At 41.7% G+C, this 72,089-nt stretch overlaps 1 protein-coding gene and 1 long non-coding RNA gene across 3 annotated transcripts; one reads left to right on the top strand and one right to left on the bottom strand.

Moving 5' to 3' along the window:
• Positions 1–19,956: 19,956 nt before the first annotated feature.
• LOC125931984 (uncharacterized) lies at positions 19,957–37,574 on the bottom strand. Its single transcript, XR_007460517.1, has 3 exons — positions 36,895–37,574; positions 26,279–26,334; positions 19,957–21,259 (listed from the first exon to the last, which is right to left on the bottom strand). It is a non-coding gene; the product is annotated as an uncharacterized LOC125931984 (long non-coding RNA).
• Positions 36,314–52,204, top strand: RAP2C (RAP2C, member of RAS oncogene family). Of its 2 annotated transcripts, none has more exons than XM_049644296.1 (4): positions 36,314–36,360; positions 37,909–38,687; positions 41,115–41,425; positions 50,067–52,204. In XM_049644296.1, the coding sequence occupies exons 2-3, from the start codon at positions 38,415–38,417 to the stop codon at positions 41,391–41,393; spliced, it is 552 nt and encodes a 183-aa protein (XP_049500253.1). In that variant the 5' UTR covers positions 36,314–36,360; positions 37,909–38,414; the 3' UTR covers positions 41,394–41,425; positions 50,067–52,204. The 2 variants fall into 2 exon arrangements, with proteins under 2 accessions (XP_049500253.1, XP_049500252.1); XM_049644295.1 differs by lacking the exon at positions 36,314–36,360 and adding an exon at positions 37,652–37,810.
• Positions 52,205–72,089: the final 19,885 nt, after the last annotated feature.

Below are 72,089 nucleotides of genomic sequence, written 5' to 3'. Positions count from 1 at the left end.
GTGGACAGAAGTGATAACTGGGGTAAAAACAAGAATTGGAGAAGATGAGGAAAGACAAAGAAGTGTGAAGAAGACTGGATGGAAGTGTGAAGACTGGATGCACTGGTGGTACCTGCCACCGATGCAAAAAACATAGAAGAAGTTGGTTTGGAAGGGAGTGAGGAAGAGAAGTTCAGGAGAAGGTCCTGTGGGACATTCAGGGGGAGATAATAGGCAGATTGACACAGCACTAGATTTTGAGAGAGGTCTGAGCCAGGGATGGGAATTTAGGAGTAATCGGGATAAAGAAGTATCATGGCTGATTCCAGCGCATTCTTCCCGGCCTCCCTATCAAGCCTCCCATCTGGCCACAAAAATCCATCAGGGACAGACATTGCAATGGAGGCATTAATACAGCAGCCCAGGTTCTCTCATGACGAAAGAAAAGGAGAACAGAGTTTGGAGGCGAATCACAAAGAGAGATTTTGAGAATGTCAGAAATGATGCCCTTTAGGGTTGGTATGCAGCCGGTCAAATTGAGGAACAGCTCTCATTTCATACGGAAAGTCTGATAGCTCGGTTACAAAAAGAGGATTCAAGACTTGGCAGGCAAATTTTACATCAGACACCTTCTTGAGTCTTTGGTCAGCTCTCCCTGCTCAGATACCCAACATGTTCTTGACAGGTATATGCTCAGAGTGTGAACGCTAATTCTAGTATTAGCCTAAGCACAATCATAGTTAGGAACACCTGCTGCCGCTGGAAAAATCTATCATATAGTCCCAAAACAAATATAAATGACCTTTTCTCCTATGTTTTAGATTATTTACACCACCTTGCCCTTTCAGTAGCCTGGATGGATAACTGAGTTGGCTAGATTTATAACACAAGGATGTGCATTGTAAATAAAACAATATAAGGTGGGTTGCTTTATACAAGTGGTCTTCTTGGATGATATGCTCAGCAGCTACATCCAAAATGTACTTTCAAATTATTATGACAGCAAATTAACATTTTCACAGGACCTGTTCAGGTGGAAATGTTAACAAAATGAAAATAAGTACATAAAGCCGGAGGCAATATGTCTTCTAAGTCTGAAGCAGAGTGATGCCGGGGAGAGGGGATGTGCCCTGAACTCGATCTGATGCAAACCTCAGGAGGATATCATGCATTCATATGGGAGATTTTTTTGAGCGAAACCAGGACTTGTAAGGGCATGTGGTGGTGGGTGGGTCGATATGGTTCCCTTGAAAGGCAATACTATCGAGCAATTATTAACCTCTGGACAGGCAAGCATGTAGAGGGAGGAGACCACCTATCTGAGTTACTGATTATGAGTCAGCCAGAGAGGTTTCCCCACCTGCCCATTGATACTAGAATTGCCAAGATCTGGGACTGAAGTCTTTCTTACACAATTCAAGAGAAGACCTGGAATAATACCTTCTGGGATGGTATCTGTGTGAGGCTTGGCTCACACAGAAGTGTGGATGATACAGGAACAAAGTCTTTTTCACAGAGATTTGAACAGGTTTCCAACAAGGAAATCTAGCCTTGTGTGCTCAGGGATGGTCAGATATCAGATCTCCATGACCCTACCTCATAGTATGGGCTATGGGGCAATTAGGAAGGAGAGTATTTCTATTATCTATTGTCACCTTGTTAGGTGACTACTCCAAAATTTAATGACTAAAACATCAATCTGTTTTCTCTCACTGTTCTGTGAATTAGCTGGCTCCACTGGGAAGTTCTTCTGCTGGTGTTACTCAGGGTCTCTCATGCAGTTATAGTCAGATGGCAACTGGAGTCATCTAGACGCTCGACTGGGTCTCTGGGATGACTATCCCTCTCTTCCTGTACATAAAATCTCAGAGACTCTCCTCTCCACATGATGTGTCCGGCAGGGGAGCCAAACTTCTTACAGGGCTCCCCAAAATGAGTGTTCTAAGAGAGAGAGAGAGAGAGAGAGAGAGAGAGTAAAAACTGCCATTGCTCTTAAAGAATATGCCTAGAACCAGCAAAACTTCACTTATGCTGCATTCTATTGATATTGCTAATCATGGGCCAAATATTAATTTGATTCTTTATGGATTCTAATGACTGGATTGAATTTTTCTTTTCATATATTTTCCCATCTCTTCGTTTATTTTTTGAACATATAGTTATTAGAAATTCCTTGTATTCTATTCTTTATATATCTGGACCACCTGTGGGTTTGTATCTATTGTCTGGTTTTTGTTTTTGTTTTTTAGGTTTTAAGTCATATGCCCTTATCTCTTTATAATTCCTAGAAAATTTTGAATGAATGTCAACCAATTGAGTATAAATAAATATATAGACTCTAGATGATGTTATCTTCCCTCAGAGAGAATTTACTCTTTTCTCTGTTAAGTAGATCAAGTAAGGGCAGACCACTTTTACTGAATCAGTGACTAAGTTGAATCAAGGCCAGGTTCAATGTTGGTAAAGCCCTTCTACTTCTCTTTTGCCCCTGCTTCTAAAGCATTACTGTGCAGAACTTTCAGCTGATAATCTTGTGTGTTCAATGAAGCCCTTACCATTGGCAGATCTTGAACTCTAATTCTTATCTACTCAGCACAGTGAGACTGCCCAAAACACCACTTTGTTTTTTGGGTTTTTTTGAGACTTTATACTTACCTTCTTAATCACTAGATTAAAGGATGGCTCAATATATGCAAATCAATAAACGCAATACACCATAATAACAGAATGAAACTTAAAAATTGTATGATCATCTCAATAGTTGCAAAAATTCATCATCCTTTCATGATAAAAAAAAACTCAACAAACTAGGTATACAAGAAATTTACCTTAACGTAATAAACACCATATACGACAAGCCCACAGCAAACATCATACTCAGTGGTAAAAAACTGAAAGCTTTTATCTAAGATGAAAACAAGGAAAGGACACCAACTCTTGCCACTTCTGTTCAACATGGTACTAGAAGTCCTGGCCAGAGCAATTAAACAAGAAAAAGAAATAAAAGACATCTAAATCAGAAAGAAAGAAATGAAACTATCTCTGTTTTTAGATGCCATGTTCTTATGTATATAAAACTCTAAAAACTCCACCAAAAAAAACCCCACTTAGAACTAAGAAATGATTTCAGTAAAGTTGCAAGGTACAAAGTCAGTATATGAAAATAAGTTGCATTTGTATACACTAACGAGGAACGATCCAAAAAAGAAATTAAGGGGCACCTGGATGGCTTAGTCAGTAGAGCATGCAGCTCTTGATCTCAGGGTCATGAGTTCAAGCCTCACATTGGGCATGGAGCCTACTTTTAAAAAGAAGGAAATTAAAAAAGCAATCCCGCTTATGGTAGCATCAAAAGGAATAAAATACTTAGGAATAAGCTTAACCAAGGAAGTGAAAAACATATACACTGGAAAGTACAAAAAAAATTATGAAAGAAATTTAAAAAGGCACAAATAAATGGAAAGACATCCCATGTTCATGGATCACATGACTTAATATTATTTAAATGTCCATACTGTCCAAACTGATTACAGATTCAATGCAATTCCTATGAAAATCCTAATGACATTTTTTACAGAAATAGAGAAAAAATCTTACTATTCATATGGAAACACAAAAGACCCTGAATAGCCAAAGCAATCTTGAGCAAGAATAAAGCTAGGGTTATCACATTTCCTGATTTTTTTAATATGAAAATTATTGTCAAATTGGTTTCCATACAACACCCAGTGCTCATCCCAACAGGTGCCCTCCTCAATGCCCATTCCCCTTTTTCCCCTCCCTCCCACCGCCCATCAACCCTCAGTTTATTCTCAGTTTTTAAGATTCTCTTATGGTTTGGATCCCTCCCTCTCTAACCTCTTTTTTTTTCTTCCCCTCCCCTTCCCCATGGTCTTCTGTTAAGTTTCTCAGGATCCACATAGGAGTGAAACATATGGTATCTGTCTTCCTCTGTATGACTTATTTCACTTAGCATCACACTCTCCAGTTCCATCCACATTGCTACAAAAGGCCAGATTTCATTCTTTCTCATTGCCAAGTAGTATTCCATTGTGTATATAAACCACAATTTCTTTATCCATTTGTCAGTTGATGGACATTTAGGCTCTTTCCATAATTTGGCTATTGTTGAGAGTGCTGCTATAAACATTGGGGTACAAGTGCCCCTATGCATCAGCACTCCTGGATCCCTTGGGTAAATTCCTAGCAGTGCTATTGCCGGGTCATAGGGTAGATCTATTTTTAATTTTCTGAGGAACCTCCGCACTGTTTTCCAGAGTGGCTGCACCAGTTTGCTTTCCCACCAACAGTGCAAGAGGGTTCCCGTTTCTCCACATCCTCTCCAGCATCTCTAGTCTCCTGATTTGTTCATTTTAACCACTCTGACTGGCATGAGGTGGTATCTCAGTATGGTTTTGATTTGTATTTCCCTGATGAGGAGTGACATTGAGCATCTTTTCACGTGCCTGTTGGCCATCTGGATGTCTAGAGAAGTGTCTATTCGTGTTTTCTGCCCATTTCTTCACTGGATTATTTGTTTTTTGGGTGTGGAGTTTGGTGAGTTCTTTATAGATTTTGAATGCTAGCCTTTTGTCTGACATGTCATTTGCAAATATCTTTTCCCATTCCGTCGGTTGCCTTTTAGTTTTGTTGATTGTTTCCTTTGCAGTGCAGAAGCTTTTTATCTTGATGAGGTCCCAATGGTTCATTTTTGCTTTTAATTCCCTTGTCTTTGGAGATGTGTCAAGTAAGAAATTGCTGCGGCTGAGGTCAGAGAGGTTTTTTTCCTGCTTTCTCCTCTAGGGTTTTGATGGTTTCCTGTCTCACATTCAGGTCCTTTATCCATTTTGAGTTTATTTTTGTGTATGGTGTAAGAAAGTGGTCTAGTTTCATTCTTCTCCATGTTGCTGTCCAGTTTTCCCAGCACCATTTGTTAAAGAGACTGTCTTTTTTCCATTGGATATTCTTTCCTGCTTTGTCAAAGATTAGTTGGCCATACTTTTGTGGGTCCAATTCTGGAGTCTCTATTCTATTCCATTGGTCTCTGTGTCTGTTTTTGTGCCAATACCATACTGTCTTGGTGATTACAGCTTTGTAGTAGAGGCTAAAGTCTGGGATTGTAATACCTCCTGCTTTGGTCTTCTTCTTCAATATTACTTTGGCTATTTGGGGTCTTTTGTGGTTCCATACAAATTTTAGGATTGCTTGTTCTAGCGTCGAGAAGAATGATGGTGCAATTTTGATTGGAATTGCATTGAATGTGTAGATAGCTTTGGGTGGTATTGACATTTTAACAATATTTATTCTTCCAGTCCATGAGCATGGAATGTTTTTCCCTTTCTTTGTATCTTGTTCAATTTCCTTCATAAGCTTTCTATAGTTCTCAGTATACAGATCTTTTACAGCTTTGGTTAGGTTTATTCCTAGGTATTTTATGATTTTTGGTGCAATTGTGAAGGGATCAGTTTCTAATTTCAAAACATATTACCGGGGTGCCTGGGTAGCTCAGTTGGTTAAGCATCTGACTCTTGATATCAGCTCAGGTCTTGGTCTCAAGGTCATGAATTCAAGCCCTGTGTTGGTCTCCACCCTGGGTATGAAGCCTACTTAAAAAAACCATATTACCTATATGTATGCAGTCAATTGATCTTCAACAACTGTGCCAAGAATACACAATGGGGAAAGGAGAGTCTCTTCAATAAATGGTTTTGGGAAAATAGGATATTCACATGCAAAAGAATGAAATTGGACCCTTACATCAGACATAACAATAAATTCAAAATGGATTAAAAATTTAAACATAAGACCTGTAAATCTAAAACTCCTAGAAGATAACATAGAGGAAAAACTTCTTGACATTGGTCTTGGCAATGATTTCTCAGATATGACACCAAACGCATAAGCAGCAAAAGCAAAAATAGACAAGTAGGACAGCATCAACAAAAAAGCTTCTGCACAGCAAAGGAAACAGTCAACACAGTGAAAAGGCAACCTACAGAATAGGAGAAAATGTTTGCAAGCCATATATCTGATAAGGAGATAATATCCCAAATATACAAGAAACTCCTACAACTAATTACCAAAAGAAAACAAAACCAAAAAGAAATAACCTGATTTTAAATGGGCAAAGGACCTGAATAGATATTTCTTGAATAAGACATGCAAATGACCAACAGGTATATGAAAAGATGCTCAACATCACTCACCATCAGGGAAATGCTAACCAAAGTCTCAATGAGATATCACCTCACACCTATTAAAATAGCTATTCTAGGGGCGCCTGGGTGGCTCAGTTGGTTAAGCATCCGACTTCAGCTCAGGTCACAATCTCACAGTCTGTGGGTTCGAGCCCCACGTTGGGCTCTGTGCTGACAGCTCAGAGCCTGGAGCCTGCTTCAGATTCTGTGTCTCCCTCTCTCTCTGCCCCTTCCCCACTCATGCTCTGTCTCTCTCTGTCTCAAAAATAAATAAAAACATTAAAAAAATTTTTTTTAATTATTTTAAAAAATAAATAAATAAAATAGCTATTCTAAAAGAGAGATAAAAATGTTGGTGAGAATGTAGAAAAACTGGAGCCCTTGTACACTATTGGTGGGAATGTAAATTGATGCAGCTGCTATGGAAGACTGTATACAGGTTTCTCAAAAAAACTAAAAACAAACTACCATATGACCCAGCAATCCCACTTTTTGGCATTTATCCAAAAGAATTGAAATCAAGACCTTGAAGGGATATCGGCACCCCCATGTTTATCACGGTGTTATTCACAATGGCCACAATTTGCAAACACCTAAATATCTATCAATAGATGAATGGATAGAGAAAATATGGTATATACATACAATGGAATATTATTCAGCCTTAAATAAAGAAGTAAATCCTGACCTACGATACTAAATCCATTTCTGTTTTCACTGGGGTCTTGGCCCCTCAAATCTGCCCCTAATAACCACAAAGGCTATTTTTCCTGTGTCCTCCAGTAGGGGCCCTCTGTCTAGCCAAAGCCCAGATTCTCAGTCTCTTACTATGCACCCAGAATTTGCAAATGTCCCCTAGGAAAAAATAACTCTCCTTTAGTGATTCAACCCTCTTAAAATCTTGGCTTCTCTGATGATGATTGCTTTTGCAACTTCCAATGCTTGCACACATATATACCCAGGGTTTTTGGTTGTTCTTTGTTAGACTGAAAGCAGGAGCTCACTGCGAGATTTAACCAGAAAACTAACATGACCAACTTTGCATTTAATAAAGGTCACTCTGAAGGCAGTGTGGATGATGGTGTATTAATTTGATAGGACTTTCATAACAAAGTATCACTGACTGGGTGGCAGAAACAACAAAAATTAATTTTCTCACAGTTCTGGAGGATAGAAGTCCAAGATCAAGTTGTGGTTTCTTCTGCAGCCTCTCTCCTTGGTTTGTTGATGGCCATCTTCTCCCTGTGCCTTCACATTGTCTTCCCTCTGTGCCTACCTGTGTCCAAATTTCCTCTTCTTAGAAGGACACCAGTTAAATTGTGTTAGGGCCCACCTTAATGACCTTATTTTAACTTAATTACCTCTTTAAAGAACCTGTATCCAAATACAGTCACATTCTGAGCTATGGGGATTTAGGACCTCAACATATGAATTTTCTTTGGGGAGGAGTATTCAACTCAATGCATAACAGATGGATTTTAGGGCAGCAAAAGTGGAATTGGGGGCTGATGAGAAAGCTATTGCAGTAATCTGAGAAAGAGAGAGAGAGAGAGATAGGTTGGACTAACTAATGGCAGAAGGGCAGGAGATAATTGGATTGCTTTAAGAGAACATCAGAAGATAGAACAGATAGAATTTGGTAATTATGAATAGAGAAGAGTCAAGGATGATACCCAATTTTCTAATTTGAGTATGGAGTAGAGGATATAGACATAACATGGATTGGGCAGAGATGCGGGCGTAACCTCCATTCTCTCTTGAATTTTATGATAAAGCTTAAACCCTGAGATACTGCTTCTTGACTGACCTTCCCTCTGTCCTTACGTGAACACCATAGCTCATAATACTCTGCATCTGTTCTGGTCTCCATCCTGACTCCTTATTCCTTGAATTCCCAGAATGCTCAGACCTGTCACACCACTTTGGGGCTAGAGAGCTAGACTCAGTAGCTTTGCTTTGCTCCCCATGGACAGGTAGTTGCCAGCTTCTTGGACTTCTTTATTCCATGGCACCAGTCTGCTACTGGGCTCCTCTAGTCCAAGGACTCCTGTATAGGGCCAGGTTTCCCCTTTGTCTTAGACCTTTTGGTGGTGATCACTTGCCTGAACATGTACCTGTCTTTGCTTTACACCTCATTTCAATGGACTGATGGCAGCTGGAGTAGCTGCCTCTGTCTAGTTGTGAGTGTATTGCAATGCCTTGTTATCGACTCCCAGCAGTTGGTATGCTAACCTCAGAGAATGACAGCACTGACCAGAACTAGTCTAGAAATATTCAGTTCCCCTTTCTCAGATTTCTGTGTCAATCTAGAGAAGATGTCCTTCTCAAAGAACATGAGATAGGGAGACTAACCTAACATCTCAAGTCAGGCAAGTGGAACGGAGTAAAGAGGCCAGAGTGACACGGCTTAGAGATAGAAGTGACTCTACCAGGGACATTCTGATCAGGATTGTATCTCTGTATCCCATTCTGCTAAATTTTATCGGTAGCCAATCCGGAATACATAAACATACTTTTGGCTTGCCCTTTACCCAAACTGGCAACTTTCAGACACTGTTCCTCCTTCATTGGCTTTGTCTCAGACCCTCCCTAGCCTAGCAGCAACCCACTTCCCCTCTAAAACTGCCTTTCCTCTACATGGGAAATCAAATTGGCATGTTTTAGAAACTGCCACTTTCCCATCGCTGCCCATTCTCTTGCTTTATTTCAACATAAATCCCTGAAACATTTTTTTAAGATTTTATTTTTAAGGAATTTCTACTCCCAACATGGACCTTGAACTTATGCCATGATCAAGAGTCACATGCTTCACCAACTGAGCCAGTCAGGTGCCCCTTTATTTATTTATTTTTTAAGTAGAAGAGTGATTTCCATTTTTATTTTTTATTTTTATTTTTATTTATATTCAAGTTAGTCAACATATAGTGTAGTCTTAGCTTCAGGAGTAGAACCCAGTGATTCATGTGTTACATATGACATCCAGTGCTCATCCCGAAAACCGCCCTCCTTAATACCTGTCACCCATTTAACCCACACCCACTATATATATATATATATATATATATATATATATATGTATAAACCCAGCCATAAAAAAGAATGAAATATTGCCATTTGCAACACATGGATGGATATAATGCTAAGTGAAATGATTCAGTCAGAGAAAGACAAATACCATATGATTTCACTCATAATGTGGAATTTAAGAAATTAAACAAAGAAACAAAGAAAAACCAGAAAAACAAAACAATAAAACAGACTCTTAAATATAGAGAACAAATCCGTGGTTACCTGAGGGGATGGGTAAAAGAGATGAAGGGGATCAAGAGTGCACTTGATGAGTGCTCATGATGAGCACTGAGTAATGTATAGAATTATTGAATCACTATATTGGATACCTGAAAGTAATGTAATGCTGGATGTTAATTATACTTGAATTTAAAAAACAAAGAAAATGGCTTACCCTGTACTTTTTCTTCCTCTCTTCCTAGGGGATGATAGAACCACAAGATACAAAGACTTGAGTTCTCTGCTGCTAACTCTTTAAGTACTATGAGCAAGTCCCTTTCCCTACCCGGGCCTCAGTTTCCTCCTCTGTGAAGTGAGGGTGATTTCAGGGACTGTGCTAACCCAAAACTTCTATGTGTCTTTGAAGGCAGCCATAGGCTGTATGTCAGTGCCTGAAGTTCTCTGTAAAGATTTGCTCTCTCCTGTCTCCTCTGTTACAAGGCAAAGCATGCAGGGAACGTCCCATTAAATCTCAAATACCTCAATGTGAATGTGTTTCTGGCAATCCCATTGTTTTTCTTAGATGGACTGAAGAGATAATTTGGGACCCACGGCCTCCTAGAGCAGTCACGAAGTGAAACACAGAGAAAGAGGGGCCATTAGGAGAAGGAAGGAATGCGGTGTGGGCATCCCCATCGCTCACGCACCATCCATCTCTCAGCAAGCCTGCCTGAGGAAATGTAAACTAGCTGGGCGAAGGTTAACCCACCCAGATTCCCCAAACTGGGCCAAAAGGCGGGGGGGGGGGGGGAGGGTTGGCATTCCCAGAGGCTGCGGCTCCCAGAACATTGGAGCTAAGTTCCCATCACTGATGTCTTCCACCTCCTGAGCGTGGCCCCTCCTAATATTCCCACAGCGGGGCACCTCCTCAGGCTCTAGGCTTGGGGTGGCCGGTTTTCTTGAGGGAGCGATTGGGACATTGCTCTGGATGGCATCCAACTTGCTAGGTGTCTGGTTGGAGGCAATGAGAGAAGCCCTGACAGGGCAGACCATGCACATGGTTTGTGGTTCCCTGTCAGTCCGAGAAGACTGAGAAACTTCCTCTTAAGACTGCCGCCTTTGCACTTCGGGTTGTTTGTGGATCAAAGGGCCAGGAGCATGCCTCTCCTCACGTGTTCTGTTAGCCCACATGATCTTAAATGCCTGTCTTCTGCCTTGAGTGTTAGGCAGCAGAAGGGGCTTGGTTCTGTGAATCTGAGGAGATGAACATTGAGAGCACAGAGCACTACACATGTTTGTAATTCCAGTCACCGAACAGAAAGGGCGCAGGAGCCCTGATTTTACCCCACTGCTTCTCCACTCAACCTCACCTCCCTTCCTCCCCTTTCTTTGCTGATGCCCCTGCCTTTCCTTTGCCCACCTTTGCTCAGTGCGTGGAAAGAAAAGAATCAGGGGCCAGGGCAGGTTAGTGCAGAAATTCTGGAACAGCTGGGGCGTGTGCAGCACTAAGCACTACAGTGGCCAAGTGAGTGTTTTAAGGGCAGTGGGGAGGGGGCCACAGAAAATTCACATGGAAGCACTCGGTGGAGTGATACAGTGGCTGGGATCACTGGCAGCCACTTCTGGATCCTAGTTCTTGCTCCATCCTTATTCGTGTATTAGCTGGATGACCTTGACCTCATGGGATTCAGATAAAATGACCTAGGTGAAAGCATTTGATAAATGTGATACAAATGTTTGGTTTTATTACATGACTTTATTTGAGAACGTAGTGAAAGTTTCCATGCTAACAAGGACGTCACCTCTCCACCCACCCATGTAACCAGACCCTGCCCTGGTCACAACTTGTGCTAATGTCTGTTTTTCCATATTTAGAAATTATTCCTTGCTTAGCATGGCCCTGCTCTAAACTCCTCTTTTAAAATGCATACCCCAACCCCAGGGACACTCCTCCTCAAAGACAGCCCCTTAAGTGTCTAGGATCTCAGTGCGAAAGAGTTTTTTGGATCTTTCCTGTCTGATTATAGCCAGGATGAAACCACAGGAGATCTGTGGGCAGAGTGTTCAGAAAATGGTGGTGAAAATAACCTGCTGTCCTTACGTTTAGCCCCCACTGATTCTTTGTCAAATAAATCATAATTTTTATCGAAGTATATTATATGCTGATTTACTATGGTATATTACTGTGTCTAAAATGCTTATACTACCAAAAAAAAAAAAAAAAAGCAAGACCTCTGTCTCTTTGTCCCCCCTCCCCACCACTTGGCCTATCTCACTTTCAAGTTTTAACTTTTTTTTTCTGATAGTTACTTCCATATTGTTAAATAGCATGCATGCATTGTTGTCTTTTGATTCATTATAATTATCTGTTGGGGTCTGGTCCATGAGGATTCAATTTCCTTACAACCCCCCCCCCATTCTACCAATTGTTATATCGTACTTTAAAGTTTGCATCGTTATGGTTACACAAATATCAACCGATGAGCCAAGATACATAGTATGATTACATTTCCTTCTGTAGACAGTTTCTGTTCTTTCAGTAGTTAATGATTACCTGATTCATTCCCCTCCTTTGCATAGTTTATCTGAACCTGGAGCCAAGTCTTTCCATACCTACCAATGGTCTTGTGAAAATGCTTGTCAGTCCAATTGTCTTTATGGTCACATGAGCAAAGCTCTCAGATTATCTCTCAGGTTTGTCACTTTTGTGTGGGTTTTGAAGACTTTTCCACCTATAAGTGTCCCTCCTGGACAGTTGTGCTCTGAGCTCGCCGAAAAGCTGTCATCCTGTAAATTCCTTTCACCTCTCCCTTGGATGGGAACCCTGTTTTGTGAATCTCTCTCTTGGTTTACATCCTTGCTTTGGTTGAGTGTCACCACCTGAGTAGGGATGCATTATAGGCAACATTTTAAAAAAATGTTTTTAATGTTTCTATATTTTTGAGAGAGACAGAGAGACAGAACATGAGTGGGGAGGAGCAGAGAGAGAGGAAGACAAAATCTGAAGCAGGCTCCAGCTTCCAGATTCTGAGCTGTCGACACAGAGCCCAATGAGGGGCTCGAACCCATGAACTGTGAGATCATGACCTGAGCTGGAGTCAGACGCTTAACCAACTGAGCCACCCAGGCACCCCTATAGCCACCCAGGCGCCCCTATACCCAACATTTTTGAGACTTTGCTGAGGAAAGAAATCTTGGTTGAAAATAATCACTTGCTCAGAATTTCAAAGGCATTAATTACCCCATTGCATAAAATCTTGTTGAGAAGCCCGATACTTGATATGTGACTTATTTTATTTTTCTCTCAGGAAGTTTTCAGGTTCTTCTCTCTATCCCTAGTGTTCTTGAATCTCACAATGTTCTCATGCTGGATTGTAGGTGGGCCCTTTAAATCTGAAGACTCGTGTCCTTGGCAGCTGGGGAAAGAATTTTGCATTATTTCATTGATAATTTTCTCCCACCATTTTCTGTTTTCTTTCTGGAAATTCTTATTAGTTTGATGATGGATGGGTTGGATTGTTCTTCTACCTTATTTTTATTTTGTAAGCTACATAAAGATGGGATTTTTGTCAGTTTGTTGCTGTTGATGATGATAATGTAACGATATATTCCAAGAGCCTAGAACCGTATCTGGCACATAGTAAGCGCTCAAGCAATTTTGATGAATGAAATGAAATTTTTTTGTTCAACTTTCTGTGTGATTTCCTCAATTTTATCTTCAAACCTGTTCACTAAATTTGTTTTTTGCTATCATATTAACTTTCAAAAACCCTTTCGTATTCCTTGATTAACTTTCTTTTATATAATGATGTTCTTGTTTTAGTGATGTATGATCTCTTATTTCTTTGAGGATATAAATTATTGTTTCACAGACATTTTCTTCCACTCTCTAAAATGCTTCAGTACCTTTTCCCTTTGCGTTGGTCTCTGTCTTTCAAGCTGAAGCTTTCTTTCCAAAGACTGGTGACTTTTGGCCATCCATTCCTGTTTAGGAATGAAGAACTAAAAAACGCTTGAAGGTGTGCTGCATACGTGGGGCTTAGTAATGTTTGGGCAGAAATTCATGCCTACGATTTTTTTTGAGGACGTTAAGATTTATTATAGGAGAAAAAATGAAGAATTTGGCTTTCTTTTTCTATATTCAGGGTGATGTGCAAGATGATGCAATATGAAAACTATACCTTGATTAAAATTCAGTGATATCCCTTATTCCTTTTTTTAATTTTTTAAATACGAAATTTATTGTCAAATTGGTTTGCATACAACACCCAGTGCTCATCCCAAAAGGTGCCCTCCTCAATACCCATCCCCCACCCTCCCCTACCTCCCACCCCCCATCAGCCCTCAGTTTGTTCTCAGTTTTTAAGAGTCTCTTATGCTTTGGCTCTCTCCCCTCTAACTTCTTTTTTTTTTCCTTCCCCTCCCCCATGGGTTTCTGTTAAGTTTCTCAGGATCCACATAAGAGTGAAAACATATGGTATCTGTCTTTCTCTGTATGGCTTATTTCACTTAGCATCACACTCTCCAGTTCCATCCACGTTGCTACAAAGGGCCATATTTCATTCTTTCTCATTGCCACGTAGTACTCCATTGTGTATATAGACCACAATTTCTTTATCCATTCACCAGCTGATGGACATTTAGGCTCTTTCCATAATTTGGCTATTGTTGAGAGTGCTGCTATAAACATTGGGGTACAAGTGCCCCTATGCATCAGCACTCCTGTATCCCTTGGGTAAATTCCTAGCAGTGCTATTGCTGGGTCATAGGGTAGGTCTATTTTTAATTTTTTGAGGAACCTCCACACTGTTTTCCAGAGTGGCTGCACCAATTTGCATTCCCACCAACAGTGCAAGAGGGTTCCCGTTTCTCCACATCCTCTCCAGCATCTGTTGTTTCCTGAGTTGCTAATTTTAGCCACTCTGACCAGCGTGAGGTGGTATCTGAGTGTGATTTTGATTTGTATTTCCCTGATGAAGAGCGACGTTGAGCATCTTTTCATGTGCCTGTTGGCCATCCGGATGTCTTCTTTAGAGAAGTGTCTATTCATGTTTTCTGCCTATTTCTTCACTGGATTATTTGTTTTTCGGGTGCGGAGTTTGGTGAGCTCTTTATAGATTTTGGATACTAGCCCTTTGTCCGATATGTCATTTGCAAATATCTTTTCCCATTCCGTCAGTTGCCTTTTAGTTTTGTTGATTGTTTCCTTTGCAGTGCAGAAGCTTTTTATCTTCATGAGGTCCCAATAGTTCATTCTTGCTTTTAATTCCCTTGCCTTTGGAGATGTGTCAAGTAAGTGATTGCTGTGTCATGCCTACAATTTTTAAGTTTTTCTAGAGTCCTCTAAGCTTGTTGATATTCCTTTATAACACTTAAGTCTCCTTTTAGTATTTATTTGTATCTCCAGCCACTGTGGCCAACACACTGTTCCTAAGCTCTACTGAGTCCACAATTCTTGACTGCCTTTCCATTTTTTTTTTGTTAAAATGCGTTTATGGCCATTTTTTGAGTGTAGTTACACACAATGTGACATTAGTTCCGGGTGTACAAATAGCGATTCAACTTCTCTATATGTTATGCCGTGCTCACCGCAAGTGTAGTTACCATCTGTCACCACACAACACTCTTATATCATTGACCTTTTATTCCCGTGCTGTATTGATTCCATAAATGCCATTCCATTTTCTTTTTTTCCATTTCTCTCTCTCAGCCTCTTCATCCACCTATTCTTTCTCCTATCTTCTTTCTCTTTTCCCCTCAATAATTTAGTGAGCACCTGCTGCCAGGTACTTTGCTAAGTACACAGTGCTACAGGTATCAAAATGAATAAGACATGGTCTCTTCCTTCAAAGCCCTCATGCTCTAGGGGAGGAGACAGCTGCACACTCAGATGACATCAACATAATGTCTTCCCTGCCATTATAAAGAAACATATACGACGCTATGCAAGCCCAGAAGAGGGGCTCAGGAAAGCATTCCCAGAAGTAGGATGTTTGAGCTGAGTGTTAAAGGGCACTATATTCATTTCCTAGGGCCACTGTAACAAATTATAACAAATGCATTGTCTTCATGCAGCCTCCATTTATTATCTCCTAGCTCTGTGGGCTAGAAGTCTGGGTACAGTGTGACTTGGCTGCTTCCTATGCTTTGAGTTACATAAGGTCCATGCCAAGATGTCAGTGACCACATTCCTTTCTGGGGCTCTGGAAATGAATGCACTTCCAAGCATTCAGGTTGATGGTTAAATTCAGCTCCTCATAGTTGTGGGACTGAGGTCCTTGTTTCCTTGCTGGCTATCAGCCAGAGGCCAGTCTTTGCTTCCAGAAGCCACCCTCGTTCCTTCTCATGGTTTCCGTGTGGCCTCCCTCCAGCAACACTGAGTTGAGTCTGTCTCCCACTCGAAATCTCTCTGACTTCTTTTGCCACATCTCTGTGACTCCAGCTGGAGAAAGTTCTCTGCTTTCAAGGGCTCATGTGATTGGATTGGGCCCACCTAGATAATCCAGGATTACCTTCCATATCTTGGGGAATGTGACCTTAATTACATCTGCATAGTCCCTTTTACTATATGGCTACAAGTTCCAGGGGTTAGGACTTGAATATTGTTGGGGGCCATTCTGCCTACAATAATTTCATTCAGGAAAAATGAGGGAAAGAGTGTTCTGGACACAGGCCTAGAGAGGTGAGAAAAACACTGACTTCAGGAAGCCACAGGCAGTTCAATACAATGGCACATGTGTCAGAATTAGGTTGGAGGGGCGCCTGGGTGGCTCGGTCGGTTAAGCTTCCGACTCTTGATTTAGGCTCAGGTCACAATCTCATAGTCATGAGATCGAGCCCCACATCAGGTTTTGTGCTGGATGTGGAGCCTGCTTGAGATTCTCTCTCTCTCTCTCTCTCTCTCTCTCTCTCTCTTTCTGCCCCTCCCCCACCCCATTCCCTCTCTCTCAAAAACAAAAGTTACAGCTGTAGAGAGAAGCAGTGGCCAGATAATAATGGGGCCTCACTATGCCAACTCTCCTGTTCTCCTTAGTGTCCTTTCTCCCCTGAGTCGTTTGGAAACACTGTATCTGAATGATCAGAATGTTTCATTTCAATTCTTCCATGTTGCCAGTTGAAATTCTCTGTTCTCCCCATCTGAATTTTTCCTGGCTGATCCTAGCCTCCGTTGTGGCCTGGTTTCATGCCAGCCTTCAGCCTCTTTCCTTCCACAGTCAGCTCCCTGCTCCCCGTACTGGCAAGGAAGAATCTTTGCAACTGGTGCATTTGCCATCTGGACAGCCATATGTAATCCCACAAATCTTGGTCTAATTTTCCCACAACACTACTTGCATCATGTCACTACACTGCTCAATGGATCCTGATGGCACTTTCTTGCCGGTGGAACCCAAACCAAATTCTTAAGCTAGCATTGCCAAGTCTGAGTCTACCCTGCCTGGCCAACATTCTCACATACTCCAACCTAGGCAGCCTGGCCTCTTCTTTGCCTTCTGCCTACCATAGTCACTCCTTCTTCGTCCCTCTGTGCATCCAAAACATGCCCAGCCTCTGAGACACGGCATAAACTGCACATTCTTCATGAAATTTTCCCCAAGACGTGAGCCATTGTTAATCCTTGTTTCTCTTCCTAACTTTCCATGTCTCCTGATATGTGACTGTACCCTGCACGTTTACACTAAGTTAGACACATTTCACCCTTCATCACAAACTTCCTTTTTAATATAAAGTTTATTTATTTTGAGAGAGAAATAGAGCACGTGCATGCCTGAGCAGGGGAGGGGCAGAGAGACCGGGAGAGAGAGCAGTCCAAGCAGGCTCCATGCTGCCCGCACAGAGTCTGACACAGGGCTCGATCTCACGAACCGTGAGATCATGACCTGAGCTGAAACCAAGAGTCGGCCGCTTTACTGACTGAGCCGCCCAGGTGCACCGCCCCCATCACAAACTTTCTTTGACTTTCACGATGCCATGTGTGGAAATCCCATCTTTCCAACTGCACTATAAGCTACTTGTAGACAGGCCCCATGCCCCATTTAATTTGGGATAGAATTCTTCTCAGCTGTGATCCAAATATCAGACATTTTGGATACAGATTTGAGAAATGTGAAAATGCACATGTATCTCTGTTCCATCTCTAAATTAGTCATCTAAACTGAAACTTGAGGGGAGAAGATTTCCCATAATATCATTTTCTAGATAGGATTACGAAATCTTTATCTCTGGCATCAGAAATTTTAACCAAGTTTCCCTTAATATTTACATAGGTTCCATGTCAATGGATGCGTGTCCTTATCATTGTTCTCTTTAGCTTTACCTCACAGGCCAGTATTTTGTCACTTGGCCAAAGATGTGGATGATTTACTACTGCTTGATCTGACTGCTGCATAGTTTTTCACCAGGCAGTGATGGGGCAAGAGAGCTACTCTTTGGAGAAGCTGCCAGACTTTGCCCTAAGACATTTTGCAAATAAGATAGTGGATTTATTGCAAAACTCATTCCAAGAAACAAAAGTGCATAGTAAATTCAGTTCCAAATCACGAAGTCCGTAAGGTTCTCACTAGAGGGCTTTGGGGACTCAAAAACCCAAATCTTTCTTTTGATTCTAAGCAGAAAACTATTACTGGAAGTGCCGACAGTTGATAACTCGGAGACATATGGTCCTATTCTCTTTCTCCAAAATGAGAATGGTGGGCTTAGCAGTAAATTGATAGTGTAAGTAAATCTAGCACTTGAAAGAATTTAATTAAATTTCTCCCATCTTCAGTGTAAACAGCAGACAGGATCTATCCTTCTGGTAAGGAGAGGTAATGGAGTTTCCCTATGGCAAATGGCTATTGCACTAGACTAGCTCCTGTTGAAAAGGCAGGAATGATGCTCATGCAAGATAGCCTGTAGTCAACAGCAGATAAAGACTCTCCAATTTTGAGAGGGAAATATATCACATGTCAGCTTCTTAGGAGCACCAAGCATTCATTCCTGTGAGCTCTAATACAATAGCTAATAGATTCCACAGCAAAATAAAAAGGACCCATTCTCACCAGATGGTAACCAATGTTGCAAGTGCAGCCAGGGAGTGGGGCGGAGGGGAGGGGAGGAAGGAATGGAAACATGGATGGTGTAGACCTTAGGTGAAAAATATTCCAGAATAATGCTAACATTTAGGAAGCTAACAACTGCTCTGGGGTCCCAGAAATCTGGATGGCTAATCGAATTTTTTTTTTTTTTGGCTGTTGTTTTTTCTAAGAAGAGAAGGAGTTCACACAGAAAGTCTTTAACCAGTTCAGATGGATACACAGTAAATAGTAAAGCATCAACCAATCCTGTTGTGCCATTCAGCGCCTTGTCTATGTGGAAAATACCAGTAAAACAAGTTTGGAAACAAAACTTTCTTGCAAATACAGATGCTTCCAACTTTATGCGGGTAGGACTTAAAGCTATTTTATGAAACGGGAAAATATAGAGTGGTTACAGGCCTGAATCTGGCCAAAGTTGTGACAAAAATAAAAGTTATCTCATCTTTTTGTCTGTGCCCCTTCCTCTCCCACGTCTCATTTCGGTAGTGACACTCAGAGCCACTAACAGTGGCCTTTACTCTCCAGACTCTGTGTACCTCTGCTTTTGTGTTCATGCCCTTCCCTCTGCCAGAGGTGTCCTTCCCTCCTTGTCTCCTGTCCACTTGAAGGAGACCTCTTCTTCAAGTTTCGAGGGGCACCTCCTCCATGAAGTTTCCCAGATTCTGCTCACACTCCCAATACTTCCTTTGTGCTACGCCTACTGGGACCTGTCTACATGTCCACCATTACACCTAAAGCTTTTCATCACGTTTTTGCATCATGTCTTTGTTTCTCTTCTCTAAAGTATAGGTTCAGTGAAAGCAGGCGCACGCGTTTGTAACTCCCTATATATCTGTAGTCTTTAGTACGGGAACCAGCACATAGCAGTTGCTCAATATGTTTGCCAAATGAAAAACGCTTTAAGTACAAGGTATAAAGCAAACGTGATGCTAAAGCAGTGTGCCTAAAAACAATCATTTCCTCATTTCAATCGTCTTCTTGATCAATTCCACTCACCACCTAGTTGATTCATTTGTAACAGTGATGTTTACCTCTATTTTGGCGCTTACGACTGTCTCCCTCTCAATTCCTTATTTTTAAACATTTATTCTTTCTCTAGTAGACTTTCAGTTTCTGGAGGGCAGGGGATGTTTCTTCTGTGCACTGTATACAATAGGCACTCAATAAGCATTTGTTAATTCCTTACTTTGTGCATAGCTGTTTACCGTTGGCAAGGCTCTTCACGGTAACCCAATGAGATAAGCAAAGCACTATTCTCTTCACCTCTTCACTTACTTTAATTAAAGAAACTGATTGGGGCGCTGTTTCAGTTGGTTAAGCATCCCACTCTTGACTTCAGCTCAGGTCATGATCTCACAGTTCATGGGTTTGAGTCCCACATCAGGCTCTGAGCTGACAGTGCGGACCCTACTTAAGATTCTCTCTCTCTCCCCCTCTCTCTGCCTCTCTCTCTCTCTCTCTAACTCTCTCTCTCTCTCTGTCTCTCTCTCAAAATAAACAAATTAAAAAAAAAAGAAACTGATGGTCAGAATGCACCAGAGCCTCACCTATCTTCAAAGAGTGGGCAAGGATCAGGGCTGAAAGGCCTCCCACTTCTTGCAGAGAGGTCTTTTGCTCCCTCCCCTGGTTCTCCCCATTTGGTTCATTGTTGTAAACCACCTAATTGAATGGGTTTGGGAGTTTCGGGGAATTTTTGATGTTTTGTTTTACCAATTTCAACTTCTATTAGCTTGCAATATAACATAAAGCAAGCCTCGTACAGCATTCTATATCTTTTTGTGAGACAGCTACAATCTAGATTTTAAGAAAGCTTCTCAACTCAAAACTGTACTTTGCAGTTTTTGACCTGTTTTAATTGAGATATAATTGACATGTAACATGACATTTGTTTCAGGTGTACAACATAATGATTTGATATTTGTATACATTGTGAAATATAATCAAATGCTTTTGACAGTGAGTAGTGGAGATCTTTCAGGGCCTGGCCTTTGGTGATGCACGACCCTCTTCTGTTTTCTGGAGCTAAGACAAAGAAAGTAATCTTTCTCTGGAGCCAGCCCAGAACCTAGATCTAATTACATCAAAATACACATTGGCTTAGTGGTTAGTCAATCACATAATTGATGTGAAAAAAACAATACTGTGCATTTTATACCATGCATTATATTTCTTCAACGTCCATTCAGTGACATTACTGCATTCAGACCGTCCATCAATTCTGAGAGGAAAGGTAAGGCAAACATTTTTATCCCCAGGTGAAAGATAAGAAAACAGTCCAGAATGATTAATTACCTCGGGTTGGATAGTTACTATTTCCTTGGCTGTGAAAAAAAAAATTGAGAAGCCTGGAGACTATTTAAAATAACTTTTATCAGCAACCAAGGTGAATATGCACTGTGAGTCAAACAACTTGAAGCTCCATCAAACCAACCAACCACACAACAAAAGAGGGGAAACCCTCGTGTGGCTAACTGGCAAATTCGGAAGGGTTATTGTTGAGAAACAGGTGTCAAATAAATGAAATGTCAGTTTTATTACATTAGTCTCTGGCAGGCAAGTGTGGAAGGCAACGGTGCGCTCTGGCTGGTTGGTTCAAACGGTGTTGCAATACCAAAAAAAGAGAAAATAAATTGTACTAATGTTTCGTACATTGCTCACTGCACAAGAACTTCTTCAACGCGCTACAGAAAAGGGTTCTTTTATGATCCTTGGCAAACTTGAAGGAAGATCCTGATTTCTATCACGATGCCACATAACTTTTCTGGACCTCGGTTTTTTCATCTATAAAATGAGGGAAATGATGGTTATTCCATAGTGGGTTGCTGCGGGAGTTATGCAGCTCAACGTCTAGCACATAATGCAAGGCACCGGTGAGGGGCAAACGAAAATCGCTTGAAAGTAAGTGTTACTTGAAAATGTCTTCCTTCAGAAGTGAAAGATATTACTTGTCACAAAAACGTAATGACAAGGAATAGTTGGGTATAATATTTAACTGCTGATAACATAGCTGATGTTGCTAAGTAAACAAACAGTGAAATCATAAGTATGCTAGGCATGTGCTGTTGTCTTTCAAAGTGCTTCCCTTGGGAGGACATCTACTTGTTCTTGTGATGCTCAAACTATCTCTAGGAATAAGAATTGCCTTCAGAGCCAACTACAGGTCCTCAAGAAAGTCAATCTCATTTCTTAATTGTCACACTTCATTTTTAACTCAAAATTTATGGCCTAGCTCTATCACTTGTCTTATTCATTTGACTTGGCTCTAAATGGCATGTGGCCATTCCCAAACACATTGTCTGCTCTCCAATGACCAAAGTCTATTCCAACTGAGTAAATTTGAACATGTGCCACATGCTGTGAAGGCAGTTATCAAGTATCTTCAAATAATCTTTCAAGGATATTATTTCAAAGAGGCTACACACATGCCTAAGTTCCGGTGTATTTGTTTTTCAATTAATGTCATCACTTCATATTAGCAGTGTCTAAGGGGATATTTGGAGCAGAATAATTGGAGTTGAAGCTAAGGCAAACATCATAGCCTTGTTTTGTTGTTGGAAATGTGTCACTCTCCCTGATATGCCCTATCTCTATCTCTGTACTAGAGGCCTTCTTGACTTCTGGTGGCAAATGTTTGCTAAGTGTTCATGGGACCATTCAACTCCTTACTTTGATTTTTAAGAACATGGACAGTGTTTTATACAACCTTGACTCCCACAAACAACCCAGAATAGTGCCTCATACTGAGTAGAATCATAGATTCATAGACTAGGAGCGCTAAAGAGAACCTTCAGAGATTGAAACTCCAAGCCAGGAAGTGATGAATCTGGGTTATATACTTCTTAGTCTACTGCTGTAGCCAGCATACCACATTTGAATGAATAAACTCAGATGTCCTGGTTGCTTATTATTTGGGTGAATTTGGACATCTAGTATGGGTTGGCAGTCTTATTTCTATAGCCTCCTCTGAACCCTGATTTACTGCTGCAAATACGTTATACTTTGGTATGATGCTCCCAGTCTAAGCCCCCTGCCCCTCGCTCCCTAGCATGATACTACAAATGTATTTTTCTGGATGCATAGGCAAAAATCAGCACAATCTGTGTTATCTAAAACTAATAATGTAGTTGGTTTACCTCTAGCCCATATAGAATAGTAAGTAAATATTGTCCAATTAGCAGTAACACCCAAAATAGGAGATTGTGTTCAGCCACAGTGTTGGTTTTTAAATGATGTGATTTTGTGATGTGATTGTGTGATGATTATGGGAGGCAAAAGTCCAACCAGATGAACTAAATTTTAATATCTACTAAAATGCTGACTAAAGGACAAATCAGCTAGTTGTTTGGGGTCACTTTCCACTCCATAAAAATATCACTTCTAAATGACCCAACTATCCACTGTCACAAATCTGCCACGCCCCTTGTCTCTTAATTCATGGGAATATGCTGTGGTTTAGTAAGAAAGAGTCTTTCCGACACTCTCCATTCTGATACTATCCCAGGTAGTGACTCTGAATTGGACTCTCCCCCTTTAGGTAGAAGTCTAAGTCTCCTGTTTTTCTTCATTCTCTACCTAGTCCATCCCCTATATGGTTCTCTTACCTGCTCTCATCTTGCTGACCCCAAGGCAAATTCAATGAGTGCCTGAAAATAGCTCACAAAGTCCAATTCAACCAAGAGCCCTTGATGTGCAATGCCAGGATACAGGAAGCAGACTCTTCAGTTAGAGCTCCCTTTATAATGTAAACAAATCCCTGTAGGAATTGGATCCAGGGAATCCATCTTTTAAAGAAAGACATGGAGGGGCGCCCGGGTGGCTCAGTCCATTGAGGGACTGACTCTTGATTTTGGCTGGGGTCATGATCCCAGGGTGGTGGGATCAAGCCTTGCGTTGGGCTCCGTGCTGAGTATGGAGCCTGCTTAGAATTCTCTCTCTCTCTCTCTCTCTCTCTCTCTCCCCCTTTCTACTCCTCTCCCAAACTCCTGCACTCTCTCTCTAAAATAAAATCAAATTTTTAAAAAGGCTTTAAAAATAAAAGACACAGAGACAAAATACTCCTCAGAAGTCATTCAAATTTTAACATGAACTTGTACATACTCCTACCCTGCTATTAATGGTATGGAAGGCTCTCACGATAGGCATTTGAATGAAAAAGAAACAGGGTACAAAATACTGTGTGCAGTGTAACAATATATATAGGTATGTCCTGCTTTTCAAAAGTTTGCATCACACCACTTTCCTTTTATGAAAGACATACATTGATACCCATTTTTGCTAAGCGATAGAAATCCAAAGCGGATTTTTGCTTTTAGGAAAAAAGAGGAAACACAAGGAGAGGGTTGAGTGTTGGTTTGGCGGTGAGCTTTTGTAGAGGTGGCTCATTCCCGGAGCAGCGAGAATGGCGCCTCCCAGCCCCTTCCCTGGCGACTACCCTCAGCATGTCAGCATCCAGCCACCAAAGCTTTGAACCATTGTCTGGGAGCATCTGTCCTCTATCTGGATTTATTTTGTCCCTCCATTAGCAAGATGTGTACTAAGTTACCAGAAAATCCTAAGAGAGGTGATTTTTTGGACCTGGGAATGCTCAAATTTTTCCCCATATAATGAATGGCAGTTGTCTCTTAGCTTTAAGCCATTTCAGCTTATGAAAAACTTCATAGGGATGCTCTAGTTTTGGGTAGTGGAGAAAATAGGTATATCTTAAATATAGTACGGTTGATTTGGTGTGATGAGAATGGTCCTTTACTTCTGTGGTCTCCCCAAATCCCATAACCCCAGTCTAATCATGAGAAAAACATCAAGCAAACCCCACTGAGGGACATTCTATAAATACATGACCAGTACTCCCCAAAACTGTCGATGTCGGGGTGTCTGGATGGCGCAGTAAGTTAAGCAGCTGACTCTTGGTTTTGGCTCGGTCATGTCATGGTTCTGAGTTCGAGCCCCTGGTTGGTCTCTGCACTGACAGAGTGGAGCCTGCTTGGAATTTTTCTCTCCCTCTCGCTCTCTGCCCCTTCCGGGCTCTCTCTCTCTCTCTCTTTCTCTCTTAATAAATAAATAAATAAACATAAACATTTTAAAAACCTGTCAATATCAACAAAAACAAAGAAGGTGTGAGAAAATGTCACAGCTAGGAGGAGCTTAAGAAAATAGGACAACCAAACGTAATGTGGTAACTAATAGATGAGATCTCAGGCAGATAAAGGACATTAGCTAAAAACTAAGGAAGTGTGAAAAACATATAGACTGCTATCAATCATAATGAAGCAATATTGATTCATCAATTTTAACAAGTGTACCATACTAATGTAAGACGTTAATAATAGGGGAAACTAAGTGGGGGCTATATGGGTACTCTCTGCACTATCCTCACAATTTTTCTACAAATGTCAATCTATTATAAAAGAAAAGTTTCTTGAAAAATACACAACTGTAGCTACCTCTGGGTAGAAGGATTTTAGGTAAACTTTATGTTCTTCCTTTCCACAGTTCATAGTTTTCTACAATATGTGTATTGCTTTAGTAATAAGAAGAAACGAAAATTTCTTTTTTTTTTTTTTTTTGAGAGAGAGAGAGAGAGAGAGAGTGAGAGCATATGAGCGGGGAGGGCAGAGAGAGAGGGAGGGAGAAAATCCCAACCAGGCTCCACGCCCAGCACGGAGCCTGACGTGAGGCTGATCTCACAACGGTGACATCATGACATGTGCCAAAACCAAGAGTGGGAGGCTTAACTGACTGAGCCGCCCAGGCGCCCAAAACATCTATTTCTAAAAGTATGTGAATCTATATTTTATTCATCACAAGAACATCTGCATACATTTAAACATTGCATATGTGTACCAGATCTATTCATTGTGCAAAAGGTTCGTTGTTTATATTGATTTGCAAGCCCCTAAAGGATCTACAGCCCTTAATTAATTAGAGGAGAATAGGATAAGAAGTGGGAAAATAATTCATAATGTCCCTGTAAATTATGAATAGTGGGACTCAGTTCACACTTAAAAGACATTTCCTAACCTTTTTCTCTTAAAAATTTATTTTTGAGAGAGAGAGGGAGACAGAGTGTGAGTGGGGAAGGGGCAGAGAGAGAGGGAGATACAGAATCCCAAACAGGCTCCACGCTGTCAACACACAGCCCAACTTGGGGCTTGAACCCACAAACCATGAGATCATGACCTGAGCCAAAGTCCAACGCTTAACCGACTGAGCCACCCAGGCACCCCGACATTTTCCTAACGCTCATCTTTTCTGACACCCAAAAATGTGCCAAAAAAGGATTTACTTTTCAAGCTGAATTCTCCTATTTGCACATATTTAATTTCAGTTTTCAAATTTACATAAATTATAGAGAGGGAGAAATAAAGGGCTTTATTTCCTGTTAGGTACCTGGCATGCTGTCATTGGTGAGTACAAGTTTCCTTCCTTACCTTCTTCTTTGTCATTAGGCCTGTTGCTCTTATATTTTTTGTAGCACATACTTGACCTCAGATGTCACCCTAAGTGTCCAAAAATTCATCCCCCAAAACATGGTTTACAGTTATAATAGGTGGCTGAAGGGGCCAGCATAAACAAAGGATAAACCTCACTTTAATCTATCAAAATTTGTTATGAAATACTCCCTAGATGCTGGGGATACAGGGCCCGACACGTAGTACTGGTCAAGAAATATTTGTTGAGTTAATGAACAAGGTTCCTGTCATCAGGGAGTTTATACACTAATGAAAAAGCAGACAAACAGACAATTAAAATACAATGCGTAAGCATAGTGTTCTATGGGAGCAAAGAAGAGGGGTGCCTTACCTTCCCTGAAGCACTGAAGGGTGGCATCCTCAAAGACAAGACATTTAAGCTCAAATCTAGGGGAGAGAGTAGGCGTTAAATGGGAGAGGTGATGAGTATGGGGTGGGAGAATTTGGAAAAGAGGAAGGTACAGAGGCAAATATGCTCATGGTCTGTCTAAGGAATAATTTATGTAGGGGGTGGTTCCTGCTGAGAATTCATAAGTGAAAAATGTTTTAAAGTCTCTTTGGAACCAAATTAAGGAGATCCTTGAATAGGTACTTCATCTTGGAAGCAATGAGGCATTACCACTTTCCTGTCTGAGTGGGGCACTGACTGATGTATGCAAAGTAGTATTTGAGAACAGCATTCTAGAAATCTTGGGTTGACCTGGAAGGGAGAAAGCACAAGTTAGAAAGGGGAATTAGGAGGCTGCTGTAGTGAGAGGTGATGAGAACCTGAGCTGAGATAATGAGGCTGAGAATAGGAAGAAGTGGTGGCAAATGCATGCAGGAAATACTCATGAGGAAGAATCAATAGAATTTGGTGGCCTGACCAAGTGTGAGAGGGAAAGGGAGATAATCCATACACAGATACTCATTAAGTACATGTGCTTCATCACTTGATTTGACTTGCCTCGGTTCTAAACTAGACCTTGCATCAGAATCCCCTGATGGGCTTAATTCAAACACAGATTCCTGGGCCCAACCCCTGAGTTTCTGATTCAGTAGGTCTTTGATGAGATCTGAGACTACATTTCTAACAAGTTTGCAGGTGATATCAATGCTACCTCTCTGGAAACTATACTTTGGAACAATTGGAGTATGGACTATGTCATACCATTTCTAGCAAACAGGCCATTAGAATCACGTTTTTAGTCTTTTCAACATATGGTGCTAGAACAACTAGTTAGCCACATGCAAAAGAATGAAATCAGACCCTTACCTCATCATATATGTATATGTATGTGTATATATAGGATGATACCCAAAGTCCTATTTTTATTTTTTTTTATTTTTTTTTTATTTTTTATTTTTTTTTTCTTTATTTTTGGGACAGAGAGAGACAGAGCATGAACGGGGGAGGGGCAGAGAGAGAGGGAGACACAGAATCCGAAACAGGCTCCAGGCTCCGAGCCATCAGCCCAGAGCCCGACGCGGGGCTCGAACTCACGGACCGCGAGATCGTGACCTGGCTGAAGTCGGACGCTTAACTGACTGCGCCACCCAGGCGCCCCCCAAAGTCCTATTTTTAATAACTGGTGATGGTGGTACCATTGACTGTGATAGGAAACACAAGAGGGGGAAGTTCTGGAGATCAAAAGAAAAAACAAGGAGGGGCACCTGGCTGGCTCAGTCAGTAGAGCATGCGACTCGATATCCAGGTTATGAGTTTGAGCCCCACTTGGGTGTAGAGATTGCTTTAACACACACACACACACACACACACACACACACACACACATATGCTGAATATCAGACATAGTAAGTTTGAGATGCCCTTACCATCAGCCAACTCCCTTGGCTCTCAAAATGATCGTCTGGGTTAAATTTGTTCATCTTGTCCACATGGGAAGAGCATTCACTGAATTAATTAGCCCAAGTGCTGTCATCAGCTTGAAAATTAGATTTCTTGGGGCGCCTGGATGGCTCAGTCAGTTAAGCATCCAACTTCGGTTGACGTCATGATCTCACAGATTTGTGAGCTCCAGCACGCATGAAGCTCTCCACTGTCAGTGTGGAGCCTGCTTCGGATCCTCTGTCTCCCTCTCTCTCTGTCTCTCTTTCTCTCATTCTCTCTCTCTCTAGCTCTCAAAAACAAACACACATTTTTTAAAAAGGAAAATTAGATTTCTCTTTTTAAAATGATTTATTATCCAGACTTTTAGTAACTGGTTCACAGGAGTGGGTTCACCCCTGTACCCTCACCTTCAAACTTCTAATCCCTCAACTTTCCAGGTGACACAAAACGGAGTCCAGACCATTAAAAGCTGGAGGTCAAACTAAGACCTATAATTCCTCAAATCTTGGTGGTTTCTCTAAGGGGCCCACTTAGCAGCAGCAACCCAGCCTCTCACTCAGTGACGCTGTCACAGCAACAAGGATGTGTGTTGTGCCTTCTTTGTTTAAATCCAGGAAATGGATTTTATTGTTATTGTTATCAAAATTTCGAAAATAAAGAGAAAACAAAAGGGGGACGTTTCTAGTTTAATCTTTTGCTGCCACCTAGTGCCAGAACTCAGCATATTCAGCTAGCTGCTCCAGATAAGAAAAAAAATTAACAAGGTTTAATGCATCGCCACCAATTCGAAACAGACAATAACAATGAGCTATTTTAGCAAACAGTATCTATCTTTAAATTAATTTTTCACATTGTTTCTCACATTTTTAAAGATTTGATTTTTAAGTAATCTCTACACGGTGGGTGGGGCTTGAACTCTTGACCCCAAGATCAAGAGTCACAGGCTCCACCAACTGAGCCAGCCAGGCTCCCCAGTATTTCTCAAACTTATAGATCAGCCGTTTTAAGCATTCAGGCACCAGCCCTTCTAAATTACTGAGAATTCAATTTTCAGGCAATTTCTTTCTAAGCCTCAATTTTGGTTACCTGCTGGGGGGATTCCTGAGAGCACTTGGAGGCCCAAGTAGGTCAGAATATCACTTTCTGTTAGTTGTGAAGCACTTGCACAAATTCTCCTGGGAAGGGGAGTCAAATGGGACTGGAGTCTATAATGGTCTCATAACCATAATTTGCAACTTTTTTAAAGATGTATTTTATTGTCAGAAAGAGAGAGAGAGACTGCGCAGGGGAGAGGTGCAGAGAGAAAGAGAGAATCTTAAGCAGGCTCCATGCTGGGGTGGGCCTCGATCCCAAGACCCTAGGATCACCACCTGAGCCTAAATTAAGAGTCCAACGCTCAACCAACTGAGCCACCAACGTGCCCCCATACTTGGCAACTTTTAAAGAATCTTCAATTTCAGATTAAGGGTTTACACTATATAGCTGAAATTTAGCCTGCAATGTAATTATCATAAATTGCCATTTCTCAAGAAGAATAAAATAGTAAGTGGAGGAGGGGAAGAATGACTTTTTTCCTAGCTTTAGTGAGACATAATTGACCTATAACATCGTGTAAGTTTAAAGTGTACAAGGCGATGATTTCATATGTGTGTACTTTGTGAAATGATTACCACAATATGGTTAGTTAATACGTCCTTCACCTCGCATAGTTCCCTTATTTGTATGTGTGCACACACGTGTAGGGGTGTGTGTGTGTGTGCGTGTGGTGAAGATTTTTACGACCTACTCTCTTAATAACTTTCAAAGATACAATACGGTATTGTTAGCTGTAGTCACCATCCCCAGAACTTATTTATCTTCTAACTGGAAATTTGTACCCTTTGACTATCTTTACCCATTTCCCTCAACGACCTGCCCCTGCCAACCACTAACCTACTGTTTCTATGAGTTTGGGTTCTTCTTGTTCTTTCAGATTCCACGTATAAGCGAGACCGTAGCATATTGGTCTTTGTCTGACTCATTTCACTTAGCATAATGTCCTCTGGTTTCATCCATGTTGTCACAAATGGCACTATTTCCTTTTTTTTAAAGGCTGAATAATATTTTATATATATTTCCATGTCTCAGCTGTTGTAAATAATGTTGCAGTGAACACGGGGATGCAGATATGTCTTCAAGAGAGTGATTTAATGTCTTTTTTTATTTATTTAAATTCAAGTTAGTTAACATACAGTGTAGTCTCGGCTTCAGAAGTAGAAACCAGTGATTCATCACTTACATACAACACCCACTGCTCATCCCAACAAGTGCCCTCCTTAACGTCCATCACGCATTTACCCCATCCCCCCACCCACCTCCCCTCCAGCAACCCTCAGTCTGTTCTCTGTATTTAAGAGTCTCTTAATGGTTTCCCTCCCTGTCTATTTTCAACTTATTTTTCCTTCCCTTCCCCTGTGTTCATCTGTCGTGTTTCTTAAATTCCACATATGAGTGAAATCATATGATATCTGTCTTTCTCTGACTGACTTATTTAGCTTCAATTTCCTTTGTAGATAAACCCAGAAGTGGGATTGCTGGATCAATTGCTAATTCTATTTTAAAGTTCTTGAGGAACCTCCACACTGTGTTCCATAGTGGCTGCACCAATTTGCATTCCTGCAGACAGTGCACGAGGGTTCTGTTCTCTCCATATCCCCTCCGACACTTGTCATCTCTTGTCTCTCTGATAATGGCCACAGAATGACTTCCTATGGCATGCGGTAATTTTGAGAAAACTGGCATATTTGCATACATATCATTACAACCAGGGTTTGAACTATTGTGTGGTAATAAATCGTGTAGGTGGTAGAAGCATTTGAGAGGATTACATTTGTATTTGTAAATGGTGTAGTTACAAGGGCAAAGTAAGACATGAAAAGTATAAGGTTTGTTAAAATAAATGTACCAGTTCTCCGCTTGAATCTTCTGCGTCCACCAGCTGTGCGAGCTTATGTAAGTTACTTAACTTCCCTGCGCCTAGTTTCCTCACCTCTAAACGAGGGATGATGACAATAGTACTTGCTGTGAGGATTGAAGTGTTCCACCAGATTCTTGACACCTAGCGAGTGCCCGATAAATAATAACTGCTATTTGTAATAATAGCATTAAAAATAATTAAGCTTACCCCTCGCCTCCTCCCATGGAGTTAAATATGGTCCCCCTGGAAGAGAAAGAGGCTCCCTGTTGTAAATGCTCCAAGGCATTTGGGAAGGTAATTGCGGCAACCTCAGCATCAGCAGCAGGTGCCACAGACCCAAGGTCAGGTGGTCCCTGGCAGGTCGTGCAAGCATGTTCTCAGAGAAGACATGGAATCAGTAGGAACAACCAGCCTTGCTCAAGGTCAGAGAAACAGGAGAATAAAGCCCGAATTCTTTAACATTGTCTTACCACCCATTCGCTACTTTATACTCCAGGGAAACAGAACTTATTGCTGTGAAACAAGGTGGTGAATATATTGTAGGCTCTGGGGACAGACTGGCCTGAGTTTGAATTCTAGCTCTGCCACCAATAAGCTATGCAACTTTGTAGAAGTTACCTAACTTCTCTGAGCCTTACTCCCTTCATTATAAAATTGGGAATGATAATGATAGCACTTAACTCTTGAGGCTATTGCAAGAATTAAATAAAATGATGTGGTGTAAATCACAATGCCTGTCATAGAGTCTGTCATCCATAAATCCCTATCATTATACCATGAAATCATCCAACTTGCCCCAACATCAAATACGGCCTTCATATTTGAAGTAGCCTGGTAGTTTCGAATGAATTGCAATAATCTGAGAAGTACGTCTTCCCTGTCTTTAGCTTTCTAAAGTTCAAACCTGACCATAATCACCGTTTATTAAACACTTACCATATGCCAGGCATTTAGGTACTTTTTCTTAGTCTTTGCAACACCTAAATGAGGCAGACATTATTTTCCCCTTTACACATGCCAAAAGGGAGGCTCAGAGAAGGTTAAGTAACTTTCCCTGGGTCATATAAGCATCACGACCAATATTTGAACCTGGGCCTGGGTGCCGAATCCCCTACTTTCGCTCAGTGTAGTACTCCCTGACCTTTGTAAAATCACCTTCCATGACTTCCAACAGCCTTCAGGGGAAAGGTCACACCCCTCAGGTTACTACATAAGGCTTTGCTTTATCTGGCTCTACTGCCCCCCGCCCCCCCCCCAGACCCTTCTGACCTCCTCACCTACAGCCCAATCACCTCTTGAAAAAACAAAAAAACAAAAAAACAACCTTCCCTAATGCCCTTCCTGAGTCTCCCAGAGCACCCTGGCCATATCTGTATCATGACACTTGTCACATTGTAGTAACTATTGATTTCATTGTATGTGTTCTTCAAAAGGCCACGAACTCCTTAGGACACTGTGTCTTATCCATCTTTTTATTCCCATTATCTGGCAAAGTGCTTGCCACAGAGTAGGAATGTAATCAATGTGTATCGAATGACTGACTGAATGAATGAATGAATGAATAGGTAAACCGTTGAATATTGAGGAGGGAAGGCCCAAGTATAAAGTCCCACCACTTTTTTTACAACAGCAGTGCTTAAGGTGGGGTCCCTGGACCGGCAGTAGCAGCATTGGGGAACTTAGAAATGCAAATTATCTGCCCTACCCCAGCATCAGAAACTGGGGGGTGGGGCCCCACCTTCTGTATTTTACAATCCTCCAGGTTACCTTCAAGTGTCTGTAAGTTGCGAGTATATTTATACATCGGATTTAAATTGCCAATAAACACGCATATATAAACAACAAAAAAGATTATGTTTATTATTAATACTAAGTCCTTAAATGTATTTAGTTCTTAACGGATTACAAAATACTTTCCTCACTACTATATTTGAAAGGAAAGATGGAATAGAGAGGGAGAAGGATTAAGGAGTTCAGATCAGTGTGTTACACTCTTATTTAGCAGGCCCCTGAGTTCCTAGAGAGAGAACTTTCTCAGCTGTCACATCAGGAAAAGAAGAGTTTTGTGCCTCTATAGGAGTGTTTTCCTGGCCAGGCTGGAGAAGTGACTTCTGATAAGTAGCCCTTCCCATGAAATCCCATTGGTTGGGTGAAGTATTCCAGGTGGGCAAAGTTGGGATGTGATTAAATCGTAGTTGGGGTTGTAGGAGAGGTGACACTATGGGCAAGAAGGCATACCCAGACTTTGAGGGGTACGTGAGTATTTTTAATTCTTTATGCCGACGTGAAGTTTCAGTCAGTGGAAGATGCAGCGTGCAAAATTACACGACCACATTCTTAGTTTAAAAAATATGTTTTCACTCTCAGGGAAAAATACTGTGAAAGGAATTAAAATTTTATGGTGATTTTCTTTGGGTAGTGGTATTTAACCTTTTTAGAAAAGAGTTTTTTTGCAAAGAACTTTTTTTATAATGAGAAAGAGATAATAAAGTTATAAAATTGGTTCTGTGTACCTGGGGAGACTGATATGCAGAACCAGCAGCTGGTGTAGCTGGACGCAGGATTTGAAAAGGAAGACTGGAATCTCAGAGGCTAGAAGGAGCTGGGAAGAACCCAGAACAATATGTATCAAGGGGCCTCCCTAAAGCACTGAAATAAGAAGAGGTGATGCCCTGCCGAAGTAGGACACTACTGACACGGGTTCTGCTAATCCAAAGTCAACTTCAAGCCAAAGAGAGGGAAGCGTCTGGGACACGAATAGAACGGGGCTTGGGTTTCTTCCCAGGATCTGGAAGGTGAAAGGGCTCACTGGGAGGGTGGAAGTGAGGGAAAACGATCCAGAACAGTTCATGGCTGCAGGGTTTGCAACCCAAAGAGGTATAAACTGGAAAGGGAGGGATAACAGAAGTGAACAATCGGTGCCCGAAGCAAACGTTCACACTTTAAACTTGTGCCAAGCTAATTGCATAAAACAGGATTGTGTACCTGTAACTTACATGTTCTGCATACAGTTTATACCCTATGATTTCTTCACAACGCTAAAAATCAGCTGTGTTCTTACAGATGATTCCCCGAGCAATAGTTACTTTGGAGTGGAGGCTGATACGGAATTAAAGCAAAAGTTCTAAATCTCAAGGGCATACTCTCTGGAGAAATTGCCCTCCCCCATCCTTGAACCTTGGGAGTGGAAAGTTATTATCTGAGCAGTTTACATGTATTAAGCAGTTAGTGTTTAGAAGACTAAGTGCTTTGACTGCATCGTCTCATTTATTCTTCAAAGGAGACTTATGAGCTTAGATACTGCTATTATGTCCAACTTTACAAATGAGGGAATGAAGATCTAGCTGGCAAATGACGTTAGGAAGATTTGACTCTGAAGCCCGAATTCCTTCTATGATACTACCCTACATTTCTTAGTCCTGAGCATACCCTGAAGCAAGTAACAGCTATAAAATTAGTAATACCTAGGGTGAGGTTATAAAAAACCACATACGGTCATACTGTGCTGGTAGGAATGTAAATTGGTATGATCTTTCTGAAGGACAATTTAGCAATATTCACCAGAGAATTTTCTTTTTTTTTTTTTTTAACTTTTTTTTTTTTTATTTATTTTTGGGACAGAGAGAGACAGAGCATGAACGGGGGAGGGGCAGAGAGAGAGAGGGAGACACAGAATCGGAAACAGGCTCCAGGCTCCGAGCCATCGGCCCAGAGCCCGACGCGGGGCTCGAACTCACGGACCGCGAGATCGTGACCTGGCTGAAGTCGGACGCTTAACCGACTGCGCCACCCAGGCGCCCCTCACCAGAGAATTTTCAATGCAATACCGTTTTGTTGCAATTCTTTCAATTACCGAGATACGGTAAGGGAAAACAAGCAAGGTGGGGAACGGTGTGTATACTAAGATTACTTTTATAATATGTTTTAAAAATACATATAGTAGATGGATTGACAGATATACCAGCATCTAAATAACATTTTCCCCTGAAACTCAAAAAGCTTTTAACGACAAATATCTTTGGAAAGAGTAACTCGCTTATTATTTTTGTGCCACTGGGAGATACTTGGGCTTTTAAAGTTTTGTTTTCCTCTTTATGTTCATTGCCTTAAAAAAATAACACTTTATTAAATCTTTTAAATAAAACCAAACAGCTAGCATTCATTCAGTGTTCCTCACGAGCAATGAACTGAGCTAAGTATTTTACCTACACTGCTTCACTGTATTCTCACATTGAATGGTTAGCACCATTTTACAGATGAGGAGTTAGACCCTTGGGCAGGTGAAATCACTTGCTTGAGGTGTCCCAGCGAAGGAGGTGGGCAAGCTGCGGTTTCACTGCCTGTGTGTTCAGTTCAGAGCCCTTGGCACTCAATTGTGCCCTTGGAATTGGTTTTTATACTCTCATTGCCTAATAAAAGTAAACTGGCGAACAACTGCACTCTAATGAGATAATGTATGTGAAAATACTTTTCTAAGTATAGAGATGTTTGGGGAGGAAAGAACAGGCAGCGGGAGGGAGTTTAACTTGGGCCGACCTGTCCACTGACCCCTAGATAGTCAGGATTTTGTTTTTTGGGGAAGTAATGATCAATCACTTTTTTTTTCTCCTTTAAAAATATTATAAAATTATATTTATTCCCCCTGTCCCCAATAACATCTGATCATTGTTTAAAAGCTAAAATGCGATGGAGAAATGGAAGTCCTTTTAGAATACCTCACATGGATAGTTCATGACTTCCTTTAGGTTTTAATGTCTATGTAACTATATATCACACACACTCCCACATATTTTACGTAGGTGCGAGCAATTGTATATTTGCTCAGTGTCTTGCTTTCAGCCTTATCACATATCCTGACCATCTTTTCATATCAGCACTTACAAATATTTTCTTTTTAATAGCTGAATAGTATCCATTTTGCGAATGTACACACACACACACACACACACACACACACACACAATTACTTTTTGCATTGTCTACTGAAGGACATTTAAGCTACTTCCAACTGTTTGCTTTCCTAAGTGTTGCTGTAATGAATCCCCTTCCCAAGAAAGTTCAGAGGGAGCTTCACACTGAGTGGGACATTTGTCAACCCTGTAGCTGATAAGAGTGACCCAGTGGGACTCTGTAGTGAAGGGAGGAGCATGTTCCACTGTGTGGAGAAACAAAGAACTCTCTCCAAAACACTTTGGCCAACACAATCAGAGCCATGAGAGTTGCCAACAGGTGGGACAACCTCAAAGAGTTCCCTAATGTGACAGTTTAGTAACAGAGCAGAGGCTTGCTGCTGTTGCTCAACAGCGATTGCTGGGTCAGAAGAGGAATTTGCAGACTCAGTTACAATCAGGGCTGGTGCAGGGCTGTGGGTCCCACCAGACAGTCTGGAGACAGCAAGACAGGGAGATGGGCAGCAGAGCTCCAAATCGGGCAACGGCACGTGTGGAAGGAGCAGTGACCTATGAGGGGACTCCTACCTCCTAAACCAGCCTCTTCCAGCAGAGGGCAGTGCCTCAGATATCAGGCGGGACTCAGGCCAGCTGGAGCCAGAGCTGGGGACTTCGCTGGACAGATTGCAGCAGCCCTGAGCCGAGGAGAAATTGAACTAAACTGTCCTTTGGCTACTGTAAGTGACATTGGGGAATCCTCCGCGAAAGACCCAGCGGGAACTTCACACTACCGTGATTTGCCTGCTTTCTAATGTCTGCCAGTTCGGGTTTGGTCATAAATCTCTTTGTACAGGGTCTGGCTGGTGGGGGCTTGCAAGTCAGGGAATTTGGAATCAATTTAACTCGACTGGCCACCGAGTATCTCAGGTTTCTGGGTGCATGCTTGAATCAAAGAGGGAGTGACGTGCCTGAAATATAACCTAGCCTTCTGGCCCCGGGGCTCTGTGGAGCTGACACGAAGTTTACAAATAGAAAGTCAGCAGAGGGAAAGATAGGAAAGAAGTAACAATTTTATCTAAAAATAGAAACTTAGTGTCTAACACCAGTCCTTCCCTTGTGCGTTTCAATGACCATGAAGGATGACCGTTAAAACAAACTTCAGCGTGGAAGAGCCAGCCACGCAAACTGCAGTGCATGCACGTAAGAAAAGATTCAAAGCAGTTAGTCGGCCTGAAACATTTCCAATCAACTGTTCCCTGAGCGTTGCTTACCTTTCCTGCTGTGTAGCGGTTGGAATCAAATAGGGGGGCAAAGCTGAGTTACTGTCAGATAAAGTGTATTTCTACTCCTGTTGTTTTTGAGCCTTGTGATACGAAGGAAAGGGGTGACTCTGGCATTTGCTGGTGGAGTTGAGTAGATCTGCCGGATGATAAAAGTACCGTGTGTGTTTAATGATTTGTCAGGCACGGCTAAGTAAAAGCCATCACCGACGAAAGCCGTGCAATAGCGAAGTCTAGAGGGAGTTCGCACGCATTTCTCAGACAAGCGTCAAGTGGAAGAAATACCAGCAAAGAGAATAAACTTTCTTGGCTGCTTTATTTTCCTCGTCACTTCTAGTCCAGGGATGTTTGGCGCTCTCCCGGCGGCTAGATGATCGCCGGCCCTCCCGCTCCGGCCAAGCAGCCGCTCGAGTCCTCAGGCCGCGGAGACGCGCAGGGGCTGCAGCGGGTTCGGGGTGGGACGGCGGCGGCAGCGGGCGGGGAGAGGGAGGCCGCCGGAGCTCCTCAGCGAGGCCCTATGCCGAGGCCGCGGCCCCGACCCGGGAGCGTCCCCGGCCGCCTCGCTCGGCAGGGCGCGGCCCCAGCGCCACCCGGCTCGCCCCGCAGAGGTGGGACTTTCCCCACCGGAAGTGATCCCGGCCAGTCTCGGGGAACTGGGGCACCTCAGCCAGTGTGTCAGGGAAACCCTTCCGGGTGTGTGCTGGGCGGGGGGGGGGGGGGGGTGAGAAAAAAAAGAGGTGGCTTCGCCTGGAGTGGCCGCCGCCGCCGCCGCCGGACGGCCCCCGCCCCTTTCCCCTCCGCGAGCAGCGGCGCTGGGGCGGCGGTGAGACGGAGGAGCCGGCCGCTGGCCATGGCCTCGGCGTGACGGAACCTCCCGGGGGGCGGCCGGGCGGGTGCGGACTGCGGGGTAAGCGGCGGCGTTGGCGGAGGCGGCCGGGTCGGGGCGGGAGCTGCGGCGGGGGGTGGGGGGGGGCGGCGGGTAACGCGCCCCCTCTCCCTCCACAGGCCGGACGACGCCCGCGGGAGCCGCGCGGCCCAGAGACCCGCCCGGGCGGCAGCGAGTGGAGCCGAGCCCACAGGCCCGGGCCGGCCCGGCGGCGCGAGCAGGAAGCGGGGTCCCTGGGCCCTTTTGTGTGAAGGGCGGGGGAGGGGTGCCGGGCCGCCCGTGGCCGCGGGGGCCTCCCCATCCGCGGCCCCCACCGCTTCCCTCGGGGGCGCGGCGCGTCTCCCCACCCCGCCCCTCCGGGCTCGCCCTCCTCCCCACGCCCCCTGCCTGGGCCGCAGTTCCTATAGGAAGGGCATCACCGTCCCATCCCCACCCACCCGACACTTGGCTCTTTCCCCTCCCCCCCTCCTTTAACTTCCTCTTCTTCCCCCGTCGGGCCCTCTGCCTCTCCGCACTCTCCTCCCCGGTTCGCAGATTTCCGCCCACCTTCCGCCTCCCCGAGCCGCCGCAGCTAGCGGGGTGTTCTTTTCCCTCCCTCTGGTAGGAGTTGCTGAAGGTGAGACTCATGAGGGAATACAAGGTAGTGGTGTTAGGGAGCGGAGGGGTTGGCAAATCTGCCCTCACCGTGCAGTTTGTCACCGGGACTTTCATTGAGAAATATGACCCCACCATTGAAGATTTCTACCGCAAAGAGATCGAAGTGGACTCTTCCCCCTCCGTGCTGGAAATTCTGGACACCGCGGGCACTGAGCAGTTTGCCTCCATGAGAGATCTCTACATCAAAAACGGCCAAGGTTTCATCCTGGTTTATAGCCTGGTTAATCAACAGTCTTTCCAGGTAACCAAACCGAGTCTTGTAATTTGTTACAAGGGGGTGTGGTGATCCCACATTTACTTCTGGTGTGCTTGAGCAGTGCGTTAATGACTGTGTTTTGCTTTCTGAAAAGTTAGACATGGCGCATTTTTGAGGTTACTTCTGGCACGGAAAAGTATCGGGTTGTTTCTATAGAGAGTCTAAAGTAACAACCGTCAACAAATATTCTAAAGTTATTTCTGAGTCGCAGGAAAAGTGAGAAAGGAATAGGTCGGGCTGTTTGTGTTTAGCCTGGGGTAGAACCTTCCAAAATTGCTGGTTCAATTCAACAAGTATTGATTAACGTACTTAACACAACAACGTTTAACAGACGGTCTCAGGTAAATAGGGCACTTTGGAAGGAAAATTATTTGGAGCCGGTATCTGTAACTCCTCTGTGGCTGCCTTCCCCGCCTTTTCCTCTGTTCTCACCCAAGTTTCTCAACCAGATTCATAAATCTTGGTGGTGCAAGATGAAGAACCGAAGACCTGCCTTCTAGGCATTTTACTTTGCGGGTGTGAAGGAAAGTTACTAATTGAAAAGACTGGTACCTAGAATATAACCAACAAAAATCTGCACTGACGCTCCTGCAGTTGATCGAGTTGTTTCTGATAACACGGACTATATTTATACAAAATATGTGGATCTGGGAACACTGAACAAGTGCAAATTTCTAACCCTGGCTGGGTGGCCAAGCTGGGGCTGGTCCAGTTTCTTCCGAATATCTGCCCTGTCCTTCACTGGGAGACCGACTGAAAGTTTAACATTATTTTAAGAGATGCAGTAAATGTTGCTATTTATTCCTTGAAAATAAATAACCTCATATTGACCCATTCTATTGACCTCCATTGATTTAGGAAATGGATATTTTTTTTTCTGCATTTAAAGGTATGTGCTTAATGTTGCTTACTTAAGAGACGTTAAGTGCTCTAGCAAATACAATGTGCTAATTCCACTTTTCTTAGTATTTAAATTGCAGTACTATAGTGAAGTTTTCCAGTAACCACATATAGCAACTTCAGGATATTTTTCCTCACAGATAATAAGTATTGTGACCGAACTAAAGTACTTTTTATGTAGGCTTGAATTCCAAAGCAGTAATAGTATCATAAAAGCATTTTTCCCCAGAAAGTACCAAAGGTGCTATTTGACAGGCATTTTCTTTCTAAAGGATCCTCTAGAGATTTGTTATTCTATTAGCTGACTCTCTTGAGGCTGGAAGCCTTTTGGAGGGTTTTTCATATGATTTCCATTATATCTACTTCTCTTATAGGCATAAATAGGGAGTGAAAAACTGTCATTATTTCAGCAGAGACTTAAACTCTTGCAAGCCTAAATGTCATACATTCGGTTTCTAATTTGAACTTGGGTTTCCATAAGGACACAGGGAAAAAAGCTTAACCTGGAAGACGGAATTGATAACGTGAGCAAATGAAATTGTTGCAAACATGAAATAATTGTTTTCATAAATTTTCAGTTGTCTGTTTTTCCTTCGTCTTGCATGTGAATACTCAATTCACTGTAACTATTCAAATTAAACGTGTTTAACATTTAAGTCAATCCTTTTAAGTTATGAAAAATTTTTAAAAAGTGTACAATTAGTATTAAATCTATGAAATTGCCGTAAATCAATAACCCCCCAAAAATTGATGCTACCTGAGAATTGCTGAGGCTCTTATCTTTCCTAGTTAATTGTAATTAGAGACAGTCGGAGGAAAATTCAAGCTGTAAAACCTAACATAGGCAAATAAAAGTATGACTTTCTTCCCGCCCAGACTCCTCAGTACGTTTGTCTCTCCCAGGAGCTGCTGCTCACTGTTACATTCGTTTCTCGTGTATTTTAAGGTGTCTGATTTTACTGGAATAAAGGCCTACCAGTACATTTAAAAGGAAATGTTTAAGTGTATGAATCTGTTTTGAATTGGTCTTCTAGGCACCAGTGTTTTTGTTCCCACCTGAAACACTTTCTCTCAAGCACTCTTGCTAAATGGCTAGGAATGCATAGATGCTGCAGTCCTGTGCTGGGATAACAGGTGTTTTCAGGAATGATGCCAAGCCGGGAGGATTAAGGAGCTAGCCAAACATCCTTCTGTACAAATGGATTCCTCATATTTGGGAACTTTTTAAATCTGCATAGACTGGGGGAAAGAAGGGATTCAATGAATCCTAAAGTTAGTGTGCAGCCTACATTTTATATTCTAGACAGAAACCCAGCAGCTGAGGTCTGTGGAGATTATCTAGTTCCTACCTCAATGGAGAAAATAACATTTTCTTGGTTTAGGTGTATGGTTTTATTTTGGATTAAACTTTCTGTACTTCCCGAGGAGTTATTATCTTGTGATATTGTAATAGCTTCTGTTATGGTTATGCAAACTGCATGACTTTTTTTCTTTTTGTGATCATTTGAATAGGATATCAAGCCAATGAGAGATCAGATTGTCAGAGTGAAGAGATATGAAAAAGTCCCACTAATCCTAGTAGGAAACAAAGTGGATCTGGAACCAGAAAGAGAGGTTATGTCTTCCGAAGGCAGAGCTCTGGCTCAAGAATGGGGCTGTCCTTTCATGGAAACATCGGCAAAAAGTAAATCAATGGTGGATGAACTTTTTGCCGAGATCGTCAGGCAAATGAACTATTCATCCCTGCCGGAGAAGCAAGATCAGTGTTGTACAACTTGCGTTGTCCAGTAAAAAAGAACCTCAATCATGGCCATACCGAGCAGGTTAGTTGTTGACTGAAGCTTATGAGCCAGAGAGTGTATTGTTTTTGATCAAGTGTAACAAAAAGCTGGTTAATATTAATACACATTGTGCTCCCTTCAATCTCTTTGTTTTTAAAATAACATTTCCCTTAGCACAAAATAGTCAACATTCAATGAGGAAAATAAAACAGATACAGATAAGCAAAATGAAGGTAAGAAATTGCATGTATTCCTATCACTAAGATTTATTTTTTAAAACTGAATGTTCTCTGCTTCATTGATAACATTCCTTTGGGGTGCAGTGAGTTAAAGGATGCTACACCTTTCCCCTGTTCTGGTGATTTTACATCCAATAATAATTTCAGAACGTGATTAGTTTTAGGCTTCCTACACTTTTCTGTCCCAGGCTAGAGAGCTGCTGTAATTGAAATCATCAATTTACTAATCACCCAAGTGCTTGATATAACAAGGTGATTATTTAATCAAGTTCATCTGTACCTTGCACTTGAGGGACTTAAGTGACCTCTGATAATAACAAATTACAGTGCCACATGTATCTTGACTTCATTATGAACGTATGGCCCAAATGAGAGTCTGGTAAAATCATCTGCGATGTGTTAGAAGAGACGCACCCAAGCCCAGGCAACATTTTTATTTAGTTTAGTAAATGATGGAGTTGATTGGAACGATAACAAAACCTTCAAACATTTCATGGATAACTTCATAAAAGTTTTGTTAAATGAGTTTTTGAAAAAGCAAGGTTATGTAAAAGTTATTGAGCATTTTAAGTGGGATTATTGTATTCACATCACGATCTCTTAACCTAGATTATCATTGGGTAGCTAGTCCCACTTAGACAGTAACACTTAGATAATAAGATAAAACAACCAATAGCCTGGATGACTGGGAAGCCACAGCAAGCGCCAGACTGGCCTTACGGTCTCAGGAATGGAATTGATTGCTTGGAGCCAAGACTGACCTCAAGTCTAGGAGGCAGTGCTGCGAATGGCAGCAGGCATTGCAGATTGCAGTGATGATTCCTAATCAAAGGTCTGGCTTATATATGCTCCCTGGAGAAAAGACTAACGGTCCCTAATTTATCTTTTCAGACAAGATCCTCTGTCAGGTAGTGTCACCTTTGAAAATGAAGGATGACAGCAGTGCTTTATTCGAAATGCTTTCACACACCAGCCTTTTAGCATACCGGAATATGATGAGAACACATTTATTTTCTTCCACCCAGCCACCTCTGTTACAGCGTCGCCGTTCAGACTCCCTGCGGCACATGTTTGGTTGGTGGCATCACACTTGCGGTATAGTTTTTTGAAGCAGGAACAGACGTATGTAGGGGATTGAGTCCTGTTTTCGTGTTTCCGTAATCTTTCCTAAATCGTAAGCCGATTTCAAGTTTGAGCAAGTTTTGTGTGGTGACTGCGTCTTCACCATTGCACTCTGTTTCTCCCTCTGACACTTTTTACCGGCCAAATGACACAAGTGTACACATTTTAGTGTTGTCACCTTTATAAAATATTAACCAGTTGCCACAAAGTGTTCCCAGCTTTCTTTGCATCATTAATGTAGACAGCTACAGGAAGTAAACTTTGAATAAAATTCCGATTGGCAGATGGATAATTTCCAGAGTGATTTTTAGATCTTTCTTACTCCCTGTTCTCTTTAGGTTTATTTCATTTTGCAGCTTGTGATCTAAATGGCTTTGAATCCATTTGGTTACCTACGGGAATGATTAAATCGAATTGCTCTATATCTCAAGCCAACTGTGTTTAAGTTTTGTGTTAATGTACTAAAAACAAGAAAATACACCAAAAATTGCTCGTTTTTTATAATAATAGGCAAGTTGCCTGTGTGATTTTTTTTTTGCTTGGTTTTCATTTTTGTAAGCAGAATACACAGTTGTAGGTGTGAGCATTGAAAAAAAATCTAATCAGCTGAGTGTCTGAAAATATTAGAGGAAGTTCCCTGAGCAAGATCTTTTAGAACAAAGCACACCATATGCATTTTCTTTCCTGAAATCAAGTAAAGTTGAATCTATGTGTATGGGCATCTGTAACCTGAGGCCTGTAAAGTTTGTGGTTGTGCTTGCTCACTAATGTATCTAAAAAATAGGCGATGGATTCCGAGTCCTGCAGCTTGAGTTGTGCAGCTCTGACGTCTGTCAGTCCCAGATCTAGACGGAAGATCAAACTTTGACAAGTACAGGTGGCTTGAGAAATGTTTGTCCTTAATACTTAGAAGAGTACCTTTTGTCCAGGTGAGGAATGATAATATTCAAATAAGTCAGGAGGACTCCTGTGATTGATGTAAGTTGGCTGCTCTTAATTGAAAGGGAAAATTGTAATGCTCTAAAAATTGCTTCTGAGAATTCCTCACATTTCTTTCTTTCTTTTATTTATTTTTTTGTTTGCTTATTTTTGAGACGGAGACAGAGCCTGAGGAGGGGAGGGGTAGAGAGGGAGGGAGACACAGAATCCGAAGCAGGTTCCAGGCTCTGAGCTGTCAGCACAGAGCCCGACGCGGGGCTCAAACTCACAAGCCGCGAGATCACGACCTGAGCTGAAGTCGGACGCTCAACCGACTGAGCCACTCGGGCGCCCCTCCTCATGTTTATTTCTTAACCACCTTTCAATTTGGGTCACCTTCAGTTTGGGTCTCTTGCCCAACACCTGTTTATCTGCATGGCTCCCAGGATTGTTTCCTCACCTTTCACCCTCCTGCTGGCAGGAGTCTTAGAGTGCCTTTGGATACCCAGATTCTTTATGTGCTGCTTTCGTGGTGGGTTTCCTTACTGACCCCAGGAGCCTACCATCAAGGGCCTTGGGAGACTTCTTTACTGTGCAGGAGCAGTGTAATAGAAACCCAGGTCAGCGTTGAAGCCCTGTTTTGCCTTTATTAACTACATCATAGCTCCTCTGTATATTGCTGTAAATAATTGACAATCGGCTCTTTTGCTCTACTGTTCTAGAGAATGATGGGTGGTTTGTTAATCATCCCATAATACTATAAAAGAAGCAAATCACAGCGCTGTGGGCATTCAGGGAAAGGAGAGACTATGGTCAGTGAGAGGAGATTTCTCAGTATTCTGAGCTCTTTGTTATGGGAACTGCCCTATGCATTGTGGGATGCTTAGCAGCATCCCTGGCCTCTACCTACTAGATGCCAGTAGCATTCTCCCCGCCCCTTAGTTGTGACAAGCAAGGATATCTCCAAACCTTGCCTAATGTCTCCTAGGGGGCAAAGTCACCCCTGGCTAAGAACCACCGATTTAGAGGGATTGGGGCACAAGTAGCATTTGACTCAGGTCTTGGAGAATGGGTAGGATTGGAGGGGGTGGGGTGGGGTGGGGGTGGGGGTAGAGGTGACTTCCAAACAGAAGGAATGCCAAAAAGGGGCAAAATAATATTGTAAATTAGTAGTCTGTTGATTCCCTGAAAGGAAGGTGGGAAATGCCATAAAGTTATCCTTTAAATGTGACAGTTTGGTAAATAACCTTCTGGCAGATAGAATTTTTTTAAAGATTATTTCTCAAGGATTTCTGTATCTCAGTCCAGTATTGATGAAAGTTATAAAAAAAAAAAAAAAAGAGAAAGAAACCCAGAATAAAAAAGGTGTTCTTCACTACAGATTGAAGGTCTCCTGCAAGATTTTATCCTATTTTTCTCCGGGTATTATGGGAGAACCCATTCCAAAGAGAGTAAATGGTGCATAAGAGTACCAAACACCAGCAATCAAACTGAGAGAACAAAGATCATTATTTATGTCACCCTCAGTTCATTATATATGTCAGCCTGAAGAAAAAGCGAGATTCTTGATTCAAGACCAGCACATCATTTCACGTGGCAGCAGAATGCCCGGGATGTTAACAAAGGCTCCTGAAAGGCTGAACTATCTATGAATGTCATTTTAGTCTAGCTGGCCTTACCATTTCTAAACACAGTGGGATTGATTAGCATTTTCAGGGTTTTTAAAATAAATATGTGGAATCAGAATTGTTTCTAATCTTTTTTCCCCCCGGCTTTTAATTAGATACGATATGCCGAGGATTTAGCAAATGGCAAAGGGAAAATCATGAAAATTAAATTACATCGTGTACTTTCAAATGCTGGCATTTTCATATCCAAGTTAAATATTAATCGTATCAGTAAAACACTGGGGTGGAATTCTGTTGCAGAAGTTACAGTTTAGATACTTCCTTTTTTTTTTTTTCCCTGCCCTATTTTGCATATCACCTTGAGTAAGGAAAACAGCTTATTTTGAAATGCTCATTTGTCATCCAGTTCACATGGTGAGCCAAAATAGAGCCCGGCCCTGGATGGAGCAGGGAGCATGCTTTGGGGGGTAGTGTGTGCCCTAAGGAAATGCAGTCAGTGGACCTGGGGTAAAAGCATCCTTTCTGCCTCTCCTAATTTTCCCAGACCACCCCCCACCCCCTGTCCCTGCCAAAAGGTTCATGGTCTGGGACTGTTCAGTGTGAAATAGATGCCTAGTTAGACCTGCTCTGGGTGTGGAGGTGTCTGGTGATTAGAATGACTCTTTGTATATCTGTTCCCTCTTTAATTGCTTTCTTTTAACCTCAAGATTAGGCTTTTATTGCAGAATGAAATGCATATGAGCCATTCAGTTTTACTCCATTACCTCTCTGGCTTAGAATGAACCATCAGTAGAATTAACAAAAATTGCATCATAGAGTTGGAGAATTGCCACCGAGGAAGTATTCTAGCCATACTACAGGAAAGATTCTCCTCGTGGGATTACTTCTGGGTGGAATTCTAAAATCCAGAAGATAATATCACCAAGAAAAACTTAAGTCCTGTCAGCTGTTGGAAAAACTTACCCTACCAAAAACATGCTCACAAATTCTTTTGGTTAGCCACAGTTGTAAGAGCGTCAGGTTCAGAAAAAGCTGTTTAGAGTTGAGGGAGTAGTACCTTACCTGGTTTAATTCGAAGCTGGCAGTAGGAATCAGATCATTAGGCTCACACTCTGCTTATTAGCAGTGGACAGGTCCTACTACTTGAGATCTCAGAATTGAATTCTTTAATTTAAACTTAAGGAGACTTCAGGTCTAGGACAGAAGAAAAATATTTTATCCCTTCCTTTCTACTCTCGGTTTCCCATAAACTTTTAGAGTGAATATTCTCCTAAAAGCATGGTTCCACTTTCATTCAAAGATGCGATGCCATAGTTCCAGCCTGTGCTGTTTATGTTTAATGGATGACAGGTGAACACTTCTAGTGACCTAATCCCCCTCTCTACCCGCCAACAAGTTTCATGAGTATTATGCAAATTAGACAAAGAAACAAGATATTTAACAAAAACATAACATCTATCAGAATTCTAACCTAGTGTTTTGCTAACATAACTGATATTTAACTTGGATATAGAAATGCCAAGTAAAAAATGTGATGGGGAATTCATTTCTTAAAAAAATTCCTTCAGTTAAATCCCCAGAATATCACATGTCTAAAACTGGAAAAAAATTAAAATTGATTATGGTTGCATATTGATAGTTGCTAAAAAGAATGCTAGGAAATACCATTGTATTTAGAAATGGTAAATCTAGCCAAGCTAAAAAGACATTCTATGACTGTTATGCGTTTCAGGAGTCTTTGTGAATATCCCAGGCATTCTGCTGCCACGTGAAATGATGTGCTGGTCTGGAATCAAGAATCTCCCCTTTCTTCAGGCTGACAGAAATAACAATCTTTGTTCTTTAAGTTCTGTGTTTGGTACTCTCGGGTACCAATTTGCCCTGCTTGGTAGACCCTGTTTCATAATTTCTTGAGCAAAAGGTTTGGACTGTTGTTTCAGATTGTGTGTGTGTGTGTGCGCGCGCGCGCGTGTGTGCGCTCTTCCTTAACAAAATCTAATTTAGAAAGAAAGTGAAAAAGTGAAACCAGTTAAGCAAGAGTTTGAGCAGAAGCTTCCAGAGTTGAGATTTGTTGGGTGTCTTGCTGGAAACTCGAGAGTTGAGGACAAGGATCACTTGTGTTCTGTCTCCCAAGCAGCAAGTTCTACTTCTGCAACTTGTCTGGATGTGATATCCTGGGAGTTCAAAAGTATGAGTTTGACCAGCTGCCTTTAAAGCTTCTGGAATGTTTTTGAAATGAATGAGACTTGTTAGTACACTGAAAATTTTTCTGTCACAGTGTGGAGCAATAACATTTATATTTCGCATTCTGCGAAATTCTAATCTGAGGGAGACTGTCCTTTCTGCTTAATGCAAGCTTTTGCTTTGGGATTTATTACTGCAAAGAATCAAAGTTTATTACTCTTCTGAAAAAGAGCTGGTATTCATACTTTGTTTAATGGTGTGCCTCATGTTAATATTGTTGAGTCTCACCTGAGATTTATCTAGGTCTCTTGATTTCACTGGAGTATTGTCATCCTGCAGAATGTGGATGGACCAAATGTTAATCAAGCTTTTAGAGGGTGGGAAGTGATGTATGTATCACCTTTTATTTAATGTCGATTACAGTTAATAAGCCAGTTTGTATTCTTAGTGTTTATTTTGGCTAGAAACAAATAATTACTACATCCTCAATTTGATTTCAGAGAATGCCTGAGCTATTAAAACACCATATATTACAAGTTTTCACTATTTAAGAGACGTAATCATATTTGAAAATCTCAAACTCTCTATAATTTATTTTGAAAAATGTAGATTAAAAATTACAACAAATGGGGCACCTGGGTGGCTCAGTCGGTTGAGCGTCCGACTTCGGCTCAGGTCACGATCTCGCGGTCCGTGAGTTCGAGCCCCACGTCGGGCTCTGGGCTCATGGCTCAGAGCCTGGAGCCTGCTTCCGATTCTGTGTCTCCCTCTCTCTCTGCCCCTCCCCCGTTCATGCTCTGTCTCTCTCTGTCTCAAAAATAAATAAATGTTAAAAAAAAATTAAAAAAGTTACAACAAATGGTATTAATGGAGATCAATTGAGAAAAGTCTAGTCTGAATTACTGAAAAGTCTTCCCCTTGAAATGCGTATATATATTGAAATGCTGTTGTCTTCATAATAGGTATAAAAATTCAAACAAGGCTACAAAATATAGAGGTCTTTAGTCTGGATATCAAAGACATAATTCTGCTCTTCTAGAATTTATAACATAGTCGAGAAATGAGGAGAGGTACCTGACATTTGCATACTTTGTAAGGTGCTGTCACATATCACCTTATGTGACACTTATCACAGTCCTTGAGGAAAGAATTTTTATGGTTATTTTGATGAGGAGGAAACTGGACTTGCTCAAGGTTCAATAACCAGTGTCCTAATTAACAATTTACTTTGATGCAAAAAAGGTTTAATTTTAATTGGAAAAAAATGTTTTATAGTAATTTCAAAGGAGGCAAATGTTTCTATTTTTCCTCATGTGTTTAGGTGGCAGAATTTCAATAAGGAGCAGAGAGACATTCTTTACAAGTCATTTTTATGATATAGCTGCTAATAAAGAGTTCTCTCAGGCTCTTTGGACACTACGAGAAGTGTAGGTGTCATATGAAATTAAAATTACGCAGGTATAAATATTGGTAGAGCCTTTAGATGATCTTAAATTGGTTTCACTTGGCATTCTTTCATAGTCCCTATTCTGCTCTTTGTTTCTGGCTTTATTTAACAACTTTTACCTTTTACATTAAAAGACAAATGTAATTCTACTCCCCTTGAAGCCATTTGATGATCCAACACAGTTAAAGGACTTGGTGTCTGAATGATAGATTTTCTTTCCCCTCGGTATTAATTAGAAGGGCAGAAGTATATCAACTGTAAGAGTAGAGACAGAGAAACCCCGATCATAGAAGTGCCTGTGGTTGGGGGGGGGGGGGGGGGAGGAATGTCCGAAAAAAGGGCAGCCGGAATGGCAGCCGCTGAGCTACTGCTGTCACCTAGCATCTAACCCAAGTCAGGGCACTTAGGAGGTGCTCAATAGCTAGACCGTGATGGAATGGCATTTTCTTATTTTAAAATTTCTAAAAAACCCTAAACTTTGAAAAGTGCATACTGTCAAGTTTGCTCATAATTAATATGCATTTAATTCTAGTGCCATTTCCCATGACAAATACGAAGAAATCAGATTCCAAGTAGAAGTACTATCTGCCACTTTTATACTGTGAAATCTTTTAAACCAGTGAGAACATTGTTGATATTGTATAAAGTATAATAACGTATTTAAAAAGAAGCCAGAGTTACATACACACAATAGACTATATCCAGTGCATCATTAGTGTCTGTTGGTAATTTTCAGTGACTTTAAAAAAAAATTTTTTTTAACGTTTATTTATTTTTGAGACAGAGACAGAGCATGAACGGGGGAGGGTCAGAGAGAGGGAGACACAGAATCTGAAACAGGCTCCAGGCTCCGAGCGGTCAGCACAGAGCCCGACGCGGGGCTCGAACTCACGGACCGCGAGATCATGACCTGAGCGGAAGTCAGCCTCTCAACCGACGGAGCCATCCAGGCGCCCCTCAGTGGCTTTTTTTGACCACATAAAATCACTTTTTAATTGAAACTGACGGGGAACACAGTGAAATTCCACCTTCAGATACTTATTCTGGTACCAGTTCCATGTGTATACAGACCTGTTGTCAGTGTTCTCATTTTAAACTGTGATCTATATTTCTATCTTTTTACAACGTTTTAATCTTAATTGCAGATAAAACTCAGAGGAAATTTGCACAGATGCTGCTTTGGAGAACTTTACAACCTGGGTTGCAGAACTGAGCCTTGGTAAACCTGTCTCTATTACAGCATGTTGCCATACATCTAATTAAGTGCATAAGGTCTTTGGCCTTCAAGATCCATCGACCTTCAACAGGAATGCTTAGCACGTTTACCATATGTTTAAAATCTGTTCTTTATCAATCAGTCCTTTTGTAGCTTTCTAAGTTCTTATTGATGGCTAATATGCAAGAATTAATTTTTAATATTTTAATTGATTTCTTTAATCAGTTTCTCAACTTGTATTTATTAAATACTCAAACTCAGTATTACCTACTCAATGCCTTTTAAAAGAAAGTTATAATGGAGAAAAAAATTGAGCCTTAAACAAATGGTTACTTCTGTATATTACCTCACACCAGTGCTTCATTCTATTTGTAAAATCTTTCTCCTTTAAATGGTTGGTTAATACTTTGAGACTTGGTTTACGTGTGGCAGTGTTGTAAAAAGAAACTAAAGATCACGTTTTACCTATATGGATGGAGTATCCCTTTTCTTCAAGTGCAGTTTGTGATGTGTTTTTGTAATTAACATGTTCTGAAAGTTACAATTGATATTTGAAATTGACTGTAGAGCATCTAGCTGAAGAGTTAAGCATTTGATTCCATTAGGTTTTCACATGTGTTAATCTCATTTACAGCATCGAATTGCAGCAGTAACATTTTCCTTTCTGTGAAGTTCTAAATTTAGTTATGACCTACTTAGCAATGCCTTTGAAAAGGGATATTGTATCCATGGTAAATTAATTGTATACCTAAACAGATCGCTCAGCTTTGCCTGTCAGGCTTGTAATTGACATCTAGTAGACTTCTGCACATGTAAAATTGAATTCAAATAAAATCATATACACTTTCTAGTTCTTAATATTTGTCTTTCTGAATAATAGTTTAAAGCAATATTTGTTAAAGTTTTCTTGCACTATCACAGTTGCTTTTTAGTTCTTTCTCAAGAAGCATGTTCGTAGTAGAGACAAAAATCTGTGTAACAGGAGAGGATAGCGCCAAGTCTCTGGGCTTTTTGTTTGTTTTTTGGATTTTTTTTTTTTTTTCCAAATGTGCTTCTAATAGCCATTGCCTTCCATGTTGTTTACCTAATCAGCACATTTTGTCTGAATACTTGAACATTTTAACAGTAACACAGGTATAGAAACAGAAAGGAAACTTTCTTAAGAGTAATCTTTTGGTTCAGTTTTAACATCTTGACCACAAGCGCTTTTTCTAGCAATGACTTTAAAATTTTGTAAGTTTGACAGTATTTTCTTGTTGGGTTTTTATTTGGTTGTAGTTGTGTGCTTTTAATTTGCAGAAGTTAGTAACTGCAGCTCACCTACTGCACCAAAGTTCTCGAGTTTAGGAGCCCAGCTTTAGTCATTTGAACATGCTTCTAAATAAAAACAAAACAAAAAACCAAAACTATACTTTTGATCTATAATACTAGCTCAATAACTTTGTCAAGGAAAGCTCTAATATATGCAGTGATGGTTTATGGAAGGGTGTGGCAATTTTAAATTTATATTGTGTGTGATGTTCCAATAAAGTGATATCTACATTCATGTGATTTATTGGTCAGCATGACCATTAATTATTGCGTAGAAATTGATTAAACTTTGATTTCCTTTTTTAAAATCGTGTTGCATTTGATTCCTAATCAAATTCCCTCAAAGCGAACTTTTGATCTTAGATTTTGAATTTTATGGTGAGATTGTAAGGGTGGAAGCAACTGAAACATTGTTCCTTATTTATAAACTGCTTGAAATGAATACCTATTTTAAGTTTGCACTTTAATACCAAACTTAAAACCAAACAGTTCAGAGTAGGTTAACTGATCATGGTTCATCGTTATTAGCTGTGTGAAATTCTGAAGGAATCAAATAATTCATGATGATTTACAATTTTCTGCAGATGGATTTTTTTTTTTATATATCCAGTATTTCTTTCCTATGGATAGTTCCCCCCACAGCATTGACCTCAGCAACAAATTTATCTTGAATTCACTTAGGATCACAGGAATCAGGGGAAAGTGATTTAAAGGTGGTTTCTTCAGCACATTTTAAGAAAAGGGACCAAAAGTTATTTTAGCTTCCTCAATAGATTGCATGTCAAGTTGCTTATTAGGATAATAAATTAATATTAAATGCAATATATGTCTCGTCTTTACTATGGCATCCGTTTAGGAGTTGTTCAAATCACTGCAGTAGGGCTCTGCAAATAAAATCATGTAACCTATTATGGATCTAACGTACTGTAACTTTATCAATGAAAGGTAAAAATCTCAAGTAACAAGTACAAGCATTGAACAATGACCTATAAAGATTTGTAAAAGTAAAATTTTTCCAATAGATTTCATTCTTGTCATTTTGTAAGATGACCCTGCAGTCCACCTGTTTGTAACTTTTTTAATAAAATAGACATCTGTATTACTGAGGTTGGTTTCTTGAATTTTTTGGTGTGTTACTAATTCTAGATTTGCTGACTTGTAAATCTCTTTCTCATAACTGAAAGCCATTACTTTTTATCAAAATGATTATGTGTATTGTATACATTTAAAAAGTTAAACGTTCACTTGTGTCATTTCTGTGTCATCATTCTGGCACATGTGGGAAAACCAACACATATCCTAAAATGTAACATTTAATCAATTGAATAACTTACAAATAAAGTAGAAATGTGTAAAAAGTAATATACATATCTTGTCCCATTTGGAGAAAGTGTCCCAACTATAAATCTGTTGGCTGGGAATTATCCACGTGTAGATTTCAGACTGTATTAAGCAATACAATTAAATTTTGAACTACCAAATGAATTAAGAACATTCAACACAATCAAGTTATCACTTTGGGGGCACCTGGGTGGCTCAGTTGGTTAAGCAGCCAACTCTTGGTTTCAGCTCAGGTCGTGATCTCGTGGTCATGGGATCAAGCCCCACATGGGGCTCCATGCTAAACGTGGAGCCTGCTTGGGATTCTCCCTCTCTCTCTGCCCCTCCCCTGCTTGTGTGTGCTCTCTCTCTCTCTTTCAAATAAACTGTTTTTTAAGTTACCACTTTGTTTTATCCAGTGAAAGGTTTTGCCAGTCACTTTAATTCACTGACCAACTCCATATTTTTAAATTGTTGAACTAAGATTTTTAACGTAAATGTTTTTTTAGCCCATAATCTTTTCCTTGAAATTGGATAGTTCTTTCTGTCCAAACATATAGGGACTGGATTTTTTTTTAATGTGTAAAAATGGGCAGGTTTATATACCCTTGTCATAATACATAGAAAGTATCTTACCGTTCATTACCATGGATTATTGGTCTGGAGTCGGGCTCCAAACACCTCACATATGCTGTACTAGATGCTGTCCTTGAAGTCCCAAAAACCCTTTTCTACAACGAAGGTGCTCATGATTTCCAGGCCCTCCCCTTTTTCTTCCACTGATGTAGTATCCCTTCATCCAGAAAGGTCAACATTTTTAACCGAGTAACAGAGAAGGTGAGAGGATGGCCTAGGGTAAGAGGTAAGGGGTTCCAGGCTGATGAGCCAAATCAGTGCTGGATATCCGAAAGGTACTTTGTCACCGTCAGGGCACTTTTCTCTCTCACCCCTCCCTACCCTCTTCATGTAACTCTTACCTACAGACAAGATTCATCTAGTCTTTACACTCCTCCAGGATCAAGATCCAAAGCTCTAAGACTTCTTGTTCGGGTTCAAAGCGGGGGCAGTTTTTCCGATAAGCTCTTGCTTTCACGTAGATTTCACATGTATCTCATTTGCCCATACTGCTAGCTGGTGTTTGGGATTTTCTTGTTGCCATTTTGTTGTCGGTGAAGCCAAGGCTCAGGAAAGTTTTGCCTTAATCGTTTTATCATTGGGTAGAGGCAAATTGGTGCTACTAAAATTATAAAACTCATGGAAACAAGACACACGGCAAGAAGTAACTGTTTCAAGTCAGTGTGACAGTCCATATGTAACAAAATACTATGCGTCTATTTAAACGTAATGTGTTTGTTATACTGCTAAGAGTTTATGTAAGACATAAGCTATTTTCATTATGGCTATTTTTCTTTGGAAAAGCAATGTCTTCAATCAGGATTTGGCAGCCTTCGGCCGCCAGGCAGAATCCCGCCCGGTTAGCCATGCCAAAAGAACTGTCGTTAGATTTAGCAGCTGTATCCTGAATCCATTGCAGAGCTCAGCTGCACCCTTTATCTAAACTTACAGTTTGAATGGAGGACCAGAAGTGCAGCTGATCCCAGACACATCCTTTATCAGCAGAGACCCGCGGCTGTGCTTATAGGCGTTATTCTGTGGCCCAGGCTGTTCTACTCCCAAGCCCAATTGTCATGCCATTGTATTATAATTCATGAGTCTTCTCCTACAGACTGAGAGCTCCTTGAAGGTATGGCTTTGCCCGTGTCCCCTCTTCATCTTCAGTGCTTATCTCTAGTGCATTATAGGTGCTCAATAACTATCTTATGAAATTATAGTCTTGGAATCAGTACGGCAGATGGGTGTTCGCTTAGAAAGCCCTAACCTTGCCATCTCCTGTTGATTTTCTCACCGCTGTTTTCCTTCATTCTCTGCAGAACTGAGGTAATTTGTTTGCTTGTTTGTTTTGCTTTCCGTTTTTGTTTATAATTGAAGTAGTTGTTTCTAAACCACTTCCGAGAGAAATGGACACCATGGAGAGATGGTCCATACAGGCATATTGTAAGTAGGGACTTAAGGGCCTTGAATCTAACCCTAAGTCCCACAAAACTCTAGAGAGAAAAATATAATCAAAACGGGTATTTACCGCCCATGCCTGAATTTCCTCTACAGTAGATTCCAAAGCTGACCCAGGCCTGTCCCAGTCAATTTCTTAGGCAACTCAGAGAAATGTTCATACTGACCCCCAAAAACCTCCCCAGTGTTTCCCCTTCAATGAGGCAATAATTTCTATTCTCACTGCAAAACCTCAGGTAATCCCCCACCTACACTCGTACAGTCACCCCCCACCAGCCTTTCCTTTAACCCTTGACCTGATTCCCTCATTGTACCTAAGGACTAACTTCTACCGCATGTAACTACCCTGCCCCCTCTCCTTTTCTTCTATGACTCTTAAGATAGTTTTATGAGTAGCTAAACTAATGGAAGTAAGGTGTTTTCACTATGGTTCCCCCAGCTCTCAGACTCAGTCTCCAAATCCTTTGACACCAATAGTTGGGAGACATTTTCAGGTTGGCCTTAAACCAACGTAAGGTTGTCTTCAAAATATCAGCTCCCTGTATGTGCTTGAATACCAATGATCTGTGCGGTCTGCCATGTGACCAGAGTCTCCCAGATGTCCCAGGAAGCCCTCCAGGAACTGGCTCCCGAAGTTCTGGATACTTTTACTTCATGCTGTAAGCCCCAGGGAATGCCCTGGACTCAGTAGTTTGAAGCTCCTACCAGTTGCTGTAGGCTTTAAAGTTTTGGTGGGGGCGTACATGGGAGGCAGGGAAGGACTTAAGCCCATGCAGAACTTTTGTTGCGGCTTGAGAGTAGGTGGACTTTAAATCTACAGTTGAGAAATATAAGGGTCCCTGAGGGTTCTGAACCTTCTCAGGTGATCCAAATCTGAAGGTCCATTTTTCACCTGTTTGAGAGGGAGCCCCCCAGAAGCCCTGATACCGGTGAACACAATTTTCTCTGGTTCCTGTGACCCTTCTTGTGGACACCTCTATGGCTGTTCTTAGAAGAATCCCAGCTGAAATACACATTATGCCATGTATTATGCCACTCCAAGATACCTCTGCAAGTACTTTTGGTCTTTTGCTCAGGCCTCAAGATATACAGAAGAAAATAGCGATGGACATTTCAAAATTTTTTTAACATGCATTTTTGAGAGAGGGGGGAGGGAGCAGGGTGTGAGGGGGGGAGGGGCAGAGAGAGAGAGAGAGAGAGGGAGACACAGAACCAAAACAGGCTCCAGGCTCTGAGCCCCCTCACGCAGGGCTGAAACCCACGAACTGTGAGGTCATGACCTGAGCCGAAGTTGGACGCTTAACCGACTGAGCCACCCAGGCGCCCCAAGAGCGGTGGACATGTCAATGGCCAACGTGAGGCTTTACCGCACTGCTTCGCTGCAAGCCGAGTGTATGGCAGGCGTGTGGAGATTGCAGCCTTTGCTGTCTAACCTAAGAGGAATCCGAGCGACAGGCTTTTTGCTCTTCAGGTGGCTAAAAAGAATAGTTGCAATGCATTAGGAATGGGAACCTGGCCCAAAACAGAGTGATTTCCCTTTGACGATAAATAGTCGCTTGGTGAGGATAACGACTGCAGACAAAAAAGGGACAAGAGCAGCACCTTCATTTAACTTCATGTAACTGAGCTTCTATGTATGTACCAGGCACTTCCCTGTGAGCTGAGTTTATAAGAGGAATGTGCCATGGCCTTAACCCCCGGTGCAGCTTGCATTCTAGCCTGGGAGACAGCCTCGCAAGCAATAATTATGACACAAGGCGATATATGCTCTAGTATCAGCACGGGCAAGATGCCAGGGAGCCCAGAGAAGTGAAGGGATTTATTTCCCTGTAAGGGTCAAGGGAAGGTCGGAGGAACTTGCCTTGTGAGTTGGTTCTTGGAGACCGAGGAGAAACTTGCGGTAGGGACGTTTCAGGTAGACTCCGAAGGAGGGCACTGAGCAGAGGCGAGTAGCCCTGAAAGCGCCTGGCAGGCCCGGGGACCTTGTGACAGCAAGGACAGCCAAAGGGGCCGGCGGGAATCAGAGGGGGAAGGAGGGTTGGGAGATGAGGCCTGGAAAGCAGGAATTTGCTTGACTGTCACACTGAGGGTGTGAGGATTTTTCCAGGCAGCCGCGGGGCAGGATGAAGCAGGAGCGTGGCAGGAACCCACAGGTGTTTTAGAAAGATCCCAAAATGGAAGGGAAATTGGAGGGAATTTGCCCGGGGCCAGAAGGCCTGTCAGGAGACCACTGTAATCCTATAGGAATGAGAAAGAGCAAGCACCTTAATGGGGCAAAGCCTGAGAGAATGAAATGATGGGGATAAAGTGGTCCAATACATGGACCCGAGTCGTAAAAATGATCGGATCATATTCTTCAGTTTAAACTCTCCTGATGCTCCAGCACCCAGTGCATTAAACAAGGGCCACCTCTGCAACCTCATCTGTTCCTGTGCCTCTCTTCATAAGCTCCAGTCCCAGTGACCCCAAAACTCCTGCTGGTTCCTGAACAGGCCCTATTCGGTGACATCTCCATGCCCTTGCAGGAGCTGTTTCCATCACGTGTGTGATACCCTCTCCCCAGCCTCCTTCCTCCAGGAAATTCTCACTCGTCCTGCAAGATATAACTCATATGTCATCTCCATGGATCCCTGATTTCTCTCTCATTGCCCTCAGGCAGAGATTCATCCTCTCTCTCTCAGTCTCTCTCTCTCTCTCTCTCTCTCTCTCTGTCTCTCTCAGATAGCACCCAGTGAACACTTCGCAATTATCAAGATAATTATTTCAAAATTATCTATTTACGTATCTGTCTCCCCACCAAGGCAATCAGCTCCTGATAGAAGAGAAGTGGATTCTTTTTCCCCAAGCACAGCATTCGATGCATACAAGGGTTCAATAAACGCTGAGTGATTGAGTTTTGGTGGTAGAACTGGCAGGACTTAATATGATTATTGGTTATGATGAAGAGGGGGAAATAAAAGTTGTCCAATTGGACAGTCCTACATGATCTAGTTTGCACGGAGGTTCCCCTGCCCCACTCCGGACCCACCTAACCATTCCTTTATGAAGCAGCCAGAGCCATCTTTAACAAATGCAGATATAATCCGGATTCGCCCCCAGCCTGAAGCTCTGCAATGGCTCCTAATCACCATCACATTTAGTCCAGACTTCGCAGCTTGGCCTGGCCCCCGCCTGCTGGTTCATCCTTGTTTCCCTCCATCTTTCCCTTGGATATCTAATGGCTTTGTGCTTTCTGGCGGACGCTCCCACGCTTTTGCTCATTCTTTCTTCCATCTGAAATTCCTTCCCTCTTCTTCACTGCAGATCTCCTACTCGTGCATTGAAACTGCTTGCTTGTCTCCCTTTTCTAGGAGGTGAGCTCTAAAAAGGAAAGGATTATGGCTCATTTCCCAGTTACCTCAGTACCTCTCCCAAAGCAGATGATCAGTAAAGATGTGTCAGGGGCAGGAAGAGGTTGTGGGGTAGATGGGATTGTGGGCCACGGGGGATGTGATTTCAGCCCGGGGCATGTGGAATGGCACATGCCGGAAGATATACAGGTGGGGACGTACAGGGGGCAGTGTCCAGGATTATCTCTAAGGCCAGGCCTACGTCTTGTGCCCATTCCTGGAGTGACACTCTTAAAGCAGATCCAACCACTGTTTCTATTTAAGCAGGGTGATGTCAGCCTCCGACTTCCATCAATACCAAATCCACACCCAATGCAGAAAGGTCAGCCAAGTCAAATTTCTAGTCCTCTCTGCCCCTGGCTCTGTGCCTGAAAGTGGGGGTTGAAACAGGAGGATAAGGACTTGTTTTCTTCCATCAGCCTGAAGTGTGGTTTTAGCCAGACTCAAGCTTTGTGATCCCTGCAACCCTTGCAGATTGTATGAGTAAACATCCACCTCACTCCCCCAAATCAAGACGCTTCTTAGTCTGTTATGGAGTGGATGGGTACTTTCCCATCTTTTATGTGGGTGCCCACATCAGCAGCCATGTATCTTTCATTGATGTATGCCGAGTTAAAGGCTTCGGCTTCCTATTAAGGTTTCCATGGAGGCATTAGAAACAAATATATCCAATGCCTTTGGCAAAGAATTTGTGTTCTGATGTGTTTGTTTATTTGCTACTCGAAAATAATACAGAGCAGTGTTACCAAATCAAGTGTAGAGCTTACTCACCCTGTAGAGGACAGTCATTCTATAGAACACATCTGTGCTGTGTAGCTCAGGATTTCATCCTATTGTGTACTGTTCTCTAAATGTGTCTAATTAGGAGACCCAGTGAATGACATTGTAGAAATATGTCATAGACAAGACAAGGCAACTACTCCTAAAAGGCCTCTCCACTTTCAGGGTCACGGACACCCTTCACTACAGCAGGTCTGTTTCTGTCATACTTGCACAAGATCCTAAAAGTTAGCACAAGGAAGGAAAGGCCATGTCTCTTTCCCCCAAATCTCATGTTCTTCTGGGTATTCTACAACAGGTAGATTGGATCGAATGTTTTATTCTGATTCTGTCATACTCTGTGAAGACATGCTAATCACCTTGTAACCTATCTCCTTGCTGATCTATGAAAGTTAAATCACATGGCCTCAAGGTCAAATCAATCAATGTACTTCAGGAAACCTATTTGCTGTTCCTTGTTATTTTAACATTATTTGGAACAAAAAAAGAGTAATGGGAAGCAGAAGCCTTGACATTAGCATTCATGAAAATATGCTACAAAGCTATAGTACTTCAACCAGTTCAATACAACATAAGAATAAACAGATCAGTGAAATACAAGGACCACCACCCAAAAAGATCCCTTGTCCATATAACTTAATATTTATAGGAAAGTGTTTAAAAATACATGAGGAGGGGCGCCTGGGTGGCTCAGTCAGTTGAGTGTCCGACTTCGGCTCAAGTCATGATCTTGCGGTCCGTGAGTTCGAGCCCTGCGTCGGGCCCTGTGCTGACAGCTCAGAGCCTGGAGCCTGTTTCGGATTCTGTGTCTCCCTCTCTCTCTGACCCTCCCCCGTTCGTGCTCTGTCTCTCTCTGTCTCAAAAGTAAATAAACGTTAAAAAAAAAATTTTTAAAAATACATGAGGAAGTGGGGCGCCTTGGTGGCTCAGTCGGTTAAGCATCCCACTTCAGCTCAGGTCACGAACTTGCGGTTTGTGGGTTTGAGCCCCGTGTGGGGCTCTGTGCTGACAGCTCGGAGCCTGGAGCCTGCTTCGGGTTCTGTGTCTCCCTCTCTCTCTGTCCCTCCCCCGCTCATGCTCTGTCTCTCTCCTTCAAAAATAAGTAAAAACAGTAAAAAAATTTTTAAATAAAAAATAAGTAGAAATACAAGAGGAAGTGAAAAATTATACAACAAATGCGGCCGAGTAATTAGATAACGATTGGGCAGTCACTTATAGCTTCACCTCATAACATATACCAATGGAAAACCCAGAAGAAAATAAAAAGAAATATAAAACTGAATAACAATAATAGAAAAAAAAAACCAAGACGACTATTCATCAGCTCCCCTCAGAAGGAAAATCTTTTTTTTTAATTTTTTTAATGTTTAGTTTTGAGAGGGGGGTGGAGAGGGGCAGAGAGAGAGGGAGACGCAGAATCCGAAGCAGGCTCCAGGCTCTGAGCTGTCAGCACAGAACCCGACATGGGGCTCGAACTCATGAACCACAAGATAAAGACCTAGGCAGATGTCAGAGACTTAACTGACTGAGCCACCCAGGTGCCCCAGAAAATCTTTTTTTTTTTTTAAATTGAAGTATAGGTAACATACAAATGTTATATTAATTTCAGGTGCACAACATAGTGATTTGAGAATTGTATACTCTACTAAATGTAATCAAACATACCATTCCAGAGTCTTCTGGGTTCTCTCATTACTATTGAAAAGTCAACTATCATTCTGTCTCTCCTACAAAGCTAATATGTTTTTAGTCTGTTGTTAACATCATAAGTTGATTTTTAAAATTTTAATCATTACTCTTATTTTGATTTCTAGAAGTTCTGTGTGGTTCTTTTTCATATTTGTTAGCTATTTTTAATAGTTTCTTGTTGTAGGAAGATATTTTAACATTTGTATTTTGTTTCTTTAAACATATTAAATGGAATTATTTTATAACTTGTATCTGATAATCCCAATATCTAAAGTTTTCATGACTCTATTCCTCTTGCCTGTTTCTCACTCATGGTATCTTGTTTCATTGTGTGTGTGCTTATTTTTGGCTCTTAGCTGCTCACGGTCCTTGGAAAATTATTTGTGGCCTTGGATAAAGATACATTTTTTTTTTTAACAAGATGGATTTATTTCTTCTAAATCATACTAGGCTGCTTATCTTCCTTGTTTGCCAATTAGACTGAGTTGGGATAGCACATAATAGCAGATATTATGGATGGAGTCAAGGTGCTATTTTGGACAGGGACAAAACAAACATTCTGCTAATGAAGGATCTGACTTTCCTGTAATTCTTCCTTGCATTTTCCAAATGTATTCTTAATTTTATTTTTTTAAGTTTTTTATGTTTATTTAATTTTGAGAGACAGAGACAGCACATGAGTGGGGTAGGGGCAGAGAGGGAGACACAGAATCCGAAACCCCTGCTGTCAGCTGTCAGCACAGAGTCTGACACGGGGCCTGAACTGACAGACCACCAGATCGTGACCTGAGCTGAAGTTGAACGCTTAGCCCACTGAGCCACCAAGGCACCCCTGTATTCTTAATTTTAAAAAAAGAAACAAACATACAAAGATTTTCTTATTAGGCTTTGTATACACTCTATAATAGAAACAAATGTTTACATATTGTCTTAGTTCAGGCTGAGTAATATTACACTGTATGGACGTGCCCATCAACCCTCAGATTGTTCTCTGTATTTAAGAGTCTCTTATGGTTTGCTTCCCTCCCTCTTTGTTTGTAACTATTTCTTTTCTCCTTCCCTTCCCCCATGGTCTTCTGTTAAGTTTTCTCAAGCTCCACATATGAGTGAAAGACATATGATATCTGTCTTTCTCTGACTGACTTATTTCACTTAGCATAATACCTTCCATTTCCATCCATGTTGCTGCAACTGGCATGATTTCATTCTTTCTCATTGCCAAATAGTATTCCATTGTATATATAAACCACATCTTCCCTAACAACTGGGTGTGATAGGCAAAGCAACTTTGCATACATATTCTGAGGATAGGTGTTCATTTGTGGTTCACCATTACACTGAGGATGTAACCCTTTGGGACACTAGGTTTCTGGGGGCAAGTACTCCTAACTAGACTCCCTATCTTGGCAGAGCCCTAAGCCTTATAGTCTGTCCTTCTATCTGGAGAAATCATACACACACACAAGGCAAATCTCAAGTTGGACTTGTTTGGCAAATGCTATTTACCAAAACTTAGCTTCAGTGCTCAGCTTACTTGTTTGGGTTATTGCCTTCACTTAGATTTGGGCCTGATAATTCCTTACTATCTTACCAACTTTTTGATGCTTTTAAGAAGATATATGTATATGTATATGTATATGTATATGTATAATATAATAATATAATATAATTATATATATTTTATATATATGTATTTACTTTATCCAGCAGTTTTGTTTTCTAATTGCAGAATACCTAGACAGCTATATTATTGGAAACAAAAATATGTATTTTATTATAAATGAAATTAACAAAGAACTTTCTAAAAAGATAATCCTGGGGCACCTGGGTGGCTCAGTCGGTTGAGCATCCGCCTCTTGATTTTGGCTCAGGTCATGATCTCACTGTTCCTGGGATTGAGCCCCGTGTCGGGCTCTGTGCTGAGTGTGGAACCTGCCTGGGATTCTCTCTCTCCCTCTCTCTCTGCTCCTTTCCCGCTCACACCTGCACGTGCTCTGTCTCTCAAAATAAACATAAAAAAAAGATCATCCTCATTGTTAGCAACCATGTGGTGAAAAGAGTACTCACATAGCAGTGGTAGGACTGTACATGTAAATTAGCTCATTATTTAAGGGCTGTTTAGTAATATGTATCTAGAATCTTTTAAATAAGCTTCACCAAATAATTCCACTTGCAATAATACATAATAGTAAATAAGCAAAGAGGCACACAAAATTGTATATTTGTGGATGTTTATTGAAATGTTATTTATGATAGTAAAAAAAAAACCCTTATGGCATATCCATAAAATGAAATATTATGCAGTCATTTATTAGTAAATATATTTTATAGAATATATAATGACATGGGGAAATGTTCTTGATATAAGTGATAAAATGAGACCATCAAATTGTATACAACACTATAATCCTATTATATATGTATATGCATGTGTCCATATACATATAAACATATCAAAACATTAACAGATATATATGAATATATATATACATATATATATATAAATTAGCTATATATATAATGGGGATTGTAACTAATTTTTTTCTTTATGAATTTTTGAAATTTATATATTCTTTAGGCTAGCATATATCTTTCATAATCAGAAAAAAGTTCTTTAAAAAGCAGCAAATTAGGATAAACTGTGAATATTTACAGCAGCTCTTTAAATGATTGATACTCTTCTTATACAAAGAACTGACATAAATCTAAGAAAAGCCCTAAGACTCCAGATATAAAGATGTCCTTATGTTGCTGTCAATAGCACTTTGAGTTTTGTGGACCTAAATTCAATGGTCCAACCAATATTGAAGAAAACCCTTTCTGCCTTGCTGAACAAATGGATTTTCTTTTACTGGAGGGGAAACCACCCCGCCTCTTGGAGAGGCAGGAAAGCTATGGGTACATATCTTGAGCTCTGTGCCTTTTATGAGATGTAGATATGAGCTCCTGGTCTGCGTGTGCACACATGCACTTGAGCATACACACATGCACACACATTTTCCTAGCTCTTGCCTTTTCAGCCCCATGAAGGGTTCCTACCACCATACATTTTTTTAGATGTCTTCAGGGAGAATCACATATGTGCTCATGAATAAATACTGTCAGTTTCAACGTGACTTTTGTGTTTTCTTTTTCCTATTCTTCTGCTCCAGCATATATCCTCTGGGTACTCTTGTGTGATCTAAGCATCACTATATTTTCTTTGCAGAGCTGACACTTATGCTATATAATGCTGCATTTGGAAAGTACTGTACCACATCCACCGGGTACCAGCTGCCTCCACTGGCTTCCACAATTCACACTGGGGACAGCTGCTACTTTCATGGGGTAATAATTTCTCCTGATCGTAGCTTTCCTTAGATACCACCAAAATTAGTGCTGGGTACCACTATCTTGAGCCCAGAGCAACTGTTGACAACTTGGAGCCGTGCAGCAAGGCCACCGTGGACAGTTGTACATGTTGCACACTGCACAAGAGATGACTAAGACCAAGGAGGAGTCTAAAATCCAATCTGTGTTCCCCTGCCATACAGTATGCCTGTGTTGTTGAATCTATCCCAGAGAAAGGGGGTGGCTGCCTATTTCTAATTCACCTGCTCAGAGAGGGCAAGCTTCAGGGCTGCCTAGAGCAGGTGCCATTTTCTAATTCAGACAAAGATACAACATAGACGAGCTGCAACTCTGCCTACAGATGACAACGTAGGCGCGCCTCGGTGGTCGAGTCTGTCAAGCGTCTGACTCTTGAGTTTGGCTCAGGTCATGATATACATGATATATATATATGAGATATATACATGATATATCTCACAGTTCGTGAGATCGAGCCCCGCATCAGACTCTTGGCCGACAGTGCAAGGCCTGCTTGGGATTCTCTCTCTCTCTCTCTCTCTCTCTCTCTCTCTGTCTCTCTTGCTCTTCCCCTCCCTCTCTCCCTCTCTCTCTCTCCGTTTCAAAATAAATAAATATTTTAGAAAATGTCAAAGTATATGCTATTTGGTATATTTGGTAGAAAATGTCTCTCTCCTTTCCAGGCTACACTTGAATGTAAGTTCTATCTGCTCTGTTAACCGCTATCACCCCAACACCCAGCACACTATCTGGCACAGAGCAGGTGTTAGGTAAATACTTGTTGGCTGGATCCGTGAGTGAATTACTGGAGTCCCAAAGCAGTCATACTTGTGCCCTAATAGCAAACTGTTATTGTAAAATCGCACGTTGCATTTTTATCGACTGCACCTTCCTGCATTCCCATAAGGCTCAGATGTTGAATCCCTGGAGGTAGGCCTAGAGACAAATTCAAGTGACAATCACTGTGCTCTATTCAGAATCGTCCCTCCCCTCTCGTGACTAAAGCTTTCTTACTGGGGCAACTTTGTATACCTGACTCTCTCCCTAGAATAAATTCTCTCCCAAGAGGCTCCTTAGTCCATCGGTACAAATACATTTCTGACGGGTTCACCCCACCAGTTTCCTAGCCATGCCCAGGCATGTGTGAATGCCAGCAACTGACACAGTTTAGGCTCCAGCTAAGACCCTCCCTATCCCCCAACTATGCACACACAGATAACCCCACATAAGGTACTCACAATCGTCCCTAGGTGCATACACGTCCGTTCACACAGATGTACACATTCACACACTAGCTCACAGGTGATCACTCATGTCTGTAGAAAATACGCACTCACGCTGCATTGACAGACGCATGTGCATCGTGCATCCCCAGCACCCCTTTCTAACACACGTCTAATCAGGGCTGGTCCCTTGCCAAGAATCTTGATCCCATTCTTCAAGTCTATCACAGCTCCTGTCCTTTTGACTAACTCACCCGGTCAAAATTCATTTGTGGGCCCGCTAGCAGGGACGACTCTGATCACCTCAGGAATCCACAGAATCCCTACATCTAAGCTCGTGCGTCACCCCTCACACCAGGCACAGCCATCCCATCCAAGCATGTCCAGGGATCATTCCGGTCCTCTTCCTTTCTTGTTTGTGCCTCAATTAGCAACTCTTTGGCTGAGTTAGACAGACGCCTCCTAGACATGATGATACATTAAACAAGAGAAAGACAGAAATGCTGTAGAATGCTGGTTCTAAAAAGCCAGATAGCACTGCCCTGGCGTGAGTTAGGGGAGAGGTTCTCAATGAGGTATAATTTCAACTGGGCCTTGTAGGCTCTGGGGGTTTGGACATACAAGGACAGAGGCAGGAAATTCCAGGAGAAGGCAGGAATGCTCACGACTGGAGGTCCAAGGCTAGGACAGAGTGATGTATATGGAAAACAGCAGGAATTCAGGCGTCTACGGGGAAGTGACACAAAGGGTCTTGTAGCTCTGTTAGGAAGCTTCCTCTTTACCTTTAGGAAACTCGGAAAGCCCAAAAGGGTCTTAGGCTAAGGAGTCACACAAGCTGCTGTGTGGAAGGTGGATTGAAAGGGGGCATGACTGAAGCCAAAAGCCATTAGGAGGCTGTGCAAGAGCCCAGATTAAACATGGTGGCAGACTGGGCTTGGTGAGAAATGGACAATTGTAAAAGAGATTTAGGACACAGCCAGTAGCGAGAGATAAGGCTGGAGGGTTAGACAGAGGGTGGATTGTGGAGTGACAGGGAAGCATGGAAAGGCTTTAAGCCACCAAAATTCTTTAAACAAACCAGATCCCATCAGAAGGGCATGTTACAAAGATCGTTCTGGCTGTGGTGTGGAGGAGCTGGGGTCAAATGGGTGGAGGTGGTTAAGGAGGCTGTTGCAATCATTATGCAAGAGGTGTTAGAGGTCTGGTCTAGGGGAGTGGCAGCGACCATGGATGTGAGCGGATCTGGGAGGCATATTCCAGCCGGAGCTTGGACAGAATTTGATAGCAAATGTATTATGAAAGGCAAGGGAATACCAGTAGGTCCCACTGTGGGCCTGTGTTTGTTGGTCTTCCATAAGCTTCAAAGGCACAAAAGAAGCAACACATCTTCGTGAACAATGACACTGCAGTCTTACTCATGGCAAGAATGTGGGCTTTGTGATGGGGCCAAAAACATTATTACCAGCACAGAGGACATTTATGGAGTCTACGTTCAGATAGTGCATTTGGCTAGGTCCCCCTCCACTCTTCAGATCGCCTTCACCCAGCCTGCACAGTGAGAACTGATATTTCCAATGCTGGCCTTCTGAGCCCTCAGGCAGGAAAGAGAAACAATGCTGGCAATAGCTTCCTGGAATGGAGTGCTGGCTTGCTGAGTGTCAGAGTCTACACACACTTCCATTTGTTTTCCACACTAAATCCTCTTTCCAAGCTTATGAGACAGAAATTATTATCTTCATCCTCCAGATGAGGAAAATGAGGCTCAGAGACAGCCACAGCTGGGTCACCTAATGACACAGTCGCTTGGTTTCAGTCTGTCTAACTTCAAGTGCATGTGCCTTCAACCATATCAGTGGTTCTCAACCTCAGCTGCATGTTAAAATAACCTAGGGAGTATCTCCTCTCTCTCTCTCTCTCTCTCTCTCTCTCTCAAAAAGCTTTATTTACATGTAATTCACACCATACAATTCACCCATTGCATTGACTTTAATCTATCCACAGACATGTGCAACCATCACCACGGTCAATTTTAGAACATTTTCATCATCCCCAAAAGAAATCCCAGACCCAGAAATAAACTCACACCTGTGTGGTCAATTAATCTATGACCAAGGAAGCAAGAATCTACAATGTGGAAAACATGGTCTTTTCAATGAGTGGTGTTGGGAAAACTGGGCAGCCGTATGCAAAAGCATGCAACTAGACCACTTTCTTATACTGTGCACAAAAATAAACTCACGTGAATTAAAGACCTCAATGTGAGACCTGAAGCCGTAAAAGTCCTGAAAGAAAACACAGGCAGCCATCTCTTGGTCATAGGCCTTAGCAACATATTTATGGATATGCCTCCTCAGGGCAAGGGAAACAAAAGTATTGGGACCACACCAAAATAAAAAGCTTTTGCACAGCGAAGAAACCTATCAACAAAATAAAACCACAATCAAGTGAATGGAATAAGATACTTACAGATGATATACCTGATAAAGGGTTAACATCCAAAATATATGAAGAACTTGTAAAACTCAACACCAAAAACAACCAATTTGATTTAAAAAATGGGCAAAGGATCTGAATAGACATTTTCCCAAAGACATACAGAAGGCCAACAGACCTATGAAAAGACGCAAGGAAATGCAGATCAAAACCATGAGACGTCATCTCACATCTGTCAGGGTGGCTGATATCAAATATACAAAGAATCAGAAGTGTTGGTGAGGATGTGGAGAAAAGGGAACCGCAGTGCAGTGTTGCTGGGAATGCAAATTAGTGCAACGATTGTAAAAAAAAAACAACAAAACAGTATGGAGTTTCCTCAAACAAATAAAAACAGAAATTCCACATGATGCAGTAATTCCACTACTGGATATTTACCCAGAGAAAACAAAAACACTAATTGAAAAAGATACATGGTGTCCCTGTGTGGTTCAGTTGGTTGAGCATCCAACTCTTGGTTTTGGCTCAGGTCATGGTTTCACGGTTCATGAGATTGAGCCCTGTGTCAAGTTTTGCACTGGCAGCGCGGAGCCTGTTTGGGATTCTCTGCCTCTCTCTGCCTCTCTCTGCCTCTTTCTCTCTCTCTCTCTCACACAAGAATAAGCAAATAAACTTAAAAAAAGAAAAACATACATGCACCCCTATGTTTACTGCAGCATTATTTATAATAGCCAAGATATGGAAGCAATCCAAGTGCCCATTGTTAGATGAATGCATAAAAAGGTGTGGTATACGTGCATGCATACACACACACACACACACACACACACACGAATATTACTCAGCTGTGAAAAAGAATGAGCTCTTGCTTTTTGCGACAGCATAGATGGACCTAGAGGGTATTGTGCTAAGTGAAATAAGTCAGACAGAGAAAGACAAATGCTGTATGATTTCACTTATATGTGGAATCTAAAAAACCAAATAAGTGACCAAATACACAAAAAACCAAAGAGATTATTAAATACAGAGAGCAAACTGGTAGTTGCCAGAAGGGAGGTGGTTGGCAGGATGGGTGAAACAGGTGAAGGGGATCAAGACGCACAAACTTCCAGTTATAAAATAAATAAGTCAAGGAGATGAAAAGCACAACATAGGGAAGGTAGTCAATGATACTGCAACACTTAGGGTGGTGACTACACCTCTGGAGAGCACTGAGTAATGTATAGAATTGTTGAATCACTATGCTGTACTAATATACTAATATAACTAATATTACATTATATGTAATGTAATTACTAATGTAACATTGTATGCCAATTATACTTCAATAATAATTTTTTAAATAAATCCCATACCCATTAGCTATCACCCTGTTATCCCCCCCCATTCCCCGCCCCCAGCCCTACGCAACCACTAATCTACCTGCTGTCTTTATAGATTTTCCTCTTCCTGTCTTTCATATGAAAGGAATCATATAATATTAGGACTTCTGTGACTGGCTCCTTGCACTGAGCAGCACGTTTTCACAGTTCAGCCGAATTGTAGCGTGTGTCTGTCCTTCATTCCATTTTTTATGGCCGAATAATATTTCGTTGTATGAATATAGCAGTTTGTTTACCTCTTCATCCATCGATAGACATCTGGCTGGTTTCCACCTTTTGGCTATTATGAATAATACAGCTATAAACCGTTCATGTACAAGTGTTTGTGTGGATATATGTTTTCACTTCTCTTGCCTATGTGTCTAAGAGGGGAATTGCTGGGTCATACGGTAACTCTGTGTTTGATCATTTAAGGACCTGCTAGACTATTTTACCTGGGGAGTTTTTAGAATACATTAATGCCCTGCCCACTCCACCCATCCCTCACCTTCTGACCAAATGAATCATACTCTCTGGGGTTGGGTCCTGGTTGGTTCCAATAATCCCCTCCCTCAGGAGGTTCCAGTGTGCACCCTGCATTGAGCCCCACTGTGCTACGCCACAATCTCAATGATATTTGATATATGGACTATTTAGGATTATCTGTTTTTGAAGAATTATCAACCACAAGGATTCAACAAGAAGCCAATGCTTCAACGTTTATTCATTAGCCAAGCCAACCACCCTAGTGACTCATGATTCTGAGAAATGGTTCAACTAGAACTTTCAATACTTGTAGCTCTGTTTTCTGTCACCAAGGCTGATCATCAGAGCAGGAAGACCGGCAAGCAAATATCGGGCTGGATTTTCAATGTGCGGAGAAAGTATTGCTTCCAATGCTTGTCACAGTGCCTAGAACGACACCATGAAAAATTCCTTCACTGGGGTCTGGAAAAATTAGGGGTCTTCGAGAGTTCTTAAGAAACTGTAAACCTCCCTGGTAGAAGGGAAGTTGACAGGGAGGGAGAGAGCCAGGGGGAGACAGGACTTCTTTGGGGCAAGAGGCAAAGGGAGGGCAAATTAGCAGGAATGCTTAGTTGTCTTCTCTCGGCCCCTTTCTGCCCTCAGGCTGTTCCTGTTCCCACATTTCTGCAGAGCGAGATACTTTCTGACTGCCGGCAGGGGACCCTGGGGCAGGGATGGTGTGTGGGGGTGGAAATGGGTGATGGGGGCCAAGAAAGACATCCTGGATTTCATCATCCACCCAAGGAGAACCCCTCCCTATTTGGCTTAGCTCAGTGCCTAGAGATTTAGAGCTGCAGATTTTCAAAATATCTCCAGGAGCGTGTTCACAGCGAAACACACTGAATCAATTGCTAATTATGAATTCTCTGTCCACTTCATATTGCTTCCAGGCGTTTGCCCTGGTGACCCTTCCTCTCAATTTGTTTCAAAGGAGGAAATGCCACACTTTTGAAAATTTAGCTATTTCTCATTTTCAACATGAGGTTTGTAGTTTAGATATGTGCAAAATGCATTTAAATATGTCGGTTACCATTTTGACCCTTAAAAAACTTTGAGAGGTATTATTATCTCTATTTACAGATGAGTAAACTGAGGCTTAGAGATGGTTAGGTGGTTTACCCAAATACACACTACTAGTTTTAGGCAGAGATGGAACTAGACCTTGGGCCTCCTGATTTCATGCTCTTTCTGTTCTACCCTGCCTAGATGAATATCTAATATGCCTTGAGAAGCATCTATAAATGAAAGAATCAACCCCAAATATCATTTTGTGAGTATTTTTGCCCTCAAATTTCTCCTACCCCTGAACTTTTAATGGGAGTGAAGTGTGAAAAGCATCACTTAAGTGACATTAAGGAACCAGCTGAGCTCTCATAACATGAATTATTATTATCGGATTCATTATTGCTATTTGTTTTTCATATTTGTGAGTATCATTTAGTGCCATCATTCCCAAAGTCCTTTTTTTTTAAATTTTTAATGTTTCTTTATTTTTGAAAGAGAGAGAGAGACAGAGCATGAGCAGGGGAGGGGCAGAGAGAGAGGGAGACACAGATCTGAAGTAGGCTCCAGGCTCTGAGCTGTCAGCACAGAGCCCAATGTGGGGCTTGAACTCACAAACCACAAGATCATGACCTGAGCGGAAGTCGGATGCTTAACCGACTGAGCCACCTAGGCGCACCTCCTAAAGTTCTTTTTAAGTTTATTTATTTATTTTGAGAGACAGCCAGAGAGTGAGAGAGAGAGAGAGAGAGAGAGAGAGAGTGTGCACGCACGAGCAGGGGAAGGGCAGAAGGAGAGACAGAGAGAGAGAGACAGAGACAGAGAGAGAGATTCCCATGCAGGCTCCGTGCTGTCAGCATGGAGCTTGACTCAGGCCTCAATCCCATGAACCGTGAGATCATGACGGGAGCCAAAACCAAGAGTCAGACATGTTTAACCAACTGAGCCACCCAGGTGCTACCCTAAACTTTTTTTTTTAAGGTGTCGAATTCTTTTGGAAGTGTAAACGCAATGGACTCTCTATCTAGATAAATGCACAGACATACATATATACATATATGGAAAATTTTGATACAGGCCAGAGGATTCTTGAAGCCCATCTTTGGAATGCAGGTTATGAACCCATGTAGGAAAGAGGAACAGAGAAAGAAAAACCACCTTCTGTATTCCCTCCAGAGCAGAAAGCGACCATCACTTCTCACCTCGATTACTGCAATAGACTCCCAACCAGTCTCCTTGCCTCCATCCACACACCCCCCGCCCCCACATCCATGGTCTATTCTCGACACAGCTGCTCTTCCGGTTCTTGCAAAATAGAAGCCAGAGCTCGCCACTCTTCTCCAAACTCTCCAATGACTATTCAGAATGAACTAAAATCCGGAGACTTATTGTTGACCTACAAAGCCCTAAGGGTCCTGGCTTCCTATGAGTTGCTGCCCTATTCCCCCCTGCCTCTCCTTGCTCTGTTCCAACATGGTAGCCTTGTTCTTTCTCACTTCTG

This window comes from Panthera uncia, chromosome X, assembly GCF_023721935.1.
Source record: "Panthera uncia isolate 11264 chromosome X, Puncia_PCG_1.0, whole genome shotgun sequence".
NCBI lineage: Eukaryota > Metazoa > Chordata > Mammalia > Carnivora > Felidae > Panthera > Panthera uncia.
The sequence above is the reverse complement of the archived record's forward strand: the minus strand, read 5'-3'. Positions and strand labels throughout refer to the sequence as shown.

What these genes read in the sequence shown, in the direction of transcription:
- RAP2C (XM_049644296.1), top strand. Translation starts at nt 38,415, where the DNA reads ATGAGGGAATACAAGGTAGTGGTGTTAGGGAGCGGAGGGGTTGGCAAA. An exon ending in TTAATCAACAGTCTTTCCAG is followed by an intron (nt 38,688 to 41,114) that starts GTAACCAAACCG and finishes TCATTTGAATAG; the next exon opens with GATATCAAGCCAATGAGAGA.